Source organism: Helianthus annuus, chromosome 11 (assembly GCF_002127325.2).
Source record: "Helianthus annuus cultivar XRQ/B chromosome 11, HanXRQr2.0-SUNRISE, whole genome shotgun sequence".
Classification (NCBI taxonomy): domain Eukaryota; kingdom Viridiplantae; phylum Streptophyta; class Magnoliopsida; order Asterales; family Asteraceae; genus Helianthus; species Helianthus annuus.
This window is the reverse complement of record NC_035443.2, coordinates 168,906,637-168,978,725: the sequence shown is the minus strand read 5'-3', so window position 1 is coordinate 168,978,725 and position 72,089 is coordinate 168,906,637. Positions and strand designations below refer to the sequence as shown.

Here is a 72,089-nt window from a genome sequence, read left to right as displayed (position 1 = left end):
TTATTCGTGACCAGTTTATCATCTACAAATAATATACATTGTGTTATTTGTTGAGGCGTATAATTTATCGCGTACAATAATACACTAGTTTACTTAGGGGTGGCAATTTTTGACATGACACGAAAATAATAAGGTTTCGGATTTTCATGTTAACCAGTTTAATAAACAAGTCGTGTGTAGGTTGACATGTTTAACCCGTTAATTAAGTGGGTTATGTTTGGATTCATCAGTTTAACCCGTTAAATTAAATGGGTCATGTGTGGGTGCAATATTTATAGTGGGACTGTAATGAATTTACATCAAGATAGATGGTAAACGGCCAACAAGCTGCACCGCTACCCCCTTTTGAATAGCAAAACTAAGTTTTTTTAAAAACTACGTCCATAGATCTCGGGGTCATAAGTCATAACATTACTATGCATGACCCTTTGAACTCGATTAAGTAGGTCCACATTCTCTGGCGTCAGAAAACCAAAAGTATTAAAGGCAAAATGGGATAAACACGTGCTCGTTGTCAAGGCACGCTTTCTCGTATTTGGTCACTTTGCCCGAAGCAGCCTTTAAAGCAGTCTAACCCACCATGAAAGCACTACCCCCTAAGCCCACAAGCGGGGAAACCCCTGTTAGAGCCACACATGCATGTTTTTCTCCTACCCATCCAAAGACCAAAATGTCGGCTGGTCGAAGGGTAGATCTCCCTTCCAATGGGCCAGTTAAGAAATTAACGGGTGTCTCTTTCTTAGCAGAAATTCCAGCACGCCTGTATATGTTAAAAAGGACATCCCTAACCAAATCATATCGGTATTTGAACCCCGTGAGCTCTCTACAATGAACTGCATGCTCTCCAAAAGAATCCAAACACGCCTTATGACAAACATGGCATATCTCATCAACTGGAAATAAAAGAATCATGAGAGGATACTCAAGAATAGTACGGTACTCCACCGGCGACATATGCTGGCCTAACCCATCTATAGGTATAGCAAGAAGAAAATCTTGTGCATGTGGTGCTCGTAAACCTTCAAAAGTGAATGAAAAATATATATTTTAAAAAGTGAATCCGCCCAACTCATTTACAACCCGTTTGACTCGTTTAGATAAATGGGTTACACGGGTCGTGTTTAGGTTACATGATTTTAAGTGTGTCTGTGTTAGGGTTAATGTCTTTGCCACGAATAAATAATCGGATCATGTTCAGGTTCATCATTTCAACCCGCTATCCTGACACAATCACCACCCCTATTTCATATAAGTCTAGTTTGATATCTCTTTCAGCAGATAGTAACTTCCAGAAATCATTTTGCTCACCTAGTTCCTACCCTACTCATCTTGGTGCAGGAATTTTGAGATTAAATATATAATTATCATAATATTTAATTTTGTAGCTATTATAATCATTTATATTATATAGATCAAAATATATTAATAACCTATTAATAATTAGTTGGTAATTGTTGATGGACCATATTACCCTTATTAACTAATTAGGTTTCCTCTTGGGTGTATATATATGAAGATTATTAGAGAGTTTAAGGGTTAGACAATTACACAAACCCTAATAACACATAACATCATATTTTCGGCTCTCTCTCCATAACCGAATCCTTCCCTTGTTTCGGTTTCATTAATTTTACACCCTAAGGAGGAACCAGATCATCCTGACAAGTATGTCAAACTCAATGGCTGCATCTCTGACTGGATTCTCTGCTGGCCTGTCTGCTTTAACATGTATGTCATTCATGTTTTTCCATTATGTTTAAACAGAACTGATCAACATGTGGTATCAGAGCATATGTTGATAAATCATTTCTGTTTTCATATCCATTATTCTAGGATCAAAATATGGAAAACAAAATTTTGTAACTCTTAAAAACAGCCGGTTTCGGGTCCCTTTTATAATGTCCTGAATCACTGTTCGGAAAAGAATTTTTAACAATTGACTCGAAATCATAAAGGGTAAAACTTGTTGTTACGAAATCCATTAGAAAACCATTAAAATTCAGGTTTCGGGTTTCCAGAATTATGTTTTAATTTTCTAGGGTTCATCATTTGTTCTAAGGAAAACTCGAAAATTCCTTAAGTTTTGGAATATAATTTGGATTAATGGGTGTTTTTTTACTGTTTTTTATCTGAATTTTACCTTTTAAAACTTCGAAAACTGTTAATAGATAATCAGTTATAATTTTTGAAATCTTTTGATAAGTTTAGATCAGCAATAAAACAGGAAACATTATCCCACAATCCCTAAAATTTCGAGTTTTCAGTTATTATCACAATAACAACTGTTAATAGTGGACTCGAGACCATCAGATTGCAACTCGAGACCATCAGATCTCGACTCGAGACCACAAGGTCTCGACTCGAAATCATAAGGGTCTTCAAATCTTTACAACTCGAGACAAAGGTCTCGACTCGAGACCATAAAGTTTCAACTCGAGACCACTGAGGTTTCGACTAAGGGTTTTAAATCTACACAACTCGAGACCATGAGGTTGCGACTCGAGACCATAAGGCTATAACTAGAGACCATAAGGTTGTGACTCGAGACCATAGGGCTACAACTCGAGACCAAGGTTACGACTCGAGACCTCATAACTGGCTCGAGATCTCATAACTCAGTCGAGACCTGACTCGAGACTTCACTCGAAACCTCATTATTTTAGGCTGTTTAATGTGAACTAAAATTTAGCTCGGGGCTCCGCCCCGAACCCCGTGCGAGGATACGCTGTCCCCCTGCACCCCAGTGATTAAAATACTTGGTTTTGTAAACACTTAATTACCTAATCAGAATCAGATAATTTTTTCCGCAAAACCAAAATAGCTTAACTTGAATGAGCTTCTGATGTATCATTTCTGGCCAAAGCTGATTTAATGCATCTATTTATTGTTCACGTATTATAAAAAGCTATGTTGAGTATGCATTACAAACGTGAAATGTCTTAATTTCTGGCCAAAGCTGATTTAATTCATTTATGTCTAGCATGCTTGACAAGTGCATAACTAAAGTGATTGTCTCATTTCTGGCCAAAGCTGATTTGTCACGATTACTTTGCACACATACTTAAATGATTACACTTCTAGCCAAAGCTGATTTGTCTTCGTTTAAGTAGAATTTTCACTAAGTCTATTATTTTGATGTTAGTAATAGACAATATCACAGCTTCATAATTAAAATGGTCATTATTTATGCCTGCCTTAGTATAACATGCCCTTAGATCACATTAGGACTTCTTTCTTAGTATCATAACTTTCTCATCTTATTTCCACTATCAGCACCCAATTGCGAGATTCCACCTTTGACTAGTGATAACTTTGCTGAATGGAAGGATGCCCTCATGCTTACACTTGGATTGCTAGACTTCGATTATGCTTTAAGAGAGAATAAACCAGCGGACCTTACTCCTCAAAGTACTGCTGCTGAGGCAAAACTCTATAATCCTTTCCTAAGGAAACTTGACCCTAAAACAGTTACCTGTTTCTTTATCGGGTATCCTGATCATTCGAAGGGTTATCGTTTCTATTGTCCTTCCCATGTCACCCGTATTGTTGAAACCAAGCGTGCTGCGTTCCTGGAGGATTTCAAGGTCAGTGGGAGCAGTACCAACCCTTACGAAGAATTGCAAGAAGTACAAGACGCGAGGGGAGAGACTCGTCGCTTACCATTACTCCGTTTACTCCTCTTGTACCCAATGCAACAACTGCACCTGAAGCTACTGCACAAACTCCATCTCCACAATCAGAACCCATTATACCTCATAATGAAGGCACATCAAACGTTCAAAACCAAGAAAACGCTGAACCCAATAATCAACTCAGGAGGTCATCTAGGCAAAGAAAACCTACTAATTGGGATGATTATGTTACCTACCTAACTGAAATGGATGCTGGAAAGCTCAATGATCCTACCTCTTATAATGAAGCCATTAGCAGTGATCAGTCTTCTGAATGGAACAAAGCAATGACTGATGAGCTTGAATCCATGAAGAAAAATGACGTTTGGTATTTGGTCGAATTAACCAACGGTGTTAAACCTGTAGGATGTAAATGGGTGTTCAAAACAAAACTGGATCCGAATGGGAACGTTGAACGCTATAAAGCAAGATTGGTTGCAAAGGGCTACACTCAGAAAGAGGGAATTGATTATCAAGAGACGTTTTCACCTCTCTCGTAAAGATTCATTAAGGATCGTTATGGCCCTAGTAGCTCATTTTGATTTGGAGCTGCATCAGATGGACGTCAAAACTGCTTTCCTTAACGGAGACTTAGACAAAGATGTGTACATGAAACAACCTGAAGGCTTTAAACCTGAAGGTCAGGAGCATCTAGTCTATAAATTGAAGAAATCCATTTACGGGTTAAAACAAGCATCACGTCAATGGTACCTCAAGTTTGATGAAGTCATGAAGAGACAAGATTTTATGAAGAATCAAGTGGATTAATGCACCTACCTCAAAATGAGTGGGAGTAATTTTACTATACTTGTCCTTTACGTAGATGATATTCTATTGGCAAGTAATAGTTTAGACATGTTGCATGAGTCAAAGCGGTTACTCTCGCATATTCGACATGAAGGATCTCGGAGATGCTTCTTACGTCATTGGCATCGAAATTCACCGAGATAGACACAAAGGGATCTTAGGATTGTCTCAAAAGACTTACATAGATCATGTCCTTACACGTTACAACATGCAACAGTACAAACTCTCAGTCGCTCCAGTAGTTAAGGGAGATGTTTTCGGTTCATTCCAGTGTCCGAAAACAGAGGTTGAAAAGGAGCAAATGAGCCAGATATCTTACGCGTCAGTAGTCGGTAGCCTGATGTATGCTCAAGTCTGTACTCGCCCAGATATCGCTTATATTGTTGGAATGCTAGGCCGTTGTCAGACTAACCCTAGCCTAGAACACTGGAAAGCAGCTAAGAAGGTCCTTAGATATCTGCAAGGGACGAAAGACTATAAACTGACTTATAGAAGAAGTGATCACTTAGAAGTGGTAGGTTATTCTGATTCTGACTTTGCCAAATGCAAAGATGACAAGAAATCCACTTCGGGCTACATCTTTATGTTAGCAGGCGGACATATCTCATGGAAGAGTCATAAACAACAGTTAACCATAACTTCCACAATGATGGCAGAATATATCGCTGTTTACAACGCAACCTGTCATGGAATGTTGCTTAGAAATCTGATTACTAGACTCAAAATCGTTAATTCCATTTCTAGACCATTGAAGCTTTACTGTGATAACTCAGCTGCCGTTAGTTTCTCGAACAGTAACAGTTCGACTGGAGCTGGTTTATATCTCGATACACAATATTTGTTCGTACGTGAACGAGTTGAGGAAAATAATCTTTGTATTGAGTATATTAGTACTAAAGATATGCTTGCGGATCCGATGACTAAAGGTCTCCCACCTAAAGTTTTCGAAGAACATGTATCGAATATGGGACTTACTAAAGACCTTATTTAATGGCATATTGTACTAGCTTATGTTTTAATTAATAAAATTTCCTCAGTTTGATTTTGTATGTCTCTAACATATGTTCTGCCGGTGTAATGACATATAGACAAATATAAATACAAATCAGACGCTAAAGGGCTTATGCGTATTTTGATCATATCTATTAGGTTTTAAATTGAGGCTATAGTATAACTAATGGGGGTCCTGAGTTGAATGATGATTCAACGACTGTATTTCTCTGCTATAGTTCTTGGTTTAAAGCTAAAATGAGTGTTAACTCCTGGCCAGGCTCAACTAATACTCATGATAAATGATTACTCGGCTAAGTGGGAGAATGTGAGATTAAATATATAATTATCATAATATTTAATCTTGTAGCCATTATAATCATTTATATTATATAGATCAAAATATATTAATAACCTATTAATAATTAGTTGGTAATTGTTGATGGACCATGTTACCCTTGTTAACTAATTAGGTTTCCTCTTGGGTGTATATATATATATATAGTGGAGGGTTCAAATGAGAAGAATTTTTTTGTAAGAATAAAAAAGAACAAACTTCAACCAATAAGAATGTTTTATTTTACTTCATTTAATTTTTGTATTTAATATGGGTGTAAGGGTATATTGGTAAAATTAGATAGATCATTAATTGTTAGTCTTCCTTTTTAATAGGTAATTAATTAAATTTGTAACTTATTTTCAAAAAAAAAAATATATATTTTCAAAGAAGAAAAAAATTAATTGAAGGTGTAGGATAAGTTATGAGGTGTGTAGGATGAATTACGAGTTGTGTAGGATAAATTTCAATATGTGTAGGATAAATTTTGATGTTTATAGGCAAAAAATTTTGTGTGGAGGATGATAATCTTTATGACTAATTAATTAGTCAAAAAGAATAATAAATGAGATGAGAGAAAACTATTTAATGTTTTACAATTGTACCCTTTGTTCTTTTTCTTCTCAATTTATTTTTTCTTCTCAAATGAACCTCCCCCTATATATATATATACACACACATATATATATATATATATATGGAGATTATTAGAGAGTTTAAGGCTTAGACAATTACACAAACCCAAATAATACATAACATCATATTTTCGGCTCTCTCTCCATAACCGAATCCTTCCCTTGTTTCGATTTCATCACCATCATAATCTTACACCCTAAGGAGGAACCAGATCATCCTGACAAGTATGTCAAACTCAATGGCTGCATCTCTGACTGGATTCTCTGCTGGCCTGTCTGCTATAACAGGTATGTTATTCATGTTTTTCCATTATGTTTAAACAGAATTGATCAATAGGAATAACTAACATGTGATTATGATCTCATTTGGTTGATGTCACAAAAAAAGAGACTCATAATAAAAGAGAACATAGAAGCACTGGCGGGCCAAGGAATTATTTTCTAGGGGTGCGAATGAGGGGTTCAACCAAGGGGTGCGATCGGGTTTTTTTTACCTAAAAAATACATTAAATTTCTTTTTCAAGGAGTGCGCCCGCCCGCCCACCCACTCATCAACACGGGTCCGCCCCTGCATAGAAGAATGCTACAAACAATTAGAACCTTAACTATTCAACGTAACGGACTCATGCGTCGTGGTTGACCCGAGAGATAAAAGATTCAACAAGCCAACCGTTGCATTGTGATTAGAAGATCTGCAAAATACAATACACATTACACCCATAAACATATTTCCTTTTGTAAAAAGTTATTATTTACCATAACTTCTTAAATGTCGTTTGTGATGTGCGCAAAATGCAACATATAAATTACATCAAACGTGGCAAAAAACTAACCCTTTTTTAGTACTAATGTTGGAAAAGGTGTGTTTTTGTCTTCCTTTTGTATTTTCAGGATTAAATGAGCTCAAATGAACAAAAGAAGCAAAAAGGCAGCTAATTCTAACATAAATACAAGAAAAGGAATAAATGTGGCATGCCCGGCCCCTCGACAACATCCTCCCAAGCAAAAACAAGAGAACAAAAGGCTGAACACGCCCCATGCTCAATGAGCACGGGGGCGTGCCCAAGTGTCTGCAGAAAAGACAAAGTTGTAGAAGCTTCTATCAGCCACCACGGGGGCGTGTCCAGCGGACACGGGGCCGTGGTCAACTCTAAGATTCGCAGAATCTAGGAAAATCTTGATAGTACAGATACGCTTCTGCACACGGGGTCGTGCCCAGCGGACACGGGGGCGTGGTCAACTAATGCAGACAAAATGCATTTAATGAAGAAAGAGAGGACAGGTGGACACGGGGCCGTGTCCGAGCTTCTGTGCAGGCTATAAATAGGGGTGCTTGGCTCATTTGCAAACCATCCCTTGGCAAACCACCTCTCTCCCACTTCACCCACACTCCACCACCACCACAACACCATCATCCACCACCATCATCCATCATCCATCATCCATCATAGAGTGTGTGTAGTAGTCTCGGGATCCAAGATTGATAGTAAGAGTTCTTGACAATCAAAGGCCATGTTTGCCTAAGTCTCTTACATCACTTGGTGAAGACAAGCATTTAGTGTAATACGTTTTATTTTAATCTTTTCGCACTTTTTATTTGGTTATGTATTAATGACTTTAATAACTAGTTTCTTATGTTGAAGGTGAAACTTCCTTATCATTTGTCCGTGGTGTCTTAGCGTTATTTTACTGTCTATATAAAATAAAAGATTTACACCATTCATATCTCCACGGTCTATATGGAGATATGTTGGCTACCTGGTCGGGGGTTAAGGGAATGGTTTGGTAAGTGTCTTGCCTTGTTCAGTGTATAGATCCTGCAAGGACCTGGATCAAGTTTAGTAGGACCTCCTTCAATACCCACTGGTATTGGATGGCGGGGGTCCAAACTCCTTGACCCCCTCATATGTAAACTACTATTAATATATTAACCCGGCTACTTAGGACTGTATCCCTGCTGACTCAGACTACTTAGCCGAGGGTAACATCACCTTCAAAAGAGGGGCCTACCACATTATGCATTAATAACTTAATGGAAAAATTACACTTTTCGTCCTTTATGTTTATAGCTAGTTGTAATGGATGACCTTTATCTTTAATAATTACAGGCACAGTCCTTTATTTGGAAAACTTAGTACGTCTTTCGTCCTTTAGCACTAACTTGGTTAAAATTTTCAGTTAAATTTATTTAACTAAGGGCAATTTAGTCTTTCTACTTAATTATTTATAGTATAAATAAAAAAATAAAATCAAATATAAATACCATTTTTTCCCTTTCACTCACTCTCTCTCACTTTAAACACACACACACTCTCTCTCTCTCACTTTCTCTCTCTCTCTAAACAAACAACACAGACACCACCCCTGTCTTCCGATTCAGATCCATCACCACTGCCTCCATCAGATCTATTCATCCATCACCACCACCCCTGTCTTTCGGACACCCCGTCGCCGCCATCGGATCTATTCATCCATCACAGGTGACCTGCAACCTTTTGCTTCTTCTGCACATCATTATCAGATTCAAGAAATTAAAAAACCATGTGCAGCCACCACCAAATATTCATCTCTGCTAGCCTCCAGCAACCATGACTCAGTGCCACCTCCACTGCCAGAAACCACCACAATCTTCTCAACCACCACGCCGGAAACCCACCAAGTTCTAGGTTTTGGGGTTGTTGCGAGGACTTGCTGCAGCTCTCTATCTCCGACTACCACCAGTCACCACCTCCTCTCTCTGCAACCAAACCCCACCCTATCACCACCAAATCCGCCGCTGCCACCACCACCAAAGTTGCGGCCACCACCACCAAATCAGTAACATTAACAACACAACATGAATGACCAACTTAAACCAACAATTAAAACCCAGAAACTCCCAAAACAACAAGATCAAACGAGAACAAAAAAGGGTTTTATTGATTATTACCAGGAGCAAGCTTAAGAAGGGAGAGATGAGGGGACAATCACAGATGCAGGGAGTACAAGAGATCGAAGAAGTGGGTTTCAAATCAAAACCCCCTTTGAGCTTCCAATAAAGAGCTAGCCCAGATACACACAATGCTACTGCCAAAATGACCAGACAACACCAGAAACAAGACCCAGATCGTCTTGTTTTCTTGATTTATCTATGCGATGTCTCTGTGTAGATCTTGATTTGTCACGGACTCCAGGAGGATGATGATGATGATGACGTGGAGGAGGAGCAATGGCGACAATATGACGGCGTAGGGTGGTCATCAGTGGCCGGAGTGGTGGCGGCGGCGGTGGTTGTGAGGAGGAGGAAACTGCTGGGTGAAGATGATGTAGATACAGACTCAAAATAGGGTTGGTGATCGTGTATTTATAAGTTTTTTATTTTGTTTTTGTTTTATTTATAATATATTTTAATTGGATTGCTAAAAAGACCAAAGTGCCCTTATATAAATAGATTTAACTAAAATTTTTAACCAAGTTAGTGCTAAAGGACGAAAGATGTAACAAGGTTTCAAAATAAAGGACTGTGGTTGTAATTATTAAAGGTAAAGGTCATCCATTGCAACTAGCTACAAACATAAAGGACGAAAAGTGTAATTTATCCTAACTTAATTAATTATCTTTCAATAATCCAACCCTTTAGGATTGTATCCTTGCTGACTCAAACTACTGGGTTGAGGGTAAAGTCACTTTCAAAAGAGGGGCCTACTACAATAACTAAGATAATCTCTTAAAAAGTGCAAAAGTGCGAAAATAATCAAAGGTTACACTATAGGCGAGTCGGATCCAAGTGATTCATCTTGTCTATCTGTTTATTTTTATTTTTATTTTTCAGCATTTTAGTTTTTATTTTCATATTACAACCTTTTTCTAAACTTTTGTTTTGATTAGACGTTGAGGATAAACCGGTATTAAAAGATCTTGTGTGCATGGACGACCTCGGTATCTTACCAACACTATACTACGCTTACGATGGGTGCACTTGCCCATATGTGTGTTTAGTGTTAATAGAATATCGTGTTTTATAAATTTAAAACTTGACCAAAGTGTTAAAAAGGGCTAAAAATATACATAAAAATATATAACACTACACACACATCAAGTTTTTGGCGCCGTTGCCGGGGACACAAGGATTTTAAGAAAGCTTAAAATCAACGGCCTAATCATTTATTTTTATTTTTCTATTTTTAAGGATTTTTTCGTAATTTTTCAGCTTCTGCAGAACTCAGCACGGGCCGTGCCCGCTGAACACGCCCCGTGCCCAATCTTTGGTACTGGCAATCCAGTTTTAAGTCAGACAATAGCTGAACACGGGGCTGTGCCCGCTCAACACGCCCCGTGCCCAAGTATCAGTTACTGAAAACAGAACCGTAAGATCCCGACGGTTGGTAATTTCTGACACAAACATGAGTGATACTGATATATTTTACTTTCGGCACTCTTATGGTACGTGGTGTCAAATATGTGGTGGCCCTCTTAAAGATTTAGAATGTTATTTTTTAAATTACAAGCCCCACTATATTGACCCATTGTTTTCCTGTAGCCTTAAGAGGGGCGAAAGTAAAAATAATCCCTATCTCTCCCTCGAATGCTCTCAATCAACCCTTCTAGGAGAAATGCTTCTTGGTGAATTATTTCAAATGGAAGATTTAATTCTTAATTGGGTGAAAGAACCTGAGATGGATATCATTAATTCATCTCAAGACGATGCCGAAGAAGAATTATTGAGAACGCATTCGGATGAAAACGGCTTCGTTGTTCCCGATATCACCTATAACTCTAGTAAAGACATGAGCGATAGTCGTCCCTGTGTCGATTGTGCCGTGAAGGACTCCCCATCGACTTCGTTCGGTGCATACGTAGACCTGAGCGATTCGGCGAACACCTTCTTTAACGAGAGCCCGGGAAAGGGTTGGACTTGTCCACCTACATTTAGCATAGGAATCACCCTCACCGACAACCTCTTGCGTTCTTGTCTTAATCAAGAGCAATTAAGGTATCTCAGGCACTTTGGGGTTGTTCCATCCAGTAAGGAACCACCCGATCAGGATAAATTCCTTAGAAATAGACGAAACTTCATATACAGCCTCTAGACACGGGGCCATGTCGAGGTCAACACGCCCCCGTGTCCACCAAAAGATTCCTTTCTGACTTTTTGTCAGAATACGGACAAAATGTGTCAGGATCTCGTCTGCACACGGGGCCGTGTCCAGCCGGCACGGGGCCGTGGGGCAGCGTGCTGTCGTTTTCTATAAATGCAGCCAAGAATCCTGCACATTTGGACCATTCCAGGGACAGAGATTTGGCGGGATCTTCACACATACCATCCTAGGTATTTTCTAAAAGAAGGCTCTCAACAATCACCTTGTCCTTTCCTCTCTTGTCCATTCCCTTCTTCTTCATTTTTTTTGCCTCAACACCTCCATTAGAGCTTGAGATCACAATTGTTCCAAGCTCTATTGTGATGTTTGTTAGATTTTTGTTTAAGGAATCTTGTTATAATAAGTGTTACAACATTGTTTTAAGTTATTTCTACTAAAAACGCTTCCTAAGTTGGAAAAATAATTTGAAACTCCAAGATTCCTTGTTCCAAAAATCTGCAGAAAGGTGAATACGGGGCCATGCTCATTGACCACGGGGCCGTGTCCGAGGCTACTGTTTCATTAAAATGAACTCTTTTCAGTTTATTTTCGTAGAATGTCAAGCCAAAACAGTGGAACTTCTTATACACATTCTAGAAACAGTCAAAGGGAAAGAAGGTCTTCAATTGAAGCAACTCTCGTACGCTACGTGATGGCATTACGTGAAGCTCTTGATGAGATGACATCGGTAGAGGAGGTCCTCATAGACCATATAAATTATCTTACGGTGGGGTTGGAAAACAGTTTTCAAGAAATCAACCTCTTGCACCAGAGGTTGAACATTCTTGTGACGCCTCCCATGGAGCCAATCCTCCATCAAGAGGATTGGAACCTACCACTTGGAGTCAATAATCCCACCGGATGGGATGACATCCCCGCAGAGCCTCCTCTTGACGATTTGCAGGAAGTCCTAGTGGAAGTTGCACCCCCTCAAACAGATGCAAATGAGCCTGCCTTTCTTCTCCCAAGGGAGATAGAGGAATGGCTCGCCGACGTATGAGGGACCCATATCCGGAGGAAGAAGTTCTTCGAGCCATATCCAACCGAGAGAATTTTCTTTTCGGAAATTTTGCTAATAGAATAAACTTTAGGCTAGAACTTCTTGGTTTAGACTTCTTGTGTTTCTTTTGACCTATTTATCTAGAATTTTAAATTTTTAGGATTATTATGTAACTTTCTCTATTTGAATGAATGATGGTTTTATTAATTAGAGTAAATTACAAGTTTTGTCCTTTATGTATGTCCCAAATTGCAGGCACTGTCCTTTGTCTTTAAAATTGATGAGTTTTGTCCTTAATGTTTGCAAATCTTGCACGTTATGTCCTTTAGGCCAAACCTAGTTATATTTTTTTGGTTAAATCAGATTGCACAAGGGCATTTTAGTCTTTTTACCTTCTTAAGGGGCATTTTGTAAACAACTTTTAATGAGGGACTCTTTGTACAAAATCAAAAGATAAAAGGTTTTATATAAACTTTATATTCTCTCTCTCACTCTCATCAGATTTTCCTCTCTCTCTCTCTTCTCTTTCTCTCATCTGAAAATCCATTCTGGGACATCTCTCTGTTTTATGAAACAAGAATGGTTGTTGGAGGTGATTAGGGGACATTTTTCTGTTTTATGAAACATCATTACAGCACCGCACCGGAACAATGAATCGAATCAATCAACGAAACCTCACATCCATCGATCAAAACCGGCTCAGAAATCAGCAACGGCACAACGAATGAACCTGAAACGTTGAGTACTTGAAGCTGAATCGGCATCGACACAACGAACGAATGAATCAGAAATGAATTTGTTTGATTTTTTTCTCTCTCTCTATCTCTTTAAAACCCCATTTGTATATTTTTTTTTTCTGATTTGCACAAATCTTTCAATCCTTATAGCTGCCAACATTGAAACGATTGTGAATTTGTGGATTTTTGGTTGTTAAGTTGATTGGGGGATTTGGGGATTTTTGGTTGTTTGAGTTGTTATTTGGGGATTTTGGTTTTTGATTTTTGATTTGGAGATGGCAGTGGCGGTATAGTGACGGGATCGATGATGGTGGTGGATTAGATTGAATGTGGTGGTTGATGGTGGTTGTTAGCAGCGGTGGAAGTGGGTGGTTGGTGGTGGGATGGTGACGGGTGGGTGGCGGACGTTCAATCTGTTGCTGGGTTTTTTTGGTTACATATCTTTAAACCAAAAAAGGGTTTTAATTTGGTGAATTCATACATTTTTTTTGTTACAAAGAGGTGTTTATGGTTTTGTTCAGTAGGTTTGATCTTGTGTGGGTAATTAGGGCTTAGAACAGATCAGGGTTTAGAACAGACCAGGGTTTGATATTTTGTCTCTTATCAGGATCGATATTCGTTTGGGTAATTTGAATTTGATCTTGTTTGGGTAATTCTAGAGAGAGGGCAGAGAACATTTTGTAAAGAGAGGAGAGAGGGAGTTAGAGAGAGAAAGAGAGAGCATGAACAAATTTTTTTTATATATTTATTTTTTTATTTTTACACAATGCACCCTTGTTATAAGTTATTTACAAAATAACCCCTAGGGAGGCAAAATGACAAAAGTGCCCTCATGTGCCCTGCACATGCCTTCATTTAACCAAAAAATCTAATTGGGTTTGGCCTAAAGGACATAACGTGCAAGATTTGCAAACATTAAGGACAAAACTCATCAATTTTAAAGACAAAGGACAGCGCCTGCAATTTGGGACATATATAAAGGACAAAACTTGTAATTTACTCTATTAATTATTTGGTGTTTGGATAATGATGTAATGGATAAAACACACTCGGGATGGTGAAGAATACTAAGGGAAGCTTGAACCAACACCCCATGCACAAAAACAAGGCCACCCGACAATTTTTCTTCATTACAGCAAGTTCAGCACGGGGTCGTGCTCATCCAACACGCCCCGTGCTCAACCATCTGCAGAAAAATGCCCAGTTCAGGTACCTAGACACGGGGCGTGCTCACTGAACACGCCCCCATGTCCAGCCTTCTGTTACTTTATTTTGTTTTCTGTTAGTGGCAATCTGAACACGGGGCCGTGCCCGGACACCACGGGGCCGTGTCCAGACGACCAGTAACATAAAATTTTTGCTTTTTCACATCTTTTTACACATTCAATCAACCTAAAAACTTATTTTTGGGACACATTGAGGACAATGTGTAATTTAAGTGTGGGGGGATGCTAAAACCTTGAATTTTGCAAGTCCTAACTACAAGCCTTACACAAAACTCTATTGGAACCGCTAAACACCCCAATTTTTTTCAAAAACCTTTCATATTTTTTACTTGTCTTGGTTTAAATTGGGAATAACAAGTTCAAAACAAGGTTTTATCTTTATAAATTTACAACCAATAGCGTCGTGATAAAAAGAACTAACATAAGGAAATTATGAAATGGCATAACAACTCTAGTTAAAATTCGATTATATATACTTGATCACATAAAAACCCATTCCCACAAAAAGTGAGTTTTGAGCCTTTATTGAGCATACAAATACACATCTGTAAACTAAATGCTCATTTTTCGTTTCTTGTGTGAACAGCCGCTTGGTTCTTACGACTCTAGAACTTGCCATGACGATACATTACTGGTCCTTACCAACTTAAACCCAAGTAAGTAAATGATGGAGGCATTAGGACTAACCCTTTTTATTTCAACACCATTATTTTTCTTTTTTTTACCACCTACCCAAAATCCCTCTAGATAACCCCTTTGATCGTAATTAGGTAGGTATTAAACCCTCAAAAGGGCACCTCCTAATTACCATGTTTGCTTTGTTAATTGTCGGGTCAAAGTAATTAGAATAAAAGTCAAACGAGTCGGTTTTAAACAAAATTCATAACAAATGATGTAAAGGCAATAAAATCAGTTTTGTCACTTTAATAACTTGGTAAATATTAATTGAACATGTCTAGGCATGTTCAACCCGACAATTCTGAGTTTAGGCTCGCTTCGGAACTGAAAGTCGCAAAAGTAGACTTTTGCTTTGACTTTCAGTTCTGACCCGATTTAGCATAGTTTAAATATGCCTTAGGATTCCTTTAGGACCGTATTATATGTTAGTATAACCCTCCAAGGTTATACAACTTGGTTCCTTAGAAATCTTAGTTCATTGCATGTTTCCGTTAATTGCTTAAAAGTTGACTATTATGCCCTTTTGATGTAAAAACGAGATTTTTGAAATGTGAGAGGATAAAAACCTTTATTACTGATTTATAAACATGTCCTAAAAATTTGACATCAGTTTGTGGTCTAAATTAGGAGTTATGCTCAATATCGTAAATTGAAGCCTTTTTATTAATTAAACGGCATTTTCGGCATAAAACCTATTTAAACCCAAATTTTGACACCAAACCTTTTGCCCACTGATGTAATATAATATTTAGGGATTTTTGAGGATTTTTGTTGAATTTTAAACTGATCATAACATACGGTTCTTGCATTGACTTGGTAATTGACGGTTATGCCCTTTTTGCAAATAAAATGAGTTTTACGCATCCTTTACATATCAAACCTTTTTCTACTGATTTTATATATTAAATAAATTATTTTAAACAGTAAAGGCTGTTCAAAATCTCAGATTTATTTATTTAACCCGAATACCGTCAAATACCGACTTTTATGCGATTTAGGCGCATAGTATGATTTAAAACCATATTTGGCACCTAAAGCTTGTTACCTACTTTAACAGTAAGTAAAAGTTTTTGAACTCAGATTTCCAAATTTGACCTTTAAGGCTTATGTGAAATGATCAAAATGCCCCTATGGTGCATAGTTTGGCCATAATTGATAAATTTCACACATATATGATATCTTGCTGATATAACCTACTAAAATAAAAGTTTTTACTGATCATTTTAGACCAGAACCTCAGATTGTCAATTAACCACTTGTATAATCTTTAAAATGACCAAAATACTCCTATGAGGCTTAAATTGATTTTAAATCCGTTTTTTTGCATAATGGAAGGTATCCTACTGATATCACAACATATTTAAGACATATTAACTTATGAAACCTGTATATGACTCATTTGGTTACCCGTTATGCATTATTCGCGTTCGGAGCAGTTTATGTAACTAGTTTGCATAAATTGACCGAAACGGGTCAAACCTTATCATTTTTGCTTCAAAATCCAGAATGTGTTTAATTTGCCCATATTATACAAGTCTTCATACTTGTCGGGTCTAAATCACATTCTAATCCGGTCTTCGCTTAATCTTGCGTTGTGAACCGTAAACCTTTCGTTAAAACTAACCGGTCTAAGTTAAACTTAAGTAAGACCCGTTAGGAATCTAATAGGTTAATAAAACCTTCATTCCAGATTGAGAGCCCCAGTAGAGGTACTTGTGCTTGCTGATTTGAATATACAACTGAGAATAAAATTACATTTTAGCTCAGGTAAATACTTTTAACTTATTTTCCCTATACGGGCATGGGATACGGTATTATAATAATACCGCTTGGTCGGGTATTGAATGTTTAATCAGATTGTGATTAAATTATTGAGGTAACCCGTTTTAATATGTCTTGTTTGAAATAGAGCCTTTAGGGGTTAATGACCATGTCACGGATATCCTTGGCATCATTATTAAGAAATGGCCACGTCTTAAGGACGGGGTGTAGGCATACACCTGACAGTTGCGTAAGAAAAACGGTATCTCACTCTCTTGTGGGCCTATACTTGTGGTGTGTCTGTTAATCTTGACTCGGTTTCTACATCAGGCCCTGAATGTATGACGAACATGTAAATCTGTATACAAGATTATTTTTATATAATTGTCCCAAGTTATAAAAGGATATTTGTGCCTTGTGCATTTAAATCAATTTCCATAAATGTTTTCGAAAGAGTCAGTTAATTGTATCTACCAGTGTAAACTGACGTATTTTCCAAAAAGATTAAGTGACTGGTATTGTACGTAATTGGCTGGGAGCTCAGGGCGTTAATAAGGAATCTTGCAAGTCCTAAACGTCTAAAGTCTGTTGAACAGTGTTATTTTTCTGTTTTAAGATCCGCCTGTGGATCCATCTTGCAATCCGTTTGTAATATTTGATGTTACTTTTGAATCGGTTAGTAATATATTTACTTTAGACTTCCGCTGTGCATTGAACTGTGATTATTTGACAATGATGATATCAAGTACGTCACGATACTCCCCATTGGGCCCACCGGTAATATGTGGAAATATCGGGGTGTGACAGGTTGGTATCAGAGCCAACATTGAGTGAATTAAACACTAGCCTTTTGTGTTTAATCTCAATGACACAGTTGCACATTCCTTGATTTCCGTGTCTAGACATGAATTAGGAATGATCTCACCCATGTTATATGTATACATCGTTTTCGATATTTATGCATCTCAGGATCGTGTCGCCGAGTAAAGCTGCCATTGGTGGAGGCTCTCCAAATCCGAAGTTTAAGAATGTAAAGCTTCGTATTACAGCTCGAATTAGCATACAACCAGTATGGAGAAAAGACCTTTTGAATCCATTAACCATGTTTCAAATTCTATACCCAAGACTTTTGAAACTTCAAATAAGAAGCCAACATCGGAGGAGTTCATACCAGTTGTCCCTGAAGCTCCCGCTCCAAAGATGATACCTATGGACCCAAAGGACTCACATTTCTTGCCTCCAAGTCTTGGAATCCCAAACTTGGATTATACCTGTCCTGACCTTATTCATGATTTGTATTATTCATTAACCATAAACTCCTTGGATACCACAATTGCAAGGATTCCTAAAATAGAAGATTTCGACTACACACCAAAACCTTCAGTATTCGTACCTCACAGAGAGAACCAAGGAGAAAATTTCCAGAAATAAAGTGAAGAAGAAACTCTTTTTGTTGCATTTCATTCCTTTATTAGTCCTTATAAGGACATATTTTATCTTTTAGTTCCTATGAGGACAAATTTCTTGTTTAAAAGTCCCGTTTAGGGCATCTATGTACTTTTTCCATTTAATGGAATGTTATAATTTAAAGTTTCATTTATCCTTATATGTATGAATATAACATATAAAATAAATCAAAATATCATTCCTTTTGTATTTGATTTGCCTTTGAATATTGAAAGAAAATCTTAAAGGTACAACCTAGCCTATATGTTATTTAGACATGGCCTAGACGGTAAAACCTTTTTAAGTTTTAAACCCTTGTTAACATCTGAAAGCATGTTAGCACTCCTGACAAATGTGATTCGATAAAATCACACAAGTCATCCTTATATTGGATTCTTCCAATTTCTTATCTAGCCTAGTGATTTAGAAATCATGGCTCAAATCATCAGATAAGGTGATCATATCATAAACATCCCTTAGTGATGAAATGCCTACGAGCTATATCTACTGTCCTAAAAGACAAAAGACAGTTGTAGTCTTTGACTCTCTGTCAAGAAAGGTAATGAACTGTGTTCAAACCTTAATGCCTCGATCCTATAAGGTCATGACTTATAAATTCAAAACTGTCCTCGTGACAAGACCTTTTGTGCCATTTCAATATCCTTAATAGTTTATAACTGGGATAAAATATAGTAAAGATTTAAATAAATTAAATTAACCAATATGGCTTAAAATTCCATGGTTAATGAATTACCATAAATGACAATTCCATAATAGACTTCTGAAGAAATCATTGTCAATATTTATGTAGCAACCAAGCTACATGACTGGATCAGATGAGGTTAACAGCCACTCGAGGGAGAATAATGATACTACCAGAGTTAATATAGCTGGTGAAGAACTGAAGGCATTAATAGATAATGTCGTACTCGAGCTCTTGACAGACAGTATAATGAATCAAGTGGTACACGCACCAAGAACGAGTCTATACCTCATGCAAAACCACCTTCCCAAACGCATGTATCTCATAAGGACGATTCTCATCACTCATCGAATTAGAGGAATGTTCCGTCTAGACAGGTGGTGCTTAATCAAGAGCCACATGTTAAAACTTGTTCATATGAATATTTTGTCTCCTGCAAGCCCAGAGACTTCACAGGAGAAAAAGGAGCCATCGATTTAGGGCTGTTCAAAAAGCTCGCGGCTCGGAGCTCGCTCGAAGCTCGCTCGGATTTAGCTCGGAAAAAGCTCGCTCGATTTGGCTCGGTTTAAAAGTGAGCCGAGCTGGCTCGGCTCGGTTAGAAAGTGAGCCTAGCTCGGCTCGGCTCGTAACGAGCCGAGCTGGCTCGGTTCGGCTCGCTTTGTAGCTCAGCTCGGTTTAGCTCGAATTATTTTACTTATAATAAGTTTTAATTTTATATACATTATAATATATTACAAAAAAAACTGATTATTATTTACATGTATATAGGTTTGTAATTTGATATTTATGGCATATTTGAAGATTGATTACAATACTAATGAACTAGTATTGTATTTTATTGAAATTAAAACTTATTTTGAGTTGTTAAACTTGATTTTGGTTTGAATTGTATTAGGTTGAACTTATTTTGAATATATTCTTTTAAATTATTGAATAATATTTTAGGCTATTAAATTTTATGAGGTATATATTAGTTTTTTCTATAAAATCGAGCCAAACCAAGCCGAGCCGAGCTAGCTCGGTTTAAAACCAAGCCGAGCCCGAGCTTAGATTTTCAGCTCGGTTTCAAATCCGAGCCGAGCCGAGCCAGCTCGGTTTATAATCGAGCCGAGCCCGAGCTTGGCCTGGCTCGGCTCATGAACAGCCCTACATCGATTGCATGACCTGGCCCGATGAGATGGACACCGTTGTTGATATTAGTGGATGTGCAGGGCAAGACATTGTGAAGTTTGTTTCACAATATTTTAAAGGAGAAGCTCTAGCTTGGTGGAGGTCACTAATCCAAGTTACAGGGAAGATCCCGTTGTACAACTTGACTTGGGATCAGTTTGTTCCTCTTATCAAAGAAAATTTCTGTCCTCAACATGAAGTTGAGAAAATCGAGACTGATTTCTTGACATTGGTCATGAAGAACTTAGATTGTCAGGCATACCTTACAAGTTTCAATACCATGTCTCGATTGGTTCCCTACTTGATCACACCGAAACCGAAGCGTATAGCTCGTTTTATTGGGGGTCTAGCCCCAGAAATCAAGGCAAGTGTGAAAGCATCGAGACCTACTACGTTCAGGTCAACGGTAGATCTGTCACTATCTCTCACACTTGATGTGGTAAAAAACAAGGCTGCCAAAGCTTCTGATGATGGAAAGCGTAAAAGGGAGAATGAGAATTCTCACCGCTCTAATAAGAAGAAAAAGGGGAACTCGGATCATAAGAAGAGTTCCGGGTTTAAGAAGGACAACCAGCAGTCGGGTGAAAAGACCAGGTGCAAAACCTGTAGGAAATACCACCTCGGGAAATGCATATTTGAATCTCAGCCTCTACCTTGTGGGATCTGCAAGTCTAAGGAACATAAAACCTTGGATTGCAAGAAGTTAAAAGATGCAACCTGTTATGGTTGCAACGAGAAGGGGCATATCAAGACTAACTGGCCTAGGAATCAGAAGGAGCCTGAAGAGGCCAAGAAAACAAACGCGTGAGTCTTCCAGCTAAACACCCAGGAGGCAGTACAGAAAGATAACATCATAACAGGTACCTTTCCTTATCAATGATGTTTATGCAGGAATTTGTTTGATTCTGGTTCAGATAAGTCTATTGTGGACAATAAATGTTGTAAACTGTTGTATCCGCCTGATTAGGACTCTAGACATATAACGCAAGGTAGAATTGGCCAAGGATACTTTAGAGACTGTTTCGACAATTTTAGATGGATGCTTTATATCCATTAGGAATCGCTCTTCTCCAATATCCTTATGACAAGCTTTCAAGCTATCCAAAATCATCAATATGATCAAGACAGATGTGACTGATATGCCCAAAATGCAACATATAAATTATATCAATTGTGGCATAAAACTAACCTTTTTTTGGTACTAATGTTGGAAAAAGTGTGTTTTTGTCTTCCTTTTGTATTTTCAGGATTAAAGGAGCTCAAATTAACAAAAGAAGCAAAAAGACAGCAAAATCTAACATAAATACAAGAAAAGGAGCAAAAGTGGAATGCCCGACCCCTCAACAACATCTTCCCAAGCAAAACCTAGGAAACAGAAGACTGAACACGCCCCGTGCTCAGCGAGCACGGGGCCGTGCCCAAGAAGCAGCAGAAAAGACAAACCTTTAGAAGCTTCTATTGCCCACCACGGGGACGTGCCCAACGGACACGGGGGCGTGGTCAGATTCTGCAGGCGCATTTATTGTAATTGCGAATTACAATTAATGAGGAGAGAGACAAGGATGGACACGGGGCCGTGCCCGAGCTTCTGTTCAGCCTATAAATAGGAGTGCTTGGAGCCATTTCAACTCATCCCTTGGCACACCACCTCTCTCACACTTCACCCACCACCCACCACCACCAGAACACCATCATCCACCACCATCATCCATTGTCCATCATAGAGTGTGTGAGTCGTCTCGGGATCCAAGATTGATCGTAAGAGTTCTGACAATCAAAGGCCATGTTTGCCTAAGTCTCTTACATCACTTGGTGAAGACAAGTGTTTAGTGTAATACTTTTTATTTTTAACTTTTTGCACTTTTTAATTGGTTTTGTATTATTAACTTTAATTACTAGTTTCTTATGTTGAAGGTGATTCTTCCTTATCGTTTGTCCGTGGTGTCTTGGCATTATTTTACTGTCTATATAAAATAAAAGATTTTCACCATTCACATCTCCACGGTCTATATGGAGGTATGTTGGCTACCTGGTCGGGGGTTAAGGGAACCGTTTGGTAAGAGTCTTGCCATTATTCAGTGTATAGATCCTGCAACGGACCTGGGTCAAATTTAGTAGGACCTCCTTCAATACCCAAAGGTATTGGATGGCGGGGGTCCAAACTCTTTGACCCCCTCATAAGTTAAACTACTATTAAAACTTTAATCCAGCTACTTAGGACTGTATCCCTGCTGACTCAGACAAACGTCGCCTTCAAAAGAGGGGCCTACCACATTATGCATTAATAACTTAATTAATTATCTTTCAATAATCCGACCCTTTAGGATTGTATCCTTGCTGACTTAAACTACTGGGTTGAGGGTAACGTCTCCTTCAAAAGAGGGGCCTACTACAATAACTAAGATAATCTCTTAAACAAGTGCAAACGTGCGAAAATAATCAAAGGTACACTAACACACGAGTCGGATCCAAGTGATTCATCTTGTCTATCTGTTTTTTATTTTTATTTTATTTTCAGCATTTTAGTTAATTTTATTTTCTTAGTTTAAAAATCTTTTTTCTAACATTTTGGTTTGATTAGACGTTGAGGATAAACCGGTACTAAAAGCTCTTGTTTCCTTGGACGACCTCGGTATCTTACCAATACTATACTACGTCCACGATGGGTGCACTTGCCCATATGTGTGTTTAGTGTTAGTAAATATCGTGTTTTATAAATTTAAAACTTGGCTAAAAAGTGTAAAAGGACTTAAAATACACACCTAAAATATAACACACTTCACGCACATCATGACATTGATCCCCTGTCAAAAAGGTGATGGACTAGGTCCAAACCTTAAATGCCATTGATGGTCTTTTATGGCCTAGGCTAAGTATAATTGATATATATATATATATATATATATATATATATATATATATATATATATATATATATATATATATATATTTAAATAACATTCATTGGGAATGTTCGTAGTATATTAGCCGGTATGGTTTAATGATACCATGGTTAGTATATGTTAAGTCATCAGGATGATGAATAGCTATTGTAGTGCAACTAAGCAATTGTTTCAATTGGTGTTAGGGACCAAGTTTCGAATATGACAAACTCGGATAAGACAACCGTCAATCACGCCATTGATGATGCGACACAAGCTAATGATGCTACAATTGTGAAACTCAGAATTGACAAAGATGTTCTCCAAGCTATGATTGACGCAGCTGTTGGAAAAGCTGTGAGAAAGGTCATGAAAAAGTTCAAAGAGCCCAATGCTACTTGCTCCAAATCCCATCTAAAACCACACTTCCTTACTCACGAGAAGGATCTTGTTCATGCCTCGAATGCAAAGGATGAACTAAAAAGGAAAAGGAAGGAAGATAACTCCTAGAGTTCTAAGAAAAAGGGTAAGCAAGAGTCCACTAAGAAACCTGTATGCAAGACCTGCAAGAAGCGCCATCTAGGGAGGTGCAGGTTCGAATCAAAATCCCAATCACAGCCTAGGGCTTGTGGGGTCTTCAAATCAAGAGAGCATAGAACGTTGGATTGCAAGGACATGAAGAATGCAGTCTGTTTCGGCTGTGGTGAGAAAGGCCACATCAAGACTACATGCCCTACATCTGTCAAGGGAAGTGCGGCTAAGGATGGAAAGCCTAAGAATGAAAGCACTTTAACTCTCCTGAAGAGTGCCAGAGGTAGTTCATATCAATAATGACATCAGGTACATTCTTTTAACATTTATTGGAAAATAAATGCTAAGAGTTCTGTTTTGATTCGGATACCAATAAATCCTTCATAAATTGTAAGTATAGCGAACTCTTAAAGTCTTCCATAATGTCACACCCCAACCAATGGCGGAAACATCGGGATGAGACGAAGTGTGAAGATTGCTCGAGACATCATAACGCTAATAATTGTGACAAGTATTTAAATAACCATTTCATTTCATTTCTAAAGAATCAAGTACAAGGTTTTGAAACAAAGTACAACAACATGAATAATAAAATGATACAATACAAATACAATTCTTTCTAAGTGGGTATCTAAGCATCCTACTAGATTCCATGCATCGTCAACATCCACCTGTAACATGTTAAAATAAAGTTCAATGCAAAAGCAAAGGCGAGTATACAAGTTTGATACGTACATAGCAAAAGATAAGTTTTGAACAATTCCTCATAGCAAGCATGTGATTCAAGATAAGCCTTTAAATATGGTATGTGTCTAACATATCAAACCAAGGAAACGTAATATGCTCATGACATAACCGAGATAAAGGGGCGGGTCGTTAATCCTATAGCGCTACATATGTCACGGTTTGGCTCGTACGAAGTTAATGATAAATTCAACACATAAGATAAATCCAAGTTTAAAGCATCAAGCCATCACGTATACAAGCATGTTATAGGAATGTTCATGTGTTAAGCAAAATGTTCATGTGTAAGTTGATAGATAAACATGTTACACCCAAAAAGCGGTAAAAGTAAAAAGGGGGAAATACGAGTATACTCACAAAGTTTGCATATGCTTTCCAATTATCCAATTATTGACGAGTTGATGAGGTTGGAAGATTAAATGTGTAGGGTTAAAGTTCAAGTCTGCTTAGAGTCGAGATTCGGTATTCAAAACAACATAAAAAGTAAGATATGTGAATAGCATGTGAAAATAATCATCTTCAACACTTAACACTTGTATGACACTTGGTAACCACAAGGGTTATGATAATGTTTTCATGAGTTGAACACCCATAAGAATCACAACAAGGTTTAGGTCTTAGGTGATGTTCTACTACTTTAACATATAAACATGAGTTCAACATCAAAGGTTCGAATGAGTGTATATATATATCTAGGTTAAGTACTACATATTATTTAGTCCAATAATTCAAGTAGGAGGTAGAAGATTAGAATCTTCATTTAGGCACCTCGTGTTATCATAGATGTCATGTATGGGGTAGGAAGGATATGCTTCCATTTAGGAACCCCTTGAATGTTCACCACTTCACTTCACTTGGTGTAACAACAACCAAGGAGGGTCACGAACTAGGATTTGCACAATAACATAAACAACCTATCTATAGAGAAATCATCAAATCACGTGAGGATTGTATGTAGGACAATCCAAGTTGTTCCCTAATCACTCATTCATCAAGACTTAAGATTGACATGATTTATGGGTTGAAACCCTAGACAAAACACCAAGTTTATGAGGTTTAATCCTCTGATTTTAAATGTCTCAACCTTGTTTTTAAGCTTAACCAACCATGGGATAAGTTGTAAGCATTAGGACATAGGTATGAGATGTGTTGAACACAAGTTACATAGGTTTAAACAAGTTTTTGATGAACATAAAAACAAACAGAAAGTTTATGGACGATTTCAGGGCATTTCCAGGTCTGATTTCTCCAAGGAGAAGTCTAGGAATCGAACCCCATGATTATCCAAGTAAGTAGGAAAAAGAATCAAGTGATTTCGTTAAGAAATGAGTGAGTTGTGCTCATTTTCGTGAAGGGGTGTCAATCTGCTCGAACCTTTGCTTTCAGCTACGGTTTGGAGGATGTTTTGAGAGTTTGTAGTGTTGCAAAAGTGGTAGAGAGGCTGGTTATAAGTGGTATTTATAGGGGGAAGGATTAGGGTTTCAATGGGTTGGGCTTTGGAAGTGTTTAGAAGGGGTTACACCTTGAAACTAGCCCACAAAACCCAACTATATGGGGCTGAATTTTGCTGAATTGGGGCTGCCATATTTCTTTATTTTTTTATTTTTTTAAGACATTATAATGAGTAATTTTGTTAGTTAAGTTGTGTAATAATATGCAACAATTTTTCCCCTAACTTGTAACAAGGTGAAATATGAAATAAAACATGATTTAACTAGGTAAAAAGTGTAATGTACAAGTATGTAACATGTTTGTAAGTGACAAGTATATGTCACATATTAGATGATTAACCGTTGTATAAATAAGCATATTATTAGGGGTTTTTAGGTATCAACAATTTAAGGACAAGCATGGACATGCATCGTGAATAAGTATCGTATAAGTATGAATTACAAATAAGGATTCGATGTACAATGAATTCGAACGTATGAACATGTATGAATATGTAGATGGTGAATTTAAAGAAATACGAATTTTATTTATGATCCAAGTCTCGGATTTACAATGATTACAAGGAAAGAACGATTACAAGAATACAAAGTTTCCAAAAATAGTTTTACAAACGATGGTTTCTAAATATTGAAAGTATGAAAACTCGGGGTGTTACAGTCTCCCCTCCTTTAGGAAATTTCGTCCCGAAATTTATTCAAGAGGTAGACTTGAAGAGTTCTAGTAAAAATTTGAGACTTGAAAATTTTGAAATGTTTCGAAAGGCACAAAACTTTGGGAAAATAAGTTTGTAAAATGATTTGTCGGGATAAAATGGCTTTGAGGCATAAGCAGGGGTAAACGTGGATAGGTAAAAATGATTTGAAATGGCTAAAATTAGAAAATCGGTTCTAAAGGTAATAAGGTAAGTTAGGATTCGAATGCTTGAGTGAGCTTGATTGTGACCGAGGCTCGTATGACAGGAAGGAAATAGGAGCATGGGGCGAACAATTGACACCAAAAGAACGCAAGTATATGAGTGATATGGGTATTAGATAGATGAAAGTTGCATGTTAAAGATGAAGTCTCGTCATGGATAATCGGACGTAATGCGTTTGTGAGTTGTTTAAAGCTTGTATTAGGTCCAAGAGGTCTGTAAAACACTGAATTTCTCATGGCACGTTTTACGAAAGTTTGGTAATATGGTGAAAACACTTATATATAGGAAGTACCAGCGGCGTATCCACCGTGTTTTGACCATGTTACATCCGTTTCCTCTTCGGTGTCATGTCACGTTCTGTGCATTACCATACGCAGTAGCACACTCTATGGTTCTCATACGCCTATCACTATAATCCCGTGTGCACCCGTGATTATTTTGATCGTCGCATGATCCGCATAGCTTGTACTAGTTGTGTATGAATCAGGGTATACAAAAAAATTAGAATGTGCACGTACAAGGATATAGTATATAAGCAAGTCCATGCTTAAGTATGTGTAGGACCCACGTAAGCGAATCCCTCGGATTCCGCTCGCGTACGGGTACGAATGTATGAATCATGAGTATAAGCAAAATTATGAGCATAAGTATAAGTTTAAGTATGAATATACACGTAAGTATGGGTATCAAACGTACGAGTAGTATGAGTATACGTGTAAGCATGAAACGTATAAATATAATTAAAATCATAAAACGCATGAGTACAAGTATGAATACGATTACAAGTATAAGCATAAAATGTGTTGTTATGAATATGAGTGAGAGGGTGAGTACAAATACTATTGATTACGTATATAGTATTAATTGAAACATAACAAAGTTACGTATGTAAGAGTGCTCAAAAGGTTGAGTATGTAGATACGAAGGATGACCCATCAGACACTCATGTCGGTCGAACAACGCTTGAAAGCTATCAGGTCCCTGATAGGGTGTGCCATGGAAGGATGACCCATCAGAGACTTCTATTGGATGCGTGGGCGTACCACGAGCAGGTTCTGTCGGATCAGTATCCTCGTCCATATGATCTTCGGAGAAATGATCTTGTGGCCCTAACGGGACAAAGCCTGAAGGTTCCTGGATGTAGTCAGCTGGATTGAACTGACCTCTGAAGTATGGAGTGGGGTCGTCAAAATTTCGGTGTGATACCGAACGTTGTAGAGGTATGAAGGAGGGTTGCGGGTTGTTGGGATCATTTCGGAATTTGGCCCGAATGAGTGCCGGTATGATGGCGTCGAGCTGTGCGAGGTGGAATGCCTCGCGGGTTCGTAAAGGTCTCTTCGCCTCTGCGGTTCTTCACTCCTTGTAGTCGAAGGAGCTCGCGTACCTGAAGGCCCGGCTTCGTGATCGTGATGAGTAACGATCCCTCCTCTGCCTCTTCTTCCCCTTCCTCGTCCTCGGAAAATCACTGGCGGCATATTTCCTGCTTTATAAAACTTTAAATACCAATAATAAAAGAAAAGACAAAATTGGAATAACAAATTCGAATTTGTCCTATGTTCTTGTCTAGACTCAAGTATGTGCAATTGTGTCACTGAGATTAAACACGTTAGGATAGTGTTTAATTCACTCAATGTTGGCTATGATACCAACCTGTCACACCCCGATTTCCACGTGTATCACTGGTGGGCCCGGTGGGGGATTACCGTGACGTAGTTGGCAACAATATAGTCAAACCACACAATTATATGAATGCACAGCGGAAGCATAAAGATAAATATAATTCAACCTTTTGAATGTAATATCAAGTGTATTACAGAAGTCGAATTGTATCCACAGGGGATCATAAATAAAATAAAGTATTGTTCAGTCAGATACAGCATCAAGTTTGCGAGACTATTCGTGATGCTAGGAAGCTATTACCAGCCAATTTCGTGTAGTACCTGCACTTAATCTTTTGGGGAAAATACGTCAGTTTACACTGGTAAATACGTTCAACTGACACATTTGAAAATGTTTATTAAAATTGATTTGAATGCACGAGGCACAAACTCTTTTATAACTTGGGAAAATTATTAAAATCTTGTGAACGAATTACATGTCCTTTTATGCGTTCAGTAGCCCGGATCCTGTCCGGGTTAAAGATTAATAGACACACCACATTGCGTAAAACCGTAGTGTAAAAAAAACAACGGCTACGTCTTTTAGTAATAATAATGTCGACATAATATACCGGGTGTACGCCTACACCGGGATGTCGAGGTCGTGGCCATTTCGTAAAATGATGCCAAGGATATCCGGGACAACGGTCATTAACCCCCCCAAAGGCTTTTAAGTAACAAGATTGTTTAAATGAGCTAATCACATTATTCAATTAACCACCTAAGCGATGGAAGATATGATGCTCAATCAAGCGGTATTTTATATACCGTAACCCAAGCCCGTATAAGGGAAAATAAGTTAAAAGTATTTACCTTTGCAAGTATATTCCTTAATGGATTACGTCACAGATAGCTTTTACTGGGGCTCCTATTCTGGAACGAAGGTTTTAATTAACCTATTAGAATCCTAACGGGTCTTTATATTAGCCGTAGCCTAGACCGGTCGGTTTCAAAAGATAGATATGGTTTAATCGCGCGAAGAGGCGAAAACCGAGAATGGAGTGTGATTCTGACCCAACAAGTTCAGAGACTTGTTTTATATGGGTTTAAAGTTCACACTCTGGATTTTAGGGTCAAAATAATATGGTTTGACCCATATCGGCTAATTTATGAAAACTAGTTCCATAAGCCGAACCGTGCGCGCAAGAGGCGAAACGGTTAACCATGAGAGTCCTAAGCTTGTTTCCTAAATCAATATGCCTTAAAGAGGTTGTGGTATCAGTAGGATACCTTCCGTGATGCCCGTAACGAGTTTTAGTTAATATATCGCCCCGTAGGGGTTTTTCGGTCATTTTAAAGACTTTTAAAGAGCTTTTCGAGTTCTACAGGAAATCTGAGTTTCCTGAACAGTTTATAAAGTTTAAAATACTTTATTTATTATTTGAAATCAGTAGCAACTGGAATCGGGTCAAAAGACCTTGTAGAACTCAAGTTTCGGCCAAAAAGGGCATATTCGGTATTTACCGAACCGTAGCCATAACCGCAGGTTATGAGCAAGGTAAAAATTATTAAAAATCTTTAAAATTCCAAAAATATTATTTCATAACAGTGGGTAAAAGTTTTAGTGACGAAATCTTGGTTTAGATAGGTGTTATGCTAATTGCGCCGTTTATTACAAAAGTTTACTTTAATTGCGCTATTTAGCATAACTCTCATTCTAGACCTCGGATTGACGTGAAACTTTAAGGACATGCTTATAATTTAGTAAGCAAGGTTATGGTCCGTTCACGTATCCGAAATACTTGTTTTATTTTAAAAAGGCCGTTACGGTCAACTTTTAGGCGATTAACGGAAATGCGTAAAAGACTCGGACAACCAATGAACCGGTCACAGAGGTTTATACCATCATGTAACCTGGTCCTAATAGAGTCCTAAGGCATATCTATACCTCACTAAAACGGGTCAGAACTGAAGTCAAAGCAAAAGTCAAACTTTTGCGACATTCGGCTCCGAACCGGGTCAATATAGCAAATGGTCGATTCAAACGAGCGTATACAAGTTTATATACTTAATATCATGTTTTATGAGTGTCTAAACATGTTGCATATCATTTATATCACAGATTATGCAAGAATCGCAAAAATAGCTTTCTGTTGACTTTTTAAGCATTCGTTTGACTCGACATTTGAGCTAGTTAGAGTGGTGATCAGAGGGAACCCTTTTAGAGGTTTATTACCCACATAAATACCAACTCATAACTACTTTTGATCCGTCATAAGACTGAGCCATTACGGATTTATTTTGAAGTCAAACCGTAGTTACGACGGTTTGGTTTTTTAGCTACATTACTAAGTAAAATTGAACCACAAAGGATCTAAACGACTTACAGAAGCTTAGGCTTGCTTAGAGAACAAAGAAGAACACTTGGAAGCTTTTGGAATGACCAGAGAAGTGTTTTTGAGTTGTGTGATTGTTATGAACAATGCAAGTCTATTTATAGTCAAAGGCAAGGTCCAAGATCATCACACATTGGTCTACAAGTGACCATGGATGAATGGCAGGTGTCCTAGAGAGTTATGGGTCGAGTAGGGGGCACCCATGACCCTGAGAAACCCATTACTTCGTGTTTTACCGCTTTGGACAGCCAACAGCCAACTTTCTGTCGCTGGGCATCGCTTACGGACCGTATGGCTTAGGCCTTGCGGTCCGTAAGCCATAGGCGGATCGAAATCAATCATTTTCCTCCTTACGGTCCGTAAGGCATACCCTTTACGGTCCGTAAGGGGTTAAAATTGTATCTTTTTGAAATGATTACTAAATCTTGTAATTAATATCGAATCTTTGGTAGTTAATAACCTGACCTTTCGGGTTTGAAGGGGTAACTTTGCGATATGGCCCTTGATTAATTACAGTTAAGGACCTCACGTTATTTACCCGCATTGTTAAGCCCCCGGTTAATTTATTTATTATCCGGAGAACCTTAAATTATATTATTGACGCTTTTAACCCTTTTCCTACGAATTTGATCATAACTTTCTCGTTTTAAAACGGAACTTCGCGAAATTTATATATTGCATTCCAGTGAGTGTATTATACTGTTACAAAGCCTCGGGAACGTTAAAGGGTCACTCCGAGGTATAATTAAACATGTTGACACAGTTAACCCCTGTAGCTTGTAATCTCTCACTTTCTTCCGCGTTTCACTTCCGTACGATCCATGATTTATTCGTTTGAAGGTACGAGCATCATTTAGGGTTACTATACAGTATATTTACCCTTGGTTGACATTTATAACCCTCGAATTAACATACTTTCAAGGTTTGTCAAAATTAGTCCTTTATTTAATATTAATGCCACGTGTAATCAAATGACACGTGTTAACACATTATTGGACACAAAAATTCGAGGTGTTACAGTCGATCCTTGGAAAAGGGGTTTATCAAAGGTCTTAGTGTTCATTTTAAAGGGTTTTGACAAATGGTTCGTTGATGTTGGAAATATTCTTTGGTAAAACGATCTCATAATATCTATAAGGTCCTATAAGTAATTGAGAAAGGTTGGTTTGGTTTCAATTAAGAATGGAAGTCTCTAGTATGACGATATAATGTGAGCAAGTTTTAGTGATTAAGTCGAATATGAAGTTCATGGGCAAGAGTTTCGTTGGACCGATTTAATTGATAGGTAGCATTTCGTAAGGTTTTGGAGTTCGAGTAATAAAACGTTTTAAGACATGATTAAGAATCTCGTGTATATGAGTTGAGTGAAAATAGGTTGTAGAATAAGATGTACGTTTGATAAAACAATGTATTTTGAAATCGGTATGAGTGGGTATTTTGAATAATGATAAACAATTTGGGTATAAAATATGATCGAGTTTGCATAATAAGATATTTTGAAGAGACGTTTTGGTAACGATCACCTAGGTAAGGGAATCACCCCTAACTCGTTGGTGAGGTCGTTTTTAAGAAAAGGGGAGTGGAGTTAATCGTCAAGGTAAGGAAATCACTCCAATCTCGATGATACCCCTCCACTAGTTGTTACAAGGAATATGAATTTAAATTATATAAAAATCATTCATATATAAATGTATCGAAAAGGTTCGATATGTTGTGCGTGTGAAAAGAGAAATCAAAGGTAAACTCGAGGTTGAAAGATTGCATCGTATAAAATGAACAATAGAAACACATGTTTGACCAAAGTTTGGAGTGTTCCAAAACGGAACTTTGACTAACCAAAGTGGTCGAAAAGTCTTTTGAATTTGAGGAGCATGCTTTGGCCTAATAGGTAAAATACTCTCGCCGACAAGTCGGTTAACGGTATTTACCCTTCCGGTTACTACATGTCCCAAATCAATCGAAATTTCGAGACTTGGCGGGATTTATGAAAAAAAAATGCCAAGGAGTGGAACTAGTCGACAAGGTGCGGGTTTCACCCCTAACTTGACGATTCCGTATCCTAAGTGTGGTTGGTACTCGTCGGGTCAAAATTTAATTTCGACGTGTTGACGAGGGTCCACTAGAATTTGAAATTTGAGATTTACCATTAAGATGTGGATTTCACTCCTAACTTAATGGCGATATCTTGTGTAAAAAAAAAAGAATAGGTAGATTGAGAGTCGTTCACCAAATTGTGGGTTTCACGCCTATTTTGGTGAATTCGTCTCATTTGTACAATATGAGTGTTGTCGGATTTAGAATAATCGAGTAAAATGCATGAGGGAAGTGTATGTCGAAGGAGATACACAAACAAGTGTAAACACATAGGAAAGCATATCAAGAATGGTACTTAAATAATGAAATGATAAAACAAGTATTAACACATAGAGAAATATGTCAAGAATAACACATAAAGAATCGAACAACGAAACAAGTGTTAACACATAATAAAACAAGCATTAATGCGTAAGAATAACATGTCAAATATTACACATGAGTAACATACATGTTTAAAAGAGCATAAATAAGTAACAAATAAAGTATCATGTAGTAGCCCAAGCAAAGCATACGAATAAGGCTCTAAAACTATAGACTAGGTGAAAACATTCCTACTTTTCCTAATTCCCTATAGTTATGGCTCTGATACCAATCTGTCACACCCCAACCAATGGCGGAAACATCGGGATGAGAGGAAGTGTGAAGATTGCTCGAGACATCATAACGCTAATAATTGTGACAAGTATTTAAATAATCATTTCATTTCATTTCTAAAGAATCAAGTACAAGGTTTTGAAACAAAGTACAACAACATGAATAATAAAATGAACAATACAAATACAATTCTTTCTAAGTGGGTATCTAAGCATCCTACTAGATTCCATGCATCGTCAACATCCACCTGTAACATGTTAAAATAAAGTTCAATGCAAAAGCAAAGGCGAGTATACAAGTTTGATACGTACATAGCAAAAGATAAGTTTTGAACAATTCCTCATAGCAAGCATGTGATTCAAGATAAGCCTTTAAATATGGTATGTGTCTAACATATCAAACCAAGGAAACGCAATATGCTCATGACATAACCGAGATAAAGGGGCGGGTCGTTAATCCTATAGCGCTACATATGTCACGGTTTGGCTCGTACGAAGTTAATGATAAATTCAACACATAAGATAAATCCAAGTTTAAAGCATCAAGCCATCACGTATACAAGCATGTTATAGGAATGTTCATGTGTTAAGCAAAATGTTCATGTGTAAGTTGATAGATAAACATGTTACACCCCAAAAGCGGTAAAAGTAAAAAGGGGGAAATACGAGTATACTCACAAAGTTTGCATATGCTTTCCAATTATCCAATTATTGACGAGTTGATGAGGTTGGAAGATTAAATGTGTAGGGTTAAAGTTCAAGTCTGCTTAGAGTCGAGATTCGGTATTCAAAACAACATAAAAAGTAAGATATGTGAATAGCATGTGAAAATAATCATCTTCAACACTTAACACTTGTATGACACTTGGTAACCACAAGGGTTATGATAATGTTTTCATGAGTTGAACACCCATAAGAATCACAACAAGGTTTAGGTCTTAGGTGATGTTCTACTACTTTAACATATAAACATGAGTTCAACATCAAAGGTTCGAATGAGTGTATATATATATCTAGGTTAAGTACTACATATTATTTAGTCCAATAATTCAAGTAGGAGGTAGAAGATTAGAATCTTCATTTAGGCACCTCGTGTTATCATAGATGTCATGTATGGGGTAGGAAGGACATGCTTCCATTTAGGAACCCCTTGAATGTTCACCACTTCACTTGGTGTAACAACAACCAAGGAGGGTCACGAACTAGTATTTGCACAATAATATAAACAACCTAACTATAGAGAAATCATCAAATCACGTGAGGATTGTATGTGGGACAACCCAAGTTGTTCCCTAATCACTCATTCATCAAGACCTAAGCTTGACATGATTTGTGGGTTGAAACCCTAGACAAAACACCAAGTTTATGAGGTTTAATCCTCTGATTTTAAATGTCTCAACCCTGTTTTTAAGCTTAACCAACCATGGGATAAGTTGTTAGCATTAGGACATAGGTATGAGATGTGTTGAACACAAGTTACATAGGTTTAAACAAGTTTTTGATGAACATAAAAACAAACAGAAAGTTTATGGATGATTTCAGGGCATTTCCAGGTCTGATTTCTCCAATGAGAAGTCTAGGAATCGAACCCCATGATTATCCAAGTAAGTAGGAAAAAGAATCAAGTGATTTCGTTAAGAAATGAGTGAGTTATGCTCATTTTCGTGAAGGGGTGTCAATCTGCTCGAACCTTTGCTTTCAGCTACGGTTTGGAGGATGTTTTGAGAGTTTGTAGTGTTGCAAAAGTGGTAGAGAGGCTGGTTATAAGTGGTATTTATAGGGGGAAGGATTAGGGTTTCAATGGGTTGGGCTTTGGAAGTGTTTAGAAGGGGTTACACCTTGAAACTAGCCCACAAAACCCAACTATATGGGGCTGAATTTTGCTGAATTGGGGCTGCCATATGTAACACCCCAGTTTTCGTATGTCTTAATATAATAAATTAATAGTGAGAATTTAACGACAAAGAATGGTAAATATAAATTTTTACCATTATACCCTAAAATATAAATTTATGAATAGGTTAACTAAGAATGTATGAGAATAAAAGTTTAACTATCAAATATAATGCTCAATAGTTGAGGGACCAAAATTGGACAATTAGAAAGACAATTTAATTAAAATTGTCAACACAAAACACACACATCAGATATGTGTGTGCGTGTATGTGCGACCAGAAAGGGGGCAAGAGAAGAACAAACCCTAATCAACACAAATCAATCAAATTGAAAGGGGATTTGGAGTCTAGGTGGATGTATGAGATAAGAATGGTGATCACCTAAGTGTTTCTTGTATCAAGTAAGTCAAATTTTGCAATTTGGTGAGGTTTGATTTAAGGGGTCTAGTATAATTCGTGAATGTATTGCTAAATTCAGCATGATTAACAGTTTCTAAGGAGATTTAGACATCACTAGATGCTAAATTTTAGTATGAACATGATTAGGGCAAAAACCCACTTGCATGTCAAATAATGCTTGGAAATTGTGAAGTTTGTATGTTAAATTGATGATTGAATTATGAAATTGTTATGAATGTAGATTTAGAATTGTATGTTCTTGATTTGAATAATAGATCCTAACATGGTAGTATGTTTATGTTGCTCAAGAATGAACTATGGAAGTTGTGCTTAAAATGCTTGTACATTATGCTAATCTAGTGACATGCACACCATGTGTTTGACAAAATGCCTAAGTGAGTTAGTTATGGCTTTTGCATGAATACTTGTTAAGATGATGCAACTTTCTCATGATAATGATGTGTGTAATTACTAAACGCCATAACATACCATAAGGATTGTGAAATTAATATTGAAAGAAAGCTAAAGTATGGGATTATGACATATAGGCACAAAGAAGGAGGAAGGCGCAAGTCACTCAAAGGCACAATCATCACAAGATCGCGGTAAGTTCATATGAACTTTATTTACTTTAATGTAGTTTTACGAAAAGTGGTATTTGGTTCTATGGAATTATTGTAAAGGTTCATAACGGGTCGAATGATGTAAGTATATGGAAAAGTATGGTCTTTAATGATTCACGGTGAACGATTCGGAAAGCGATACATTGGATATTTCCGAATGGAAGTATGGATGCTAATAAGGTAACAGGACATGTTAACGGGTTGAACAATGATAGGTAATTAAAGCATTTTCGAAGTAATATGTGTTTGAACTAATAATGTTTCCGTTATGAAATGTAGGTAAATCTCTTGCTTGAATGCGGCGCACCCGAACCGAACACACACACGAAACGTCGACTCTAAGCGCTTCCAGTCCAAGTTGTTTGTTTGATGGGTTAACTTACCATTTTGATTAGTAAATGTTATTTTGTAAGTGTCTAGTTTGTTAGTAGGAAGTTTGGATACTAAACTTTGTGTAGTTTGTACAAAAGGTTCATGGCGAACCATATACGGTCTTAACTTTGATTATGTTGGGAAGTGTCGTAGTATTAATAGTAATGGTATTGTTAAAAAAAACAGGGAGAAAGGTACCTATTACGGACGGGTCATGTCAAAATTTTGGTAAAATTGTAAAAAAAAAATATATATATATCAAATGAGGAATTTGGGTTCCACAAGTGGAAGTTTATGTTATACGTCAAATGTGAAAAATATGGGCGTTTCAAGTTGGTATCAGAGCGAAGGTTTGAGGGATTTAAGCATCAAGTGCTTGAACTCAAACTGAAAGCTCGTGAGGAAGTGTGTGTTCGTTTCGCGGCGCAAAGCAAGTAAGTATTTTTAAAAGCTGAAAATTTTCTTTTGTAGTATGAATAATTAGTTTCGAAATGTCATTGAATGTTAGGGAATGAATCGTTTCAGTTTGGGGTTAGAACGGGTCAAATAATGTATAAGGGGGTTTATAAGCCGTTTGCGTCTAAAGGTGGGATCCTAAAGAATATGTAGTAATATGGTACCTAAAGGAGGGATCCTAAAGAATATGTAGTAATAAGGTACCTAAAGGTGGGATCCTAGAGAATATGTAGTAATATGGTACCTAAAGGTGGGATCCTAAAGAATATGTAGTAATAAGGTACCTAAATGTGGGATCCTAGAGAATATGTAGTAACAAAAACTTTAATTTAAACCCTCAAACTCTAATAATGCTTATCAAGTCACAAGGATAGCTCGATATACAACGAGAATGCATGAAATTAAATGTGTTAGGTGAATTAGACTCGAGGGAAAGTACATGTGAATGTTGAGAAGAAACATATGTTACGATAGAAAGAATGAAAGAATGTCTAAGATAAGAACGACACGATGCGATTGTCAACGACGACAAGGCATGAAGTGCGAATAATGAATGGGAAATGTCAAAAAAAATGATGTTGAAATATGACGATGGCAAGTATGAAATGAAATCTAATGAATGTAATGAATGTTTTATGTAGATGGCTGATAGAGTGAACATGAATGACGACGATGAAGCACGCCGAAATGAAATAAGAACTATGGTTGTGGAAGAGGTAAAGAAAGCAATTGAGGCTAGTATACCCCGACTAGCTCAGGAAGTCGAGGGGCAAGTATTGGAGGTAGCTAATACCATGGTAACATCTAAGGTGGAAGAATTGAAAGAAATGATTAGTGAACTGCAAGTGAAGAAAAGCAAACGGAGATGTACGTACAAAGAGTTCATGGCATGTAATCCCTTACCATACAAAGGGGATGTTGATCCGATAGCTTGCCAAAGGTGGATTTCAAGCACTGAAGCCGTGTTTACACGAAGTAGATGTGAAGTGGAAGATCAAGTAATGTTTGCCACGGGCCTCCTACAATTTCGAGCAAAAGATTGGTGGGATGCATACTCGAAGGAATTGGGGGATGATAAAGTACAGTCGTTAACATGGCAAGAATTCAAGGAGTCATTCCTGAAATATTATAGTCCACAATCCGCAATTGATAAGATTCAGGAAGACTTCTTGCGTCTCAGACAGAAGGATGAAACGATTGACGAGATAACAAACAAGTTCCTTGAAAGGGTGAAGTTCTGTGAGGAGATAGCGGGGACGGAGAGGCAAAGGATTGTACGTTACCATGCTATGCTAAAGGCCGAATATCGGGAATTTGTAAATCCCTCCAAGTGTGCAACGTTGAATGAACTAATTGATTGGGCAAGAGACAGAGAAATTGAAATAAAAAGGCAGGTTGAACGGGGAGAGAAAAGGGTAGCGGAGAAGCCTACCAACGCAAGCCCATCGAAAAAGGCAAGACACCAAGATCAAAGCAAGAAAGGGAAAGCAAGTGGTGAAATCCCGACCTGCAAGACGTATGGGAAGCATCATTCGGGTGAATGTTTGTCGGGAAAGAAGGGGTGCTACAAATGTGGGCGAGAAGGACACCCGTTTTATAGGTGCCCAGAAAACTCAAAGGCGTGTTACAATTGCAATGAACCGTGGCACATTAAAGCGGAATGTCCGAAACTCCAACAAGGGGCAAAGAGAGACGGAAAGAAGGATGAGCCCCCCAAGGCTCGCGGAAGGATGTTTCAGTTAACCTCGGATGAAGCTAAAGCTAGCCCGGACGTGGTTTCAGGTATATTTTTGGTGAATTCCATGCCTATGAATGTTTTATTTGATTCCGGGGCTAGTAGGTCGTTCATTTCTAATGAATTGTTAGCCCACCCATCGTTTAAGCTTGAAAAGATGATAGTACCCTTAGAAGTAGAAGTTGCTGATAGTAAGAGCTATTTGTTACATGATATTTGTAGAAACTGTAAGATCTTAATCGAAGATGAGGAATTTAGTATAGATCTTGTCCCGATGTACATGGGGGAATTCAAAGTAGTTGTAGGAATGGATTGGCTTGCCCAAAACCACGCTGAAATTCAATGTGAAAAGAAAGTCATTCATATATTAACCTCGGGGGGGAAACGGGTAAGTGTTCAAGGAGATAGAGTCATCAAGTTGAAATTGTGTTCTCTAATCAAAGCTGTTAAACATGTGAGGAACGGGGGTAGAGCTTATCTATCTTATGTGATTGACACCAATCGAGGTGTCCCAAAACTTGAAGATGTGAACGTGGTGAATGAATATCCGGATGTGTTTCCGGAAGACCTACCAGGCCTTCCGCCTGAACGAGAAGTAGAATTCAAAATAGATCTTAATCCGAGTGCAAAACCGGTAGCTAAGGCTCCTTATCGGTTGGCCCCAACCGAAATGAAAGAATTGATGACGCAACTTCAAGAGTTGCTCGTTAAGGGTTTTATTAGACCCAGTGTTTCACCATGGGGAGCACCCGTACTTTTCGTGAAGAAGAAAGATGGTTCGATGCGAATGTGCATCGACTATCGAGAGTTGAACAAATTAACAGTGAAGAATCGATACCCGTTGCCCAGAATTGATGATCTATTTGATCAGTTACAAGGGGCGAGTTGGTTTTCAAAAATCGATCTGCGGTCGGGTTATCACCAACTACGCGTACGAGAAGAGGATGTGCCTAAAACTGCGTTTCGAACGCGGTACGGACATTACGAGTTTTTAGTAATGTCCTTTGGGCTGACAAACGCGCCAGCGGCGTTTATGGATTTAATGAATCGGGTGTGCCGACATATGCTTGATAAGTATGTAATCGTTTTTATCGACGATATTCTAATATACTCCTGTAGTGAAGCAGAGCATGCTTCCCATTTACGTGATGTATTAGAAACGCTTCGCAAGGAAAAGTTATACGCAAAGTTCTCAAAGTGTGCCTTTTGGCTTAGAGAGGTACAATTTTTAGGCCATGTGATCGATGCGAATGGTGTTCATGTGGATCCGTCCAAGGTGGATGCGGTAATGAATTGGGTACCCCGAAGAATCCAAGCGAAATAAAAAGTTTTCTGGGCTTGGCTGGGTATTATAGGAGATTTATCCAAGATTTCTCCAAGATAGCCTCTCCTATGACGAAGTTAACAAAGAAGAGTGAAAAGTTTATATGGGGCGAAGAACAAGAAAAAGCGTTCCAAACTTTAAAAGAAAAGCTCTCAAATTCTCCGGTGTTGACATTACCGGATGGAACGGATGGTTTGGTGGTGTATACGGACGCCTCTCGTCAAGGTTTAGGTTGTGTGTTAATGCAAAGGGGTAAAGTCGTTGCTTACGCTTCGAGACAACTCAAGCAACATGAAGGCAATTACCCGACTCATGATCTTGAACTAGCGGCGGTTGTATTCGCCTTGAAAATATGGAGGCACTACCTTTATGGGGTGAAATGTACTATCTTCTCGGATCATAAAAGCCTCAAATATTTTTTCGAACAGAAAGATCTCAATATGAGGCAACGAAGATGGTTGGAACTCATTAAGGATTACGACTGTGACATCCATTATCATCCCGGGAAAGCTAACGTAGTAGCGGACGCACTTAGCCGAAAGGAATACCCGCCCGCGATTCGGGTAAAGTCCATGAAGATGGTAGTTACTCCTAAGCTACTTGATGAAATTCGGGAAGCTCAAATGAAATCCTTAAATGCTGTTGAACCAAAGAAAGAAAGAACAAAAGGATTCATTCATGAATTGGAGGAGAATGCAAATGGTATGAAAACGAGGTACAACCGAATTTGGATACCCCGGTATTGTGAAGTGAAAGAACTATTGTTGAATGAGGCTCACAAGTCTCGATACTCCGTTCATCCAGGGGCTACAAAGATGTATCGAGACTTGAGGATGAATTATTGGTGGCCGGGGATGAAAAGAGACATTGTCAAGTATGTTGCTAAGTGTTTGACGTGTTCCCAAGTAAAGGCTGAACACCAGAAGCCGTATGGAAAGTTACAACCCTTGGAGATCCCGGTGTGGAAGTGGGAACATATAACGATGGATTTGGTGACTAAGCTTCCCAAGACAAAAAAAGGGCACGATGCAATATGGGTGGTCGTTGACCGACTGACCAAAAGTGCACATTTCCTACCTATTCGGGAAAATTATAAATCAGAGAAAATGGCGGAAGTCTACATGAACGAGATCATATCCCGACATGGGGTTCCGGTGTCTATAGTGTCCGATCGGGACACCCGGTTCACCTCTCGTTATTAGAGGAAGTTTAACGATGAATTGGGAACCCAATTACACATCAGCACCGCCTACCATCCACAAACCGATGGTCAGACAGAGCAAACTATCCAAACATTAGTTGATATGTTAAGGGCGTGTGTTATAGAATTCGGAGGAAGCTGGGATGATCAATTACCTTTGGTAGAATTCTCATATAATAATAGCTATCATAACAGCATAAAAATGGCCCCCTACGAAATGCTTTATGGAAGGAAATGTAGGACCCCGGTTTGTTGGGGGGAAGTGGGTCAACGAGAGATCGCGCCAAAAGAAGTAGTGACCAAAACGAATGAAAAGATTGATATGGTTAGGTCAAGATTGAAAGCAGCGCAAGATAGACAAAAGTCTTATGCGGATCGACGAAAGCGACCAATAGAATTTCAAGTGGGAGATCATGTGTTACTAAAGGTCTCTCCATGGAAAGGAATAATCCGTTTTCGTAAACGCGGGAAGCTAGCCCCTCGATACATTGGGCCATTCAAAATACTCGCCCGGGTTGGGGCGGTGGCATATCGGTTAGAACTACCACCTGCGCTGGATGGGATTCATAACACCTTTCACGTGTCTCAGTTGCGAAAGTGCCTTGCGGATGAGACGGCATACGTGCCTATGGATGACATTGAAGTGGATAAGAAGTTAAATTATGTTGAAAAACCCGTAGCAATTAAGGATTTTAAAGTAAAGCACCTCCGAAACAAATCTGTTCGACAAGTGTTGGTTCAATGGCAACATCGGAAGGGATCAGATCGCACCTGGGAAGCAGAGGATGATATGCAAAAGCACTACCCGGAATTATTTGGTACGTAGTCAGGTTTTGGGGACGAAACCTTTTATAAGGGGGGTGGACTTGTAACACCCCAGTTTTCGTATGTCTTAATATAATAAATTAATAGTGAGAATTTAACGACAAAGAATGGTAAATATAAATTTTTACCATTATACCCTAAAATATAAATTTATGAATAGGTTAACTAAGAATGTATGAGAATAAAAGTTTAACTATCAAATATAATGCTCAATAGTTGAGGGACCAAAATTGGACAATTAGAAAGACAATTTAATTAAAATTGTCAACACAAAACACACACATCAGATATGTGTGTGCGTGTATGTGCGACCAGAAAGGGGGCAAGAGAAGAACAAACCCTAATCAACACAAGTCAATCAAATTGAAAGGGGATTTGGAGTCTAGGTGGATGTATGAGATAAGAATGGTGATCACCTAAGTGTTTCTTGTATCAAGTAAGTCAAATTTTGCAATTTGGTGAGGTTTGATTTAAGGGGTCTAGTATAATTCGTGAATGTATTGCTAAATTCAGCATGATTAACAGTTTCTAAGGAGATTTAGACATCACTAGATGCTAAATTTTAGTATGAACATGATTAGGGCAAAAACCCACTTGCATGTCAAATAATGCTTGGAAATTGTGAAGTTTGTATGTTAAATTGATGATTGAATTATGAAATTGTTATGAATGTAGATTTAGAATTGTATGTTCTTGATTTGAATAATAGATCCTAACATGGTAGTATGTTTATGTTGCTCAAGAATGAACTATGGAAGTTGTGCGTAAAATGCTTGTACATTATGCTAATCTAGTGACATGCACACCATGTGTTTGACAAAATGCCTAAGTGAGTTAGTTATGGCTTTTGCATGAATACTTGTTAAGATGATGCAACTTTCTCATGATAATGATGTGTGTAATTACTAAACGCCATAACATACCATAAGGATTGTGAAATTAATATTGAAAGAAAGCTAAAGTATGGGATTATGACATATAGGCACAAAGAAGGAGGAAGGCGCAAGTCACTCAAAGGCACAATCATCACAAGATCGCGGTAAGTTCATATGAACTTTATTTACTTTAATGTAGTTTTACGAAAAGTGGTATTTGGTTCTATGGAATTATTGTAAAGGTTCATAACGGGTCGAATGATGTAAGTATATGGAAAAGTATGGTCTTTAATGATTCACGGTGAACGATTCGGAAAGCGATACATTGGATATTTCCGAATGGAAGTATGGATGCTAATAAGGTAACAGGACATGTTAACGGGTTGAACAATGATAGGTAATTAAATCATTTTCGAAGTAATATGTGTTTGAACTAATAATGTTTCCGTTATGAAATGTAGGTAAATCTCTTGCTTGAATGCGGCGCACCCGAACCGAACACACACACGAAACGTCGACTCTAAGCGCTTCCGGTCCAAGTTGTTTGTTTGATGGGTTAACTTACCATTTTGATTAGTAAATGTTATTTTGTAAGTGTCTAGTTTGTTAGTAGGAAGTTTGGATACTAAACTTTGTGTAGTTTGTACAAAAGGTTCATGGCGAACCATATACGGTCTTAACTTTGATTATGTTGGGAAGTGTCGTAGTATTAATAGTAATGGTATTGTTAAAAAAAACAGGGAGAAAGGTACCTATTACGGACGGGTCATGTCAAAATTTTGGTAAAATTGTAAAAAAAAATATATATATATATCAAATGAGGAATTTGGGTTCCACAAGTGGAAGTTTATGTTATACGTCAAATGTGAAAAATATGGGCGTTTCACCATATTTCTTTATTTTTTTATTTTTTTAAGACATTATAATGAGTAATTTTGTTAGTTAAGTTGTGTAATAATATGCAACAATGTTTCCCCTAACTTGTAACAAGGTGAAATATGAAATAAAACATGATTTAACTAGGTAAAAAGTGTAATGTACAAGTATGTAACATGTTTGTAAGTGACAAGTATATGTCACATATTAGATGATTAACCGTTGTATAAATAAGCATATTATTACGGGTTTTTAGGTATCAACAATTTAAGGACAAGCATGGACATGCATCGTGAATAAGTATCGTATAAGTATAAATTACAAATAAGGATTCGATGTACAATGAATTCGAACGTATGAACATGTATGAATATGTAGATGGTGAATTTAAAGAAATACGAATTTTATTTATGATCCAAGTCTCGGATTTACAATGATTACAAGGAAAGAACGATTACAAGAATACAAAGTTTCTAAAAATAGTTTTACAAACGATGGTTTCTAAATATTGAAAGTATGAAAACGCGAGGCGTTACACATAAGAACCCCAGAGATTAAGTGTAAGGTAAAACTTACAGACGAAAATCATAGGAACCATTTCTTCTGTTCTTGTCAGAAATCTCTAGTCGTAAAATTCTAGAGTACCCTCTCTCCAGAAGTACACCAGTATATGTTAGTTCGATATCTCTTTGATTTCTATCAATTGCAAATACCAGACTGTATGATGAAAGTGCCATATGAGGATTAGTGTATCTTAATATGTTCCATAGATTGCTTCCATGCCTGATCAGTATGGAGGTTTAATGCATGGAACCACTGAGATATCTCAATGGTCATATTATACTAAAGTCAGCTAATGATATTCAAAGAAGATATCCAGAAGGGAAATGTCCAAATAGGTGTCACTGAATAAGGTATCCATGGATTTGTAAAGTAAATGTGTCACTTATCTGACGCAGGCAATGATAGATGAACCGAAGTTTGAGATTTAGAATATCTCTGTAATCTCCTTGTGTTTTGATTATCTTCTCCAAAGAAGTACCTTGTTTACCTCTGAAGACTAGTAGAGTTAAGAATAATACCTCGCTTAGAAAGCCCCATATCGGTTAGTACCAACAGGATGGAATGACTAAGGGTCAACCAGGAAAGTTTTTAGAAGAGGATTTCATAAAAGCCTAAATCATAATTATGGGAGCTCCGATTTTATTAATTAAGAAAGATGGTTCATTATGCTTATGCATTGATTACCGCAACCCTACTTAGGCAACAATTGAGGATCGCCATCAGTTACCCAGGATCGTCGATTTGTTCGACTAACTGTAAGGATTAGCTATTCCTTAAGATTGGTTTTAAGCTATAGTTGGAAAGATTATCCCACCTTAAATAAGCTCTCCTGTAACTAATAGTTAGCATGTAAGCATCAAGGCTGCTCCTTTGGAGACTTTGTATAGATGGGATGTTAAACATCTATTGTTGGATAGAAGTTTGGTAAGTCCGAATTAGTAGGACCTGAAAATCTCTTGGGAACAACGAATAAGATCATACGAATTCATAATCGTCTGAAAGTTTCCAGTAATCGCGGAAAATCAAGGATTGATGAAAGTCACAACCCTCTTAAGTCCTTAATAAGAAATAAGGTTCAATTGAAGGTATCACCCTAAACCAGAGCTATGACACACGTCCTCCAATTTGAGAGAAAGAGAATGATAATTAGGGTTAAATGTTAGAATGAAGGTTACGGTATAATAGAAACGTACATAAGAAGCCTCTCCAATCCTTAAACCAGAGTTATGCCACATGTCCTCCAATTTGAGATATGCCACATGTATGCTTATGTGGCTGCTTATTTGGCATCAACCATAGGGTGACATGTGTCCCCCAATGGTATGCTTTATTAGAGATATAGATTCATGTATCTTCTTAGCAACAGTCTAAAAAATGGACTATAATTTGATGTTTATTGCATTTCTGCCATTGATACTTTATCAACACTGGAATTTTGGTGACCAACTTTTGTTTGATGATCCCTCAAGATCTTTTTTTCTTTTAGCTAAAGTTTATGTCACTTCTCTTTTTAAGTTTCAAAATTCTCATTTTACACACTTTTTGACATATCGACTTTATAGCATGTGTCGGTATAAATGCGAGTTTATCTACATTTACATCATGTGAGTTAGTTGGTGATTTACTTTCGTGTTTTTCTTTTATGTTTTTCCCGGTTTTTGTTGTTCGCATGCCACTTAGCATCCCCTCCCCCCCTAAACGTTAGTAGTACAGTTTTACGCCTTCATCCTTGCCCCCAAAACGCGGAGTGGTTGGAAACTAGTTATAAACAAAAGGAGTAGTTATAGTAACCTTAATCATAAATATAATGAAGATAAAAGCTAGCTAATATGACTTGTAACACCCACGGTGACATTGGCAAAGATGTGGGCCGTTCTATATTTTTATGAAGGTAGCTTATTTCTAAATGATATTGAAAGAAAATAAAGAAAAAATTAAGCAATCTATCTCCTCACCTCGTTTGTTCTCTTTCATACGCGAAAAAATCTTGTTTGGAAATGATTATCAAAATCCATAACTTATTGATGATATTATTGGACTACGAATCTACTCTACATGGTTATTATATTGGACAGTGGCGAAGCTTGAAAATTTCCACCAGGTGGCCGGAAGTCACAGTACTTAAAAATTCTATATAAGTAATTTTTTTTATAAAACCAGGGGGTCGAAAATGTATGTACCTAAAAAAATCTACACGAAACGTACATACATAACATTACTGAGCGAAAATTCAGGGGGGGGGGGTCGGGCGCCCCTCCCGGCCCCTTGAAAGCTACGCCCTTGATATTGGACATGCCAACTCTATCTCTAGCTAGTGTTACGAAGCAAATATAAATTCGGGGTTTTTAGATCATACATAAAAAGAAAAACCTAAAAAAGATTTTTAATTCTTTAATGCATTTTTTAGAAATAGGAAACATTTAGATAAAGTTAATATGATTTTACCAATATTGCTAGGTTCATATGCAAATCGTTGAATAACACGTATGTGACCAAATATAAGTCAGAAGATCATTATTGAAAAAGGAGCTCGTGTGAATGAAAAGAAAAACACAATGAAATAAATGTAACGAGACTAAGGAAATGGTGTTAAAGTAGTATGTGGTAGAACCGTAGAATTTCATTTTAAGATAAAAGAAAAATAATGTACACGTAATGCGAAAATCGTCGTTGAAAGACAGCATTAGTATATAAGAGCATCTCTAGTATTCATTCATACTAAAGTAATATAAAAAGAAATTTCTTATAATTATAATTCCAGTTTTGGGTTGTATAAATAGTGTATGGACCCTGCATTGTTCCTTTTGGGTGGGCATCTATCTATCTTGTGCTCGCTCAAGGGCCACGAGACGTTCATGAATTATTTATTATTCTTGTTAAACATACATATGTCAATATAGTTTCATTATTATTTTAAAAGCAAATGGGACAAGTAGTTTCATTTCTTTGTAACGTCAATATAATCTAATCCAATCTAATTTGTGATTTTGTCACTCAATCCGTCCATCATATCACTTGTACAGATAGATATAAACTTTTTCTTTGACATCGAAAAAAAACACTTTCAAGGTTTTGATCAAAATCATAATAAATTTACTTATAAGGTGATTTATTGCAATAGGACACCCAACCCAATAGCCAACAAGGTAAATTAAGCTTTTCGACTAGAATTAATATTAAACCTAAAATATTAAAAGCTATAATATAATGTAATTAAAGAAAAACTTTGTCTTATATACTACACTAGGTTATCACCCGAGATTGCTTCCCGGGTAGAAAATCTAAATTACATTAATCATAAACGTATATATAAAATTAATGCAAATAAAGTGACATATTTCATAGATTACTAACAAAGTGGATTGTATAAGTTTTCTTCATAAGTCGGGTACAAAAAAAATCAAGAAATAAGACAAATAATGTTACATTTACAATTTACTGAAAGTAACACGAGCTTGGACCGGTAGGGTTGAATATGGAGAATATGGAATGAGCTATGCAGTTAATATCGGTGATATATCGGTCATATCGGTGTCCCTTAGTAAAATATCGGTGTCAAATAGCGGTCAAAATATTGGTACCGATATTATCGGCGATATTAACGGATATTTGACCGATATAACCGATATATCACTGAATTATTGGTGTTAAATTTCTATATATATAAATTATGCATTATATTTTATTACCTATATCCCACCGATATCTTATCGAGTAACAAATATTTCAAATATCGGTCCTTGACCGATAACTGATATTTTACCGTATTAACTGCATAGGGAATAAGGGAGGCGTCTGATAGAAGAATAGAGTTTATGTCGTGTAAGGGAAAAGTGATAAACTGAAATATTTAGAAGGTTTTTATATGAACCCGGATTGTGTTTGGATTGGATTAGGGCAAAACGGGCCTTCATTGCTCGAAAAAGCGGACCGGTCCGGCCGGGAGCCGGTGGTCGGACCGGCGGGTCTTCGCTTACATTCAGGCCGGTTCTTTTTTTCTTATTTTTATTAAATGATGCCATTCATTGAAAACCTAATCCTAAACTCAAACAAAACAACAAAACACACCTCCTCCTTCCCTTGTATGCTGTCGCTTGGCTTCCTCAGAGCATTTTCTTCATAGTTCCATTCCATCTTCGATTCAAGTTCAACTCCATCAGGTTTGATTCCAATTTGAAGGCTTGAAAGAGTTCCATTCCATGGCTGGTATCATTCCAATTTGAAGGCTTGAAAGAGTTCCATGGCTGGCTTTTGATTTTTCAATGGAACAAGAGAGAATAGATACGAGACAGAATATTCGTTTATGTGAGAGAATAGAGTTTGATGAAGATTTGCATTGGGTAATGGAAGGGTACTTTGGCTTTTTTCTAGTATCAAGGCACCGCCCATCTAATCCACTAATATAGGGTTTAAGTGTTTTGGTGATTTTATAAATGTTGATTTTTTTTTAAAGGAAAATGTTGAATTTATTTAAATTAAATGATATTTGGGTAAATCCATTACATTAATTTAGGACATAACTAGTTATTTTCTATATTTTATATATATATATATATATATATATATATATATATATATATATATATATATATATATATATAGGGGGAGGTTCATTTGAGAAGAATCTTCTTAAAAGAAGAAAAAATGAATTAATATAGACCCTATATTTTTTTGATCAATGGTTGTGAATCAATATATCATTTTTGTCCACTTTTAATTAATGTTTTAATTACTAAGGGTAGTATAGACATTTTGATGTACAATATTAATAAATATTTTAAAGAGTTACACAAATCTTATAAATGCAACCATAAATTCCTCCTTCACCATCATTACTATATTGGCTCATACACAAATTTTATTAGAAGTGACAAAATTATTTAAAAATTATGTGTCCTTTACATATTTTATTATGAGTCGCAAAATTATTTAAAAGTTTTTGAGTCCTACACATTTTGTATCCTACACCAAAATATTGTTTTAATGGTGTAGGAAACGTTGAAAATATAAGATCATGTGTATGCTTGTTTTTATTGTGTAAGATGCATAACTATTTTATAAGATAGGCACATTAAATGATTAGATTCATTAATTTGAATAACAAAAACACATAAAAGAATCATTAAATGATTTGTTCAAAGTACCTTTATATCCTTTATTCTTTTTATTCTTAATTTTTAATTCTTCTCATTTGAACTCTCCGCTATATATATATATATATATATATATATATATATATATATATATATATTATAATTTATGACGTAATCCGGGTCTTAAATCCGGTCGAACCGATCGGACCGGTCCGACCTTTGACCCCATAAGGCGACCGGGTCGACCTCCGGTCCGGTTCTGAAAACATTGTGATTACCTACTATTTGGTGGCATGTGAGGTCCCCCATATCTGAATGTTACACTCCAGCCCTTACAATTAAAAAGTATTAACGTTACACACACATTTATGTGACTATAAAATGAGAGTAAGAGAGAGAGAGAGAGATAGAGTGATCATCTTCTTTCCTGTGTATCTATCTATCTATCACATGAGAAGAGAAGAGAAGAGAGGAGAACATTCACACACACACACACACTCACTGGCTCTCCTTATTTCTATTGCTCTATTTTTTTTATATTTCTAATTTCTAACGAATCAGATCTTAGGTTCGTGTTGTTTTATCCGTTGGGTGTCAGTCCCGACCCATTACCGCCGGGCGGCCAAAACGTGCCAGAAGTTTTATTTTCGTTTTCTCTCTTTTTTTGTCTTTTTCTTTGATTTGCTAATATTTTGAACTATACTTATAGGAGGTATATACATATTACACTAGACACAATCTGGTTGTTGCTTTTCTGTTTCATCTCAAACAAACAAATCTCACCGTTGAAATTTGTTGTTACTTTTAACCTCCTCCTCATCATATATCAACAACACTCACTTTCATTTTCATTTTCATTCCTTCTGCTTCATCCTCTTGGCTTCCATCTGTTCTTTGTTGTCTTCTCCTCTTCCTCCTTCTGATCCAATGTTTGTTTGTTTCAACTTCTATCTCTATTATTCATTCAATGTGTTTCTTTCTTTCTTGTTTATTCCATCCGTTTTTCTTCATTTTGACTTGTAAATGTTCATCTGGTTTGCTTTTTAGGGTTTTGATTATGATTACTTAATCATGTTCATATTCTTCTATTTATTTATTTACTAGTTTATAGACCCGCGTATTACACGAGTTTGTACAATATAAATGATATAATTATATAATCTTTAAAAAAAATTATATTACTAACGACCTACGTTAATTAGTAACGAAACTTTATATATACAAATTTCAATTACCATATAGTGGTTCACACAACTAACTTGAATTTATCACAAAAAATAACCCATCTTAATTAGTAATACTGAAAATATCATAATAGTCGTGTATTACAAAAGTTGAATACTGAAAAACATTTAATAAACAAATTTATATATTAATGAAATTATGTATTACGTTACATGTAAGAATGTACAAATAATAATAATTTTTATCATTGTGTATCTTTTAAATATAATTTTTATTTAAAATAAATCTCTAAGACCTCAATTATGTTTATAAAATTCATTATTTAAGTTGTTCTTTTTCTCTCTATTGGTAAAAAGCCAATTTTATTGGTATGACATAAATTAGATTTGTTATTCTTACTACTAATATATAGTCCTCCTCTGGTTCGTTATTATTTTTTGCTTTTATTTATATGTTAGAAAACTCATATATTGATTTTATAGATAATCTCAGATATGGATAACGGTTTTTGTTTTTTTTTCTTTTGTAATTTAAACTATTTATTTTAAAAAGCACTAAAATCATAGTTTTAAATATCATAGATCACTTATGTATATTTTTTTAATCATAAATTAGAAATAGATATTACTTATTATATATTATTAATGAATTATCATAAATTAGAATTAGATATTAATTATTATATATTATAAATGAATTAAAGATGAAAATAGCATGTGGCATTAACTGGAGGGATGTTAGAGGAGAAAATGCCATGTGGCATTAAAGGTTACACGAATTAAATATAAAAAAAACTTAGATTGAATAATATTTTAATTTATAAGTGTTACAAACCAGTGTATTACACACATAAAATATATATATATATATATATATATATATATATTTTAAATCATACTTCTATATAATCCTGGTCACATAGTTAAAAAAATGTAATAATAGTATAATCTAATTATTGCGTGTTTCCGATTAGTATTAATATAAGGATGGTTTAATAAAAAAGATCCGTAATTTTTTATTTTATGATAATATTATTATTTAATAAAATACATTGTATTTATCTATAAAATTAATTAAATAGTGCATCCTAATATGGTTATTAACATATTTAAATCAAATTTATTATATTAGTAAGGATAAGGATTAAAAAATATTTTTAAATAAAATGTAAGTCTAAATTGTAAAGTTGAAGGAGAGAGTGACCCGTGACGATAAATGGAATCTTATATTAAAAGTTAAATAAGATTTGATGTTTATTAAAAGTTAAATTAGAGTGACATGTGACATTAAGGGGACTTCTTTTATTAGTAGATTTGTTATTTTATCATCTTTATCAGTAATTAATATTTTAAATTATTTGGTTTTAGAAATATATGTGCTTAATCTTAATCTTATTTAAGTGTTATTTTATCAAATAAAGTAAATATAATAATGCATAAATAATTAAATCGGAGATATTAATAATAAAGGCTTTTGATTTTAAAGGATATTCATATTAAATACAGACATATTAAAAAAAATATAATGACCGTTTATCGTATGCCATAGAGGTGAAGATAATCTTGATTTTTGATATGTAAAATCGGTATATTCAAGAGATAAAGTAATTCTTATATTTTTATCTGTATATCATATAATATAATTTAGTAACTTAAGTATCATGGTATATCAATTTCTTTTGAGTGAGATGATGCATAAAAAATTATTTATTAAGGTGGAGAATGGTTTTTATATTAATTTAGTTATTATTATTATTATTTATTATGATTGATATTATTATTATTATTTATTATGGTTTATATAGTATAATAAATTACCACAACGAATTAATATAAAAAAAAACTTAGATTGAATAATATTTTAATTTATAAGTATTATAAGTATTACAAACTTGTATATTATGCTTCTATATAATACTATTCACATAGTTAAAAAAGTGTAATAATAGTATGATCTAATTATTGTGTTTTTTTCCGATTAGTGTTTATATAAGGATGTTTAGTAAAAAGATCTAATTATTGTATTTTTATTTTACGATAATATTTAATAGAATACATTGTATTTATCTAATAATATTAATTAAATAGTGCATCTTAATATGGTTATTAATATATTTAAGTTAAATTTATTATATTAGTAAGGATAAGGATTAAAAAATATTTTGAAATAAAATGTAAGTCTAAATTGTAAGGTTAAAAGCGAGAGTGACACGTGACAATAATTGGAATTCTATACTAAAAGTTAAATTAGATTTGAAATTTTATTTGTAACTTTACCATCTTTATCAATAAGTAATATTTTAAATCATTTGGTTTTTAAAATATATGTGGTTAATCTTAACGGGGAGTTATATTACCAAATAAAGTTAATATAACAACGCGTAAATAATTAAATTGAGGATATTAATATTAATAGAAAAATAATAATAGTTTTGTTATAGATAATAATAAACAAACAATAGAGATAAAGTAATTTTTATATTTTTATCTCTATATCATATAGTATAATTTATTAACCCAAGCATCATGGCATATCAAATTTTTTAAGGGAGAAAGTGTTTATTTAGAATTATTTATTAATATGGATAATGGTCCTTATATTAATTTACTTATTATTGTTATTATTTATTATTGTGATTGAGGTAATATAAGAGAGAATGCCAAGTGGCATTAAGGAGACTTTTTTACTAGTATTAGATTGTTTGTTTGTTTGTTTGTGTGTTCGTGGATTGGAGTTAATAATGTGTGTTTATTAATAATTATACTGTTTGTGATTATTTCATCTTCTTATTCTTCTATATTCATTGTTTTTGTTTGTTTCAACTTCTATCTCTATTATTCATTCAATGTGTTTCTTTCTTGTTTATTCCATCCGTTTTTCTTCATTTTGACTTGTAATTGTTCATCTGGTTTGCTTTTTAGGGTTTTGATTGTCATTTCTTAATCATGTTCATATTCTTCTATTTATTTATTTATTTATTGTTTGTGTGTTCGTGGATTGGAGTTAATAATGTATATGGTGTTTGTGTTGGTTAGTTCTATTACATTGTTCCTCTTGTTCTTGTTTTCCTTTTTGGGGGGTTTGTTTATATATTTGGAGCAGTATGAGTTTTTAGTTTGTCTTTTTGATTTCCTCTTTTGATTTGCTATTTATTTGGATTTGATTTGATGAAGAAGGGTTCTATTCTTATAGTTACATCGCCTAACCTATAGATAAGTTGTGCAAAAGATGCGCGTCTAGTTGACGAATTGCACGACGATTTTGGGTTCCCGCTGCCTATTGGCAATTTTGGGTTCCAGCTGCCTAGTGTTCATTGTATGCAGCTTTCATAAGACTTTCTTTCCAGCTTCTTCATTCACCATTTAAAAGTTTATAAGATAAAAAAATATTAACGCCTATTTATGTGACTGGAGCGTATACCATGTCGATTGCTTGCTGAGAGTAAAGAACAGTAAAGATGAAATTAAAGAGGGGTATTTGACAATAACCGTGGATGTAGTGTTTGAATTGAGCAAAGGCTGGTAGTTGTAGCAAGTTGTAGCTTTCAAGCTTTCCTTAAAATTAAGTTAATTATTGTTTTAACATATGTAAATAATTTTGATGCTATGTTTAGCTTGAATAGAAGGAAGTAAAAAAGTTGTCATAACAGGGGAGTGTACCAAACGCATGAACATGCTCATTAAGTATTTCAATTTTGGATTTTCTTTCAAGCAAGTTCGTGATTATTTGCTTAAAACAAAGATTGAGAACATAGTATTTTCTTATACTGCAAGTGTAAACATACATGACATCAAATTCCAAAATCTCATATCATTATGCAAATGTAATATATGCAAAGGAAAAATAGCAATACATGGCCGTCTGTGAAAATCACAAAAACGTTTTTGGCCCTATGCGGGATAAAAATTTGGGCCCTCAAATAGTTAGTGTCAACTTTGGCTATAGTGACAAATAATAATTAGATGAAAATATACATAGACAAAAATGATTGGCAAAGGACTGATTTAAGCTTTGTTGTCAATAACAAGATAGAAATTTTGCAATTAACTTACAAATGCATGGTCAGATAAACACTAAAAAGAGATGCTTAGAGAATAATCAATCAAATTGTTGTTATATATTTATAATGAAGATTAAGTTAACTTTAACTAAATTTCATGTGGCAATCTGCTTGATAGAAAGTTATGGTATTAACACCAAAAAATATGGACTTCTAATGATTTTAGCACAACTGAATCAAATTGGCCTAAAGCAACAGTCAACATAAGGGCCCCAAGAAAACAAAAAGCGTTAGTGCTGGGTTTCGAACCAGAATCTTAGGTAGAAAAAGAAGGCACCTAACCATGATACGATAATGTTGTATATTTATCTGTATACATATATCAGAAATGTAAGACAGAAATATTTTTGGGCCCAAAAAAATGTTGGGTCCTGTTCGGTGGCACACCTTGCACATCCTATGGGTCGGGCTTGTAGCAATATAGTAATAGTTTAAACGGAAAAAAGCTTACACCATTGTCTTCAAAAAGACAACACAAGTCTCTTCGGCCGTCAAATGTGCCGCCTTCTAAAACATGTATTCCGCTGACTCTCCATTCTCTATCATTCGCCCCTGTCTCCTCTCCACAACTTTCTCAATGGGCCCATTTTTCCTCCCCCTAAAAAATCATTAAAAACATAAGGCGCAAGCTATATAGAAGACATTTTACCACCATTAATTAACTCAAAATTTTAGGAATGTTGTTTAATAATACTTTATTTGGTCGGTCAGGAGCAAGAAAGATGGCTTTTTTAATTTTTTTATTCTTGAAGGCATAACACGATTGATTAGATCATTCTTTCCGATTGTAGAGAACCTATCAGCCTAATATTGAAATGTAGAGATTCTTTTATCGTGTTGACCAAGATTTTAAGTCACATTTTGTTGCTCATATTTAATTTTCTGATTATAACTTCTACTATATATTATATTAACCACTTAAAATGAGCATATTGATCTTTGTTGGCTGCGATATTGAACGACAGGTCATTATTAACATGTTTCTCTTTCTTTTTTCCCTAATAATCTACATATTTATCTTTTCTTCCTTAATCGTATGTAGAGGCCAATTGTAGAAGTGATTGTGCACAAAGCAGCCAGGTTGTGTTGTGATAGCCCGAGTAACTAATCTTCTTCCACTATCCCCTCATAATTTGTTATCTCCACTGAGGCAAGATGCTTAAAAATGAAGAAGCATGCTCGTCTTCAGGGGAGGAGCTTAGAGGAGGCCGGACCAGGCCTCGGCCCGTGCGGTTTTTTCGCCCAGTAATGTTAAATTTCAGGTTTTCGAGAATTTTTTTAAATGTGTATTGGTTCGGCCCAGGCTGATTTTATCTCCAAAAAACATCGGCCCATGCTGAGTTTTAGGTCAAGATCCGCCACTGCTCGTCTTTAAAACATGGATCAACTTTAACCCTAGTTATAATCCTTAAATAGTAACTGTTGCTATTGTTCTCTAAATCATATCAAGGGCATCTATGATACATAACTCTATTTATCTCTAAACCAGTAAACCATATGCAGTTTGCCCATAAAAGACCTAGAGTAACGATTTCACTAAAAAGGAATCATGTGCACATGATCTCCTCTTTTTATACAGGCAGTTTAGTCATTTTGCAATCTTTTTCTCCCTATTTTCCTTCACCAAAATGAAATTGAAGTAAAAAATTCATTACTGATCTGGCTAATGATCAATCCACTATATACCCCTGCTTGCTTTCCAGAATCCTAAAGAACACACCATTTGATGTAGGATCATATCTTTTATTTATTTAAATTTGAATTCTTATTTTATCTTATTTAGTTTCCTATTTGAGTTTAGATTCCTAACTATAAAAGGGATTAAAGGTTTATTGTTTAAGTAGTTTATGTTGATTATTGAATAGAAAGAACTATGTTCTTGAACCTTTTGGTTAATTTTTATTTTTGATTAACGAATCATTCTTGAGCCATTTGACTGCACTCGAAACTGCATCACCGTTGTTCTTCAAGTGTAAATTAAATTTCAATAAACTTGTAACACCCCGACCCGAATAGGGCTGACGTGTCACTCTTACAGATATCAAAACTAAAAACCAATCCATAACATTATATAAAAGATCGTAAATATATATTATTACGTTACTGAAATAAAGAATCTTGGTCAACAACTTCCTAACGCTCCTCACTGAAATCCCATATTATCCCAGATTACCTGTAAAACAAATAAGACAAACACAAAAAGAAAAAATACGGCTGAGCCAAAAGTTGCTCAGTAACGGAGAAATCAACAGTACAAGTAAAGTCATATCAGCGGAAGCAAAACACAACAGAACAGAACTGAGACTGAACTGAAACGGTCATTGACACGATTACTGAAAACAAATGGAGGCACATGACTGATGCAAAAACTGATACACGAACCGATCTGAGATTGTAACGGAAAGTGATACGGAAACAAAAGTTAGACGTATACATAACTGTTACCGAACCCAACACAAACCGATGTAGAAATTAGAAACTGATACACGGTTGACCATGATGTCAAAAGCGTTTTATCTTGTATAAACGGAATTATTTTTAAACATCATTTAGATAATCTAGTATTCATACAACAATAAAAATTTCTAACCTATCGTTTGTAAATGAAGCGTTTGAACAAATAAAAAAACTAATAACTATAGAATAGTTTAAACAACATTTAATAATGCTATTATTTTTAAAACAAGATACTTGGCAAAGCTATTTTCTTATATTGAACGTTTGAACTTCATCAAAATAAAATAGGTTATCATATTCATAGCAAATCATCATTGGAGAAAAAGAACTAATTTTCTAACTTTGAAAAGTTACATTATAAAAAAAATACAATAATTTAAATAATATGGATTTCCGAATGAAACACTTTCGACCATTCCGTAAAACGACATGGGAAACAAAAACAAAACAAATAGCTAAGCCATAAATACCATTTAAAATCCCATGATCTCTAAAAGAAAAGAATTGTCGAACTATTATCTTTAAATACACATTTAGATTCCACTTCGTATCTTTAATTAATCAATATTCATAAGTTTATTATTTAATCAAAATAACTATTTTTATAACGAAATTACTTTAACCGATTGAGAGAATCTTCACGAAATAAGGCAGATCAAACGGCAAGAATATAACAGACACTGAATCAAATACTGAATACATGTACTGACGGATACAAACTAAACGTATAACACCGGATCTAAATCTTAATCAAGACTGATACTGAGACGAAACTGATACAAACCAGTACAGATACTGAGTCAAAACAGACATAACTAATACATAACAGAATCGGACACTGAACATAGTCAGAAGCATACTTAACCCAATACTGTTCGGAAACATAACCATATGCGTACATATATCAGAACAAATACTGAACATATTCGGAAGCATAACCCCATACATGATCGGAGGCATAATCAGATGCGTACAAAACATATCAAACATATCAGAACAGATACTGAACATATTCACATACAGAAACATATACTAACTTACACGACAGATATATCAACAAACTAAGTCGTGTAACATGGAAGCACCCAAAGCCATAAACAGAACAGACTGGTACACAGCTAGCTAGTCCATGCACCTATGAGATGGTGAGTGTGGCGTTCACCCATTATTCCATCTCCAGACAAACAAACTCAGACTCAGAGCTAAGATCGATCTATACGCCTCTAGTGGCCAAGGTGCTACACAAGCACAAGCTAGAGACGCCGTGAACTTTGATTACGCACTGTCACGACAAGTGCCATGTCGTTGACGCCCAAACGACAAGCCAGACATGCTTGGGTGACAGAGTACAAATACAAAGGCCTTATAAATAGTTCACAGGAAACTGAAAATAATATTAACAGGAACATGCGACCATGATACAAGTCTGAGGTATGGCATGCTACAACACACTAATAAACAAACAAACAAAGAAATACAAACCGACTCCTATAAGGTATCACATATCAAACGAATATAGGTATCAAATCATGAAAACAACACTTCAAGACAGAGACAAAAATCCGTACTACGAAGTAATGGACATAGAAAATATTATGATCGCAAGACCAAAGAATCCGTATCAACGAGTAACGAAAAATAACAGTATACTATGATGAAAGAAAAACAGAATCCGTAACTTATAAGCAAGCAGAGCAAATCGGCTTTGACGAGTATGCAACCTATATTTTCATTATTAAGTTTAAGAACATTGAATCGGTATAAGACTCATGGACTTACTGATTTTCCAACGACAGAGACCTTGCGAAGTACTATCTAATTTATTAAGCTTTTGGAACTACACAATGACACCAAACTTTTACGTTTAGATATTTACCTAAACAAAGTTATATACTCATCACTTATACTAAAACTCAATTTAAAGCTTACCGATTGTATTAGATCAGGTATATATTATAACCAAGAAAATAACCCGATTTATATTTGAACTGATAAAAGCCTTAGATCTCTAACCATAACCAGTAAATCGTTTTAATAGAGTGAATAACACTACAAGTTTTATAAAATAATTTTGAGTACATATATAATGTTCATTTTATATTCAAGTAGGTTTTATCGTCTCATCATCTTCGTAAAATATCAGATCGTCGGAGACATCCAAAAAAAGCAAGAACTCACACAAATATTATGGATCAGTTGCTAACCTGAATCGAAAGTCGAGTTATTCGAAGGATGGCACGGTAGCAGAAATATATGGCAAAGTTGTTGCTTGCGGTTAATTGGAAACAAGTCAATGCGGAAGTGACAAACTATAGTTCATGGCGGCAGATGAGGGTGCTACGGTTGTGTCCAGCGGCGCGTGGTAGTGGTGCAGACTGAACGACGGCTAGTTGTGGTGAATGCGACGGTATACTACAACGGCTGTAGCGGAGTAACAGATCATAAACAATTTTTTTTTGCTGGGAGGTTTGAATATTTATAAAAGGGTGAAGATTGGCGATAACAAGTAATTGTTTCCCTCATCCGATAAAAATAAATGGGTTTAGCAGTATGAGGCTAACGAGGAAGTAGAGACTCAAATCATTTCCTTAGTACTAGTGGGAATGCCCGCGCGTTGCCACGGATACTTATGTTTTTTTGCGCACGTTGCTTGACGGATTTAACGTAATTTATTTTTTTATACCAGTTTGCTAGCTAAGACAGAGCAATTGAGTATAAACAAAAAAGTTGACATAAAAAACTAACAATATAAGCAACTTGTAGACGACATATGGATAAACAAAAAAGGTTTACCTAAATCAAACAAGTTGAAGTTCAGCTCAAAAAAGAACAGTACCAGACTCAAATAACTTGAACAAAGATGGGTTCGCATCTAACAAAAAATATTATAAAATAAGCACATATTACGAATCTAATACATCAACAAAAATAAGTGAATTTTATAGTTACAAGAGCGATCTATCGTAACAATTTCCTAAAGATGGTGTGTGCTATAATCATACTCGAGAAAGTGGAGTGGTTACATCTTAACAACTATAAGAGCCTTTGTTAATTTCGTCCTCTTGGCATTGGCGAATATCATCTTTCTTCAAGATATTATATTTTTTCTTAGCTATGTGTCAAACGAGCAAATGGGTTAAACTTAAAGATCCATTTAGAAGCAAACAGACCATATAACAAGCTCATAAATCAATTTAATAGAAGAAGGATAATTGTGGTTATAATATAGTTTTTTGAATCATAGTTAGCACCCAAACTATTTATAAAGCTCATATGAGATGAACAAACGAAAGTGTATGTGGGCACCTCGATACCACCTGAACTATTTTGAAAAGAATTGAAGAATTGTTTACCTGTTAGTCCGTTACCCGACTCACCCAGCCGAGCGATTTAGCCACGTGTAATATTAATAGTCTACATGAGATGTGTGAGCAATGCATACTTGAGCTATGCTTATAGGAGGGTTGGGCACCTAGATGGCCAAATTAGCATGTCAAAGCATATTCAAGTTAAAAAAAAAAGTAATTTTGGTGCAGGGAACACAGCCAGGTTAAGTTGAGCCGATATACTTTTTGACAAACAGTTGAAATGATTAAAAAGTGTTGACAAGTTCGACCAACTCGATCCGTTCCGTTTTGTTTTGTTTGGACCCGTATCAAACAATGACCCAAAATGCAGTACACCCGTTTGACACACAATCCGGCAATTTGCCACCCATTCCAAAAATGATTCCGCTTTATTTACACAAAGAGGTGTAACTGCATAAACATGTGTAGTGTTGACTTTTTGTGGTACTGTAGTAGTTTTTGACTTCTTCCAAAATGACATGAAATTGACTTAAGCAAACAAAAAGTGGTGATAATAAACCACGGATCTTTGTCAAGTTTCAATACTATATTTGACCAAAAATGTGGTAGCAAGGGGTAACAAAGAGGGGAAAATAAGTTTAGACACCTCAGTTAAGAAATGAAAACTATATTAAAGCAGGTCCATCATTTAAAAAAAACACTACTCACTTTATTGGTACTGATAGCATGACAATGTCTATAACCATAACTATTTATCATAAAGCATGTGAATCTTACTTAACAGCACCATATTCAAAAGCTTTAGTAGTTTGTTCAAGCTCCACAGGAGTCCACTCAGCCACTTTACCTAATAGAATTAGAAGATAATTAAATTGTTAACCCATGTTATTTTTCAATTAGTTTTAATAATAAGCCAAAATATGGTTATACCTCGCTCCACAAGAGCCGCTTTACAACGAGTTTTAGCTTTATCAAGCAATTAACCAACTTAGCTACTTCCGTAATACAAGTTCTAAATCTCTTTCCATCATCACCAAGAACAAGACCAAATCCTACATGACTTGTTTTAGGGTATTTATTCATTACCTGTCAGCAATGAATCTTTTTTTTAAACGATTGTCAGCAATGACCTAAGAATCTCCCTGTACTGCTTTTGGAGGGCAAAACACCCAAGAATTACAGTCTTGCCACTGACCAAATTCGCATTCACAACATCCCGAAGCACTTCAAGCCATGGGGTCCGGTCTTCATCCGACAAAGGAATCCCCTTCTTCATCTTCTCTATAGATTGATACACATATTTCTATCTTCACAAATGACCAAGATCATCACACAATATGTGCAACAAGAGCCCATTTTGAAAACTATTACCTTTGTTTGATTGCGGATGGAAGTCATCAGCATCAACAAAGCTACAATTTAGAGCTTTTGCAAGCAGTTCGCCTATAGTTCTACATAACCCATGAAAATTAAGAGTTTTTATAAAAAATTTCAAATAAATTACACCAAAATCATGATGAAACTCACGATTTTCCGGCGCCACCAACTCCCATTAACACAACAGCAATTCCTGCAAATTGAAAGCAACAATAATTGAAGATACAGTTAACAGATTATTAAAGAGAAGACAAGATTAGGGACCTGTGTGATCTGAATCCATGACTCCAAGCTCAATAAAGGTCCACCTTGTTGCCATAATCACAACCAATCAAACAAACACTTGGTGGGCATCAGAAAGATTATCAGATTGCAATAATATACAAGCAAATTAAACTATAGGGGTGCATCAATTTGCAATGAAACAGATCAGATGGAGAAAGAAGATGAAATAAATTAAATTATTAAACAACTAATTAGGGCTGGTGCATGAATTAATCTGAAAGGGGTTCAGTGATATGACGAAAACCTAAAAATCAACGGATATCAAAATAAGTAGAACCTGTAACAGGTGTTCATCAAACCATCATCGCCGCCGCCTGAAGACGGCAGTTTCACGGTCGTCTCCATCACCGATAGGCCCCCTCTCTTAATTCATGATCTTCATCCTCCTCCCTCTTTCGATTTCTCCTTATGTCTCTCTGTCTCTTCACTTTCCTGGTCATGAAATCGCCACCACTTGCTTGAACGAACGTCGCTTCATCCAGATCCATTGTAACCACCACCGTCGCCATAAAGAAAGAAATGAAGAGGCAGCATTTAATCCCACTACAAAATCCCAATTTTAACCCTACGACGTCTTAAAAATAAAACCGAATCTCTAATATATTGGCTTGCACTCCCTTGTAAATGTTGCTTAATAACTAGGGATGTAAACGAACCGAATGAACACGAACAAGACCTTGTTCGTGTCCGTTCGTTAAGGAAATAAATGTGTTCACGAACGGTTCATGAACACTTACCGAACAAGATTTTATGTTCGTGTTCGTTCATTAAGGAAACGAGCGTGTTCGCGAACGGTTCACGAACACAAACAAACACAAATAAATTTGGCGAACGCGACGAAGGATAAAGATAGATGGACCAGAGAGTAGCACTCGAACTTGAATCCCGTATTGTGGAACGGAGGTCGATCGTATTCGCATATGTAAATAATGAGAAATGAAAGGGAAATGATGCATAAACAAGGTGAAAGTGGGTTTCCTTGTTTAATTGTTAGGGTAATAAAACAAATAAAAGTTTAATAATATAAAAAGTACAAATAAAATATAAAAAAGTACAAAGATCTTCAATTAAAACACAAACATACGAACATAAACGAACGCAAATCAACGAATGTTCATGAACATATTCACGAACACGTTCATGAACACCTTACCAAACGTTCACGAACACAATCGAACGAACGAGACCTCTGTTCATGTTCGTTCATTTAACTAATCGAACGAAATTTCTTTTTCATGTCCGTTCGTTTATTAAACGAACGAACATAAACGAACTTCCCGCCGAACGGTTAACGAACTGTTCGCTGAACGTTCGGTTCGTTTACAACCCAATTAATAACTTGTATTTGTAGTAAAATTACAATTTGGTACATCACTTCTCCTTTTTATAGTATTATAGATAATTATCTTGTTACCATATTTTAATATTTTTAAATATCACAATGGTCAAACTACCTAAAAATTTACGTTAACAATTATGATTCATTTAATATATACATTTAAATCCATCTAAAATAATTCCAAACATAATTAGTTTTTTTTTTCTTTTTACTAGAGGGAAGGCCTGTGCGATGCACGACATGATCAACAGTTAGTGTCCTTCATTGTGTTGTGTGTTTAGGAAAAATGTTTATGTATGGATAAAAGATAATTAGTCAAAAGACAATGTAAGAGAAGCCATACAAAACGTGATAAGAGTTTGTACCATAAACTGGCCACACAAAATTTAAGACGTGCATAGCACAGGAAAATTGCCAAGTCTAAAAACATACATTACAGGGGAAAACTTAAAGGAGTTCATAAAGCCTCCATTTTTATTCAATAATCAACGAAATTTTCTGTTGCTAATGCATGACCATGCAGTCGACGTTCCCCTTAGCTACCCACAGAGCCATCTGAATCAAAATCTTCATAATTAGGGCTGTGAAAAAAGAAGGGAAATGTTAGGCTGAACCTTAAATTCGACGATCTATATATTTCCATTATTTTGCATTAAAAACTTGAAAGAATGTAACTCCGTTCAAGTAAATTCCCATCTATGAACTACAGTTCAAACTCATTGAAAATCAATTAATTCCATTTAGCTATTTGGCATGTAAAAATAGGGGGAAGAACATAATCTAACGATTTAACTTAAATATCCAAACGAAATAAACATATCAAGTCGAAAAAGCACATATCAAAACCGGTGGTGTCATTGTAGTCATAAAGAAATAAACATGATGTTTGTAGCATATATTATTCAATTTTGAACATTTTCTAAAACACAATACAAATGGACAGGTAGTTACGTGGTTCATGGAATTTCGTAAGTCAAAAGTATATATAGAAACTTACATGTACTTGCTGACTGTTTCTTTGAGCTTAACCAGTGTTGGAATTGTCATCACCCCTTTACCCTTCCTAGTCATGGGAGTAGGAGTGGTAGATCCAACGGATTGACAGCTGATTTCGTCTGGGAGCACACGTTTGCAGTTGAAGCTCTCAAAGGCCCCATGGTGGTAGTATGTGGATGTATCAACTTGGATGGTTCGGGTGGTGCCTATAAGTGAATGTAAGCAGTTTGGGAGCGTTGAGATGCTACCGTTAGAGGTCCGTATCATGACTGGTGTGAAGCTATCCTGGTTGCTTGCGGAAGAAACGGTGTAGATGTGCGAGAGACCCGATTCCACATTGAGTATAGACTGAGCAGTGGTGCTTGTTAGAAGCTGTGCAGTGTCATCGAAGCACACGATGACCACATTAGCCGTGGAATCGACCACATCAAGTTGAAGATGGAACCTGTTGAAATATTTTTTTTTTATTTAGATGTGAAAATGTATAAAGACGTTTGCCAATGCACATAACTATAGAATACCAAAGACGAACCTTGCTCAGGGAAACATAACTGGGTTTTCACAGCCTTCACACCACATCTCCCCGTGATCATGCGATACACCTTTCATGCATTTTCCTCCTCCACACATAAGTTTGAACCACTCTTCGCTATTATGTACGCCTTTAATCACCACACGACAATTGAACTCAGCATTCTGCATGGATTAGAAGAAACATGTTTAATGTATGGATAATAATAATGCTGGGGGAAACATTCGAAATTATAGAAAGTGTTGATACCGTGTGTTTCTTATTTTCTCGACCATGGTTTAATATTTCTTCAACAGTCGCCAAACTTTCTGTACAGTTAGCAACAGCAGTAGTTTTCTTCATGTTTGCAGGTGTCTTTCGATATTCAGCCACAGGTTGTATAACGAAAGGTAGGATGCTTGAATATGGTTGTGTATTTATAGAGACATGATAAGTAGGCTCTTGGGATAACCTATGGCAGTTTTCATTTTAATGGAAGTTAAAAAGCAAAGATGTTACAAGATCGGAATATGAGAATGTAAAGGTGCTCACACATCTAGTTGCATTAATGATAACCAATAATAATAATTTGATGTTATGGAAGTTGAATATGAGGAGTCTATACATATATAAAACTATATTATTAAATCTATATAAATATATAAATCTATATCAGTCTATATAAATATCCCCTATATGCAGATAATATATATATATATATATATACATATATATACACGCACATATTTAGATATGCATACCAAGGGAAAACCAAGCTCATATGATCTATAACCGGTTCGAGCCACCAATGAAACTGCATATAATGGTCTCATGAATCTGAAATCATAAAAACTGAAACATTTCCAACCAATTAAATTCTGAATGGTAAAAGATAGGATGTGTAAGATGATTCAAAACTAACCGTGTGATATTACGCCAAAGTCTACTAAAACGAAGCACAATTTGAAGAGTTGAAGCAACAATAGCAGCAGCTCGTTGAGTCCCTCTCATAATCCTCTCAATTTCTATATAATCATCAACATGTGGGAGTCAATTGGTTGTAATATTGAACTAAACACTATAAGTTTTATAAAAGGTTGATGCGCAAGTGTGTAACCACCTTTTGAGGTTCCACAGTGTCGCTATACTGACCAGCCAAAATGATTGAAACAGTAGTAGGCACGAAAGTATATGACCCCCCCCCTACAAAACGACAGATGGCAACCGTGTCAAAATATGTGTTTGTGTCAATAGTAATAATTTGATGTTATGGAAGTTGAATATGAGGAGTCTATACATTTATAAATCTACATTATTAAATCTATATAAATCTATAAATCTATATCAATCTATATACATATCCCCTATATGAAGATAATATATATATATATACACGCACATATTTAGATATGCATACCAAGGTAAAACCAAGCTCTTATGATGTATAACCGGTTAGAGCCACCAATGAAACTGCAGATAATGGTCTCATGAATCTGAAATCATAAAAACAGAAACATTTCCAACCAATTAAATTCTGAATGGTAAAAGATAGAATGTGTAACATGATTCAAAACTAACCGTGTGGTATTACGCCAAAGTCAAGTAAAACGAAGCACAATTTGAAGAGTTGAAGCAACAATAACAACAGTTCCTTAAGTCCCTCTCATAATCCTCTCAATTTTCTATATAATCATCAACATGTGGGAGTCAATTGGATGTAAAATTGAACGAAACACTATAAGTTTTATAAAAGGTTGATGTGCAAGTGTGTAACCACTTCTTGAGGTTCCACGGGTCGCTATATTGACCAGCCAGAATGATTGAAACAGTAGTAGGCACGAAAGTGTATGACCCCCCCCCCCCCACAAAACGACAGATGGCAACCGTGTCCAAATATGTGTTTGTGTCAATGTGTTGAAACCAGCAACAAACAATAGTTTTTGAATCATCGTTGCTTTTTCAGCCTAAAATAGACAAATAAACCAACCATCCCATGTCTCTGAATAAAATTAAGAAAAGCTAAGAAATATCAAAGAATATGAGTTTTCAAAATTTAGTGGAAACTGAAAACACTTGCATTCCCACCACTTGTGGCACAGAAGTAGCTGTCGCGCTGTCGTTCTTGGCAGACTATGTGGATAGCTGGTTGTCAGCTGTTGTGTTTGGAACGGAGCAAACAAAAACTGGGTTTAGGGCATGCATTAGTTATTATGTTGGATTAACGGCGATAAAGGTGATAAAAGTTTCTTGGCATAATCTGGGGCAATCCAATCTCAACACATTTAGCAACATACAGAACGTTAAGGAAGCATATAAAACAAAATTTTTTAGGCATAGTTAGCAGCAATCTATATACATATCCCCTATATGCAGATAATATATATATATATATAGACGTACATATTTATATATGCATACTAAGGGCAAATCAGACTCATACAATCCAATCTCAACACATTTAGCAACCTTGAGGATCAACGATGTCGCTATATTGACCAGCCAAAATGATTGAAATAGTAGTGGGCACGAAAGTGTATGACCCCCCCCCCCACGACAGCTGGCAACCGTGCCCCAAGATGCGTTTGTGTAAATGTGTTCAAACCAGCAACAAACAATAGTTTTTGAATCATCGGTGCCTTTTCTTCCTAAAATATACAAATAAACCAATCAGCACATGTATCGGAATAAAATCAACAATCAAAAAACCAAGAAATAAAAAAGACTATGAGTTTTCAAAATTTAATGGAAGCTATAAAGACTTACATTCCTACCACCCGTGGCACATAAATAGTTGTTGCGTTGGCGTTACTGGCAGAATATGGGGATAGTTGGTCGTCGGAGGGTAGATGCATAATACTCAACGTGGTACGTATATAGCTGTTGTGTTTGGGACGGAACAAACAAAAAAATGGGTTTAGGGTATGCATCAGTTATTATGTTGGATTAACAGCGATAAAGGCGATAAAAGTTTCTTGGTAGTCCAAAAAAATTACAGTATGGCAAGTATTGTTTATTGTGTCTGATCTGATGTCGCCAAATTGTTAAACGTTTCTTTGTAAACGATGTTTCTGGTATGGTTTTTCATGCTACCGTTGCCATCCCCGACGATGACAATCTTTAAACCTCCAGGTGTCGTAACCCTTGAAAGCGTGACATAAAGCTGACCATGGCTAAACACAGGTCAGTGCTCATGAAGTGTCCATTGACACTTGTGACGTCCCACTTTCTGCAAACCATAACCGTGATGGGGCCGGTACTCCCTTCACGGAGGTCAGCAAGGACCAGTTGGTTGCCAACACCAATTCCTGATGTATTAACACTAACAGAGCTAGACATGACAGTAGATTAACAACTCTGAATATGGGCCCACAACAATAGGGAGGGTGGAGGTCATATAATAGAAATTAAGACCATTCACCTTCCTAGGAAGAAATTGGTGAATAATCAATGCAATTAAAGCCTACCGTAAATTGCCCCATTGAATGTTCATGCAATTGTGGTATGTAAAAAGCCTCATTAATCAATATCCCTAGCTAAAACCCTAAAATCTATACATAATTTATTATGAAATAATATGATATAATGAGACAATTTTAATAATATGAAGAATCATTACCTGACCACAATAATTCCTAGAATTAATATCAACTGAAGTTTCTTGAACAACCAAAGAACCAACAATGGTGTATACCCGCAACAGGAAGAAGATATACATATACTTCACCATCAGATTCATCTCATTGAAGAAGATGAATCAATAATCCCCAAACTCCAAACCCTATTTACCCAAAAATAATCAAAACAAAATAACAAAAAAACAATAACAACACTATTTGTCTTTAAAGACAACCATATTCTCAAATGTTTTGGGCTGGGATGGCCCGAAGTACTTTCTATCATGAATCAATGATGTATTTTTTAAAACTTTTGTGCCGCGTCAAATAGTATACTTTTCAAAAAATAATATTATTTTGACATAAAACGATTAAAATGTTGTATGCACTAAAAGTATATATTATGTTGGAACTCATATTCTCAAATGACTAATTTCAAGATACTAACTGAATCGTACTTCTCGTTTGAAGGTTCGTTACGAAGAACTTCAGGTGCCATCCATTGAGGCTGTAAAAGACATAACCATAATCAAGTTTTTTTTGCCAGTTTTGACACTTCACCAAGAAAATAGCGAAAGAAAATGGTCTTACCGTCCCTCCGCGGATCTAGCAGATAAAAAGGCTGCATGCTTCAACTTTAAAAGGCCGAAATCCCCAACCTAATGAATATCAGGGTAGATTTAAATCATAAGCTAAAAAACAAAACTTTGAGAAGGGTAAAAACGGAAATGATCACATGAAGTGGTAGATTAAAATGTTGTATGCACTAAAAGTTTGTATTATGTTGGAACTCATATTCTCAAATGAGTAACTTGAAGATACTAACTGAATCTTACTTCTCGTTTGAAGGTTCGTTACGAAGAACTTCAGGTGCCATCCATTGAGGCTGTAAAAGACATAACCATGATCAATATTTTTTTTGCCAGTTTTGACACTTAACCAAGAAAATAGCGAAAGAAAATGTTCTTACCGTCCCTCTCCGGATCTAGCAGATAAAAAGGCTGCATGCTTCAACTTTAAAACACCGAAGTCCCCAACCTAGTGAATATCATGGCAGATTTAAATCATAAGCTAAAAAACAAAACTTTGAGAAGGGTAAAAATGGAAATGATCACCCGAAGATTGTTGAACAACCAAATATCCAACAATGGCGTACGCTTGCAACACCAAGAAGATATACATATACTTCACCATTAGATTCATCTCATGAATAAGATGAATCAATAATCCCCAAACTTCAATCCTAGCTCACCCAAAAATAATCAAAACAAAATAATAAAAATAATAACAACAACACTATTTGCCTTTAAAGACAACCATATTCTCAAATATTTCGGGTTGGGATAACCCGAACGACTTTCTGCCATGAACCAATAATTTATTTCTTAGCAGTTTTTTTGGTGTGTGAAATAGTCTACTCTTTCAAAAATAAAATTTTTGTTAAATAAAACGATTAAAATGTTGTATGCAGTAAAAGTTTATATTATCTTGGAACTCATATTCTCAATTGACTAATTTCAAGATGCTAACTGAATCTTACAGCTCGTTTGAAGGTTCGTTACGAAGCACTTCATGTGCTATCCATTGAGGCTGCAAAAGACATAACCACAATCAATAAATTTTTTTCCCAGTTTTCACACTTCATGAAAATAGCCAAAGAGAATGTTCTTACCGTCCCTCCCCCGGATATAGCAGATAAAAAGGTTGAATGCTTCAATTTTGAAAGGCCGAAATCCCCAACCTGATCAACATCATACTATATTAGGTTGCTTCACTATTAAAACTAACAACAATTAACAAATATCAGATCATTTAAACAGTGTTACTCAGTGAAACACTACCTTCAACCTACTAATTATACATAAATAAGAGCCATAGCATTTTACAAAAAAAATAAAAGATCAATTCCATACAATGTGTTGTTACTACTGGTTTTCGAGCCTGATTTCCGTCTGAAAACCGACTAATAATTAGAAACCAAAACACCAAGGGTAAATAACCGCCTAATAATTAGAAACCAAAACACCAAGGGTAAATAAAGAAATTAGCAACCTGGTTTACGGATGTTGAACACAAAAACACCTAATCGACTAACAGATGAACAATAAACAATAAACAAAAAATCACAACGAATTAATTCATAATATCAAAACTTAAATCATCAAATCAAACCAAATATAAAACACTCAAATTAACCTAACTAATTTCATCACTACATATTCAAAAGACCAAAACAAAAATTTGAACTGAACATGTAAGATCAAACGAAATCAGAAAGTACCATTTTTAAACGAATCGCACCATCGTCAGTGGTTTAGGGTTTAGTGTCGTCACATTCAAGCGTGCATCACTGACGTCGAGTACCGCCTTCGCACACATCAGCGACTTTATTGCCTTCGGAGATTGATGCATATCGCGGTAGTGATTGAGGCAAACGGAGATTAGGGTTTCAAAAAGTCGAACTGTGAGAAAGACAGATGATGCCAAATTGGTGATTTCCCTTAAAATTCGTCGAGGAGGGGTTTGGTTGTGGAAGATGGATTCTCCATCTTCAGAGGTTGAGAGAACCCTAATTAAAAGGGATAACGGGGATGGAGGCGGATTATGATTTTGTAATATATTATTTTAATCAAATTTATTTTAAGAATTGCATTTAAAACATCATAAATTAGACTTTAAAATAGAAGATGTAACTAAATTTTAGATTATGTATAGATTTACTTATTAATTTACTGTATTCTTATCAATATAAGAATTGATACTATTATTTGAACACCTAAATAATAATTGTATAATATATAGTTAGTAACGTATCTAACTTATAATAAAAGACTCTAAATAATGCCACATGTCATTTTCTCCTTCAACCTTATAAATTTTATTTATATTTATTTAATAAATTTCTTTTAATATTAATATTAATTAATAACCAATATATAAATATCACTTATTTTTATCCTTATCTTTATCTAAAATTAATAAATAACTTCAATTTTGCAATTTAGACCCTTTGTTTTTTTACTTTTAACCCAAAGTTTTTCATTTTTTTTTGCAATTTAATCCCAACTCTTTTTTATTTTCAATTTTGGTCCACCATACTTTTCATCTTTCCAAGTTTTTCGTTTTGTTATAAAATTTGTGAGTTAACGCACCGCAACGTGCATGTGGGGTTCAACATTTTTTCGTATATTTTTTTCCCGTTTGACTGCCCCGTCGCGTCACATCTATTTTT

The 72,089-nt window shown here is 35.9% G+C and overlaps 2 protein-coding genes across 12 annotated transcripts; one reads left to right on the top strand and one right to left on the bottom strand.

The window, feature by feature from the left end:
- The first annotated feature begins 35,660 nt into the window (after positions 1–35,660).
- Positions 35,661–43,910, top strand: LOC110891024. Of its 4 annotated transcripts, XR_004872833.1 has the most exons (4): positions 35,661–35,783; positions 36,330–36,386; positions 43,300–43,356; positions 43,654–43,672. XR_004872833.1 is itself a non-coding variant. In XM_022138684.2 (3 exons), the coding sequence occupies exons 1-3, from the start codon at positions 37,892–37,894 to the stop codon at positions 43,668–43,670; spliced, it is 1,197 nt and encodes a 398-aa protein (XP_021994376.1). In that variant the 5' UTR covers positions 37,880–37,891; the 3' UTR covers positions 43,671–43,910. The 4 variants fall into 4 exon arrangements, 1 of the variants encoding a protein (XP_021994376.1); XR_002564963.2 differs by lacking the exons at positions 43,300–43,356; positions 43,654–43,672 and adding an exon at positions 36,684–36,936; XM_022138684.2 differs by lacking the exons at positions 35,661–35,783; positions 36,330–36,386 and adding an exon at positions 37,880–39,014 and having other exon boundaries at positions 43,654–43,910.
- An 11,323-nt stretch (positions 43,911–55,233) lies between these two features.
- LOC110891026 (gluconokinase-like) lies at positions 55,234–62,956 on the bottom strand. 8 transcript variants are annotated; one of them, XM_022138688.2, is made up of 8 exons: positions 62,675–62,956; positions 62,377–62,420; positions 62,263–62,305; positions 62,107–62,186; positions 61,666–62,016; positions 61,513–61,582; positions 60,781–60,899; positions 55,234–55,568 (listed from the first exon to the last, which is right to left on the bottom strand). In XM_022138688.2, exons 1-5 carry the CDS (start codon positions 62,740–62,742, stop codon positions 61,844–61,846), a joined length of 408 nt encoding a protein of 135 aa, XP_021994380.1. In that variant the 5' UTR covers positions 62,743–62,956; the 3' UTR covers positions 55,234–55,568; positions 60,781–60,899; positions 61,513–61,582; positions 61,666–61,843. The 8 variants fall into 8 exon arrangements, 7 of the variants coding, with proteins under 7 accessions (XP_021994380.1, XP_021994379.1, XP_035835953.1 ...); XM_022138687.2 differs by lacking the exon at positions 55,234–55,568 and adding an exon at positions 56,930–57,143; XM_035980060.1 differs by lacking the exon at positions 55,234–55,568 and adding an exon at positions 58,659–59,848.
- Positions 62,957–72,089: the final 9,133 nt, after the last annotated feature.

Coding starts and splice junctions, on each gene's coding strand:
- LOC110891024 (XM_022138684.2), top strand. CDS start 37,892: ATGAATGACGACGATGAAGCACGCCGAAATGAAATAAGAACTATGGTT. Junction 39,015..43,299: donor TAGCCCGGACGTGGTTTCAG/GTATATTTTTGG, acceptor TATGACATATAG/GCACAAAGAAGGAGGAAGGC.
- LOC110891026 (XM_022138688.2), bottom strand. CDS start 62,742: ATGGAGACGACCGTGAAACTGCCGTCTTCAGGCGGCGGCGATGATGGT. Junction 62,306..62,376: donor CATGGATTCAGATCACACAG/GTCCCTAATCTT, acceptor TTCAATTTGCAG/GAATTGCTGTTGTGTTAATG. Junction 62,187..62,262: donor GTTGGTGGCGCCGGAAAATC/GTGAGTTTCATC, acceptor TGGGTTATGTAG/AACTATAGGCGAACTGCTTG.